The sequence below is a fragment of the Salmo salar genome, chromosome 11 (genome assembly GCF_965601325.2).
Source record: "Salmo salar chromosome 11, fSalSal1, whole genome shotgun sequence".
Taxonomy (NCBI): domain Eukaryota; kingdom Metazoa; phylum Chordata; class Actinopteri; order Salmoniformes; family Salmonidae; genus Salmo; species Salmo salar.
The window spans coordinates 15694370-15765452 of record NC_138301.1 but is presented as its reverse complement, the minus strand read 5'-3'; the positions used below and the strand labels follow the sequence as shown (position 1 = coordinate 15765452).

General features: G+C 44.0%; 3 protein-coding genes and 1 long non-coding RNA gene across 7 annotated transcripts; 2 read left to right on the top strand and 2 right to left on the bottom strand.

The window, feature by feature from the left end:
* The first annotated feature begins 1936 nt into the window (after positions 1-1936).
* Positions 1937-5090, top strand: LOC145859013 (uncharacterized). The gene is made up of 3 exons (XR_014379341.1): positions 1937-2186; positions 2495-2618; positions 2733-5090. It is a non-coding gene; the product is annotated as an uncharacterized LOC145859013 (long non-coding RNA).
* Positions 5091-26577: 21487 nt separating this feature from the next.
* Positions 26578-42139, bottom strand: tpcn2 (two pore segment channel 2). Of its 2 annotated transcripts, none has more exons than XM_014126592.3 (24): positions 41665-42139; positions 37390-37445; positions 37180-37256; positions 36690-36867; positions 36426-36542; positions 36189-36295; positions 35827-35899; positions 35457-35556; positions 35290-35355; positions 35121-35185; positions 34906-35015; positions 34738-34819; positions 34506-34592; positions 34221-34340; positions 32634-32822; positions 32366-32415; positions 31745-31844; positions 31407-31478; positions 31191-31264; positions 30934-31039; positions 30440-30522; positions 29933-30014; positions 29736-29827; positions 26578-27768 (listed from the first exon to the last, which is right to left on the bottom strand). In XM_014126592.3, the coding sequence occupies exons 1-24, from the start codon at positions 41801-41803 to the stop codon at positions 27693-27695; spliced, it is 2301 nt and encodes a 766-aa protein (XP_013982067.3). In that variant the 5' UTR covers positions 41804-42139; the 3' UTR covers positions 26578-27692. The 2 variants fall into 2 exon arrangements, with proteins under 2 accessions (XP_013982067.3, XP_013982068.3); XM_014126593.3 differs by lacking the exon at positions 41665-42139 and adding an exon at positions 37557-37632.
* Positions 42140-42344: 205 nt separating this feature from the next.
* Positions 42345-61404, bottom strand: nadsyn1 (NAD synthetase 1). 3 transcript variants are annotated; one of them, XM_014126594.3, is made up of 21 exons: positions 61135-61404; positions 60791-60851; positions 60428-60544; positions 60237-60290; positions 60047-60136; positions 59364-59415; positions 57395-57483; positions 57028-57145; positions 54802-54933; positions 54486-54557; positions 54063-54187; positions 53554-53602; positions 53285-53387; positions 52965-53133; positions 52685-52820; positions 52296-52402; positions 52030-52161; positions 50216-50285; positions 49631-49759; positions 48831-49007; positions 42345-42777 (listed from the first exon to the last, which is right to left on the bottom strand). In XM_014126594.3, the coding sequence occupies exons 1-21, from the start codon at positions 61217-61219 to the stop codon at positions 42739-42741; spliced, it is 2106 nt and encodes a 701-aa protein (XP_013982069.1). In that variant the 5' UTR covers positions 61220-61404; the 3' UTR covers positions 42345-42738. The 3 variants fall into 3 exon arrangements, with proteins under 3 accessions (XP_013982069.1, XP_045545019.1, XP_013982070.1); XM_045689063.2 differs by having other exon boundaries at positions 61007-61394; XM_014126595.3 differs by lacking the exon at positions 49631-49759.
* A 754-nt stretch (positions 61405-62158) lies between these two features.
* dhcr7 (7-dehydrocholesterol reductase) lies at positions 62159-69611 on the top strand. The gene is made up of 8 exons (XM_014126598.3): positions 62159-62325; positions 63727-63838; positions 66231-66453; positions 66561-66651; positions 67305-67518; positions 67612-67816; positions 67970-68101; positions 68309-69611. The coding sequence occupies exons 2-8, from the start codon at positions 63729-63731 to the stop codon at positions 68771-68773; spliced, it is 1440 nt and encodes a 479-aa protein (XP_013982073.3). The 5' UTR covers positions 62159-62325; positions 63727-63728; the 3' UTR covers positions 68774-69611.
* Positions 69612-71083: the final 1472 nt, after the last annotated feature.

Genomic DNA, 71083 nt, shown 5'->3' with positions numbered 1-71083 from the left:
GTGCATATCCTCCCCTTTATATGCCCTTCTGTCAACCTGTTGTCAATGTGTCATTAATCATAAGCTAATAGATATGTTATTTACGTGACCATACATAATGTGTCCATAAAGAACACATACTTTTGGCTACTCACTCTTGCTCAGCATTGGGGGAAAATAGGAGAGATATTTTACCTATTGCAATGTCAACCGTAACAACCCAATACGTCTTAACAGCTCGCGGTAACTATTAAGTCTGTTAAATCCGATTCAGTGTCTTCCATCTTCTCGTTGGAAATGCCTGAATCTCTCTCGGATGTGAACGTCCTCTCGCCGAGGTGGTTTCCCTCTTTTTCTGTGACTCTGCTCGCCGACAACGATCCTTGGGAGGGCCTGCTCGAGTCTTCCTGCCGGTGAAGACGCCTTTCTCCTGGCGGTATACTCCACTGGGATGCCCCTCGACTTCAGGTCCTCAGCTGCCTCGTCTGCATGCTTGTATGTAACCGGGCCATTTTCCAGAAATACCCGCGTTTTTGCCCAGGAATGGTGTTTGGAAGCGAATACCTTTCTCTTTAAGTGCTTTCTTGATGGGGGTGTATTCCTTCCTTCTTTTCAGTATCTCTCCCGCGTAGTCATGATCAAAGAACACTCGTAGGTCTTGGAAGTTAACAGGCTTTTTCCAGGCTGCACGTAAGACTTTCTCTTTGACTGAGAATTTTAGGAACCGTACTAACGATCTTGGTAGGGCACCGCTGGGAGGTTTTGAGGCCAGAGCTCGGTGTGCTCTCTCGATTCACAGGTCAGTGTCGTCTTCAAGTATTTCTTTGAATAGACCCTCCACGAATTTTGGCATAGAGTCTTTTTCTGTGCCCTCTGCCACGGAATAAAGTCTAATGTTGTTTCGAAGTGAAAAATCTTCGAGTTCTGTCACTTTTGCCTGTAGTTCATGATGGCTTTTCAAAGACTGTTCAAGTATTTCCTTGACTGCAGTGTTCCATGTGTCTGTTTCCCCAATGCGCTGTTCTGCGTCCCCCATTCTTGTAGATAATGTCCGTCTTGAACTCCTTTGTTATTTTCGAACATCTTCTCGAAGTTCCTCTCGTATGCCTGTGAGTGTCTCATGCAATTCCTCCTTTATCATCTCACGAAATTAGGGTTATTTTGCTGCTGCTAGCTTATTTGCGCTAGCATTAGCCATCTCGGTTTCGTCGACGATTATATCTTCTGCTGTCTTGTTATGGGCTATTGTTGTAGCTCCACAACCTTTTCCTATTTTCCCCTTTTCCATTTTTTGTAAGTTATTATAATGCTCAGAGTAAATTCTTGTATTTAGGGGGGAAACACCTAACCGATGTTCAGTACAAAAAACTAGGCAGCCATTTCCTAAATTGCGTCACCGGAAGTCCCCGACTGTTTTTCTGTTAGACAAAGTGCACAGTTGGGTGCCAGACTGATCCCCTTGTCATGAATGGATCCTAGGACCTACCTGAAGGAGCAAAGGTGGCTATCATAACATCTACAGCAATGTGATTGGAATGGTTTAGTGGCCTCCAAAAATCATTTAATTCACTGTTGACTTGCTATTTTTACAGCTTGTCAGCCAAGACCTCAGAATAAAATGCGACACATGTACACTTGTGACACCTCCTTCGTTGTTGCCAGTCTCCCTCGCCTCCTATGAAAAGGTCATGCCATCACGAGGCCTCTGACAGTGGCCCGAGTTACAGCCCATATGACGCAGACGGCTTCATCAACGACAGGTAATGTTTGTTATGTGAAATGTGAAAAGTTGTATTCAAATATACCCAGCTTGATAAACTAGTAGCCCAATTCCCCAGCCAAGCACATACAACTAGTAATTTTTGTTGTGAAATGCATTAGCAAAAAACTTTGCATTTTCTATAGAACTAAATGCAATTCACCACTTGGCTGTCTATTATATCACCCTTTAACAGGCCCTCCCAGTCCACAGCACCTTATAATATTGCCTGCTGCAGTTGTTCGAGAGATGTCCAGTTTGCAGCCGAACATGCAGCATAGAGAAGACCAGCAAGGGGGCCCTTATCAGCATCATGCAGACATGCCCTCACTGTGAGTATTCCTATGAATGGAACAGTCAGCCACTTGTTGGCAAGTATCAGCCCAGCAACCTTCACCTGTCGGTGGCAACAGCTTACACAGGCTCATCATTTGTACAAATACAGAAGGTAACCCACTTTATTACTTTGATACATTTGATAGCCCAATTGTGAAACCTAATTTATGTAAACAGACATTACTTGTTGATTATTTTATACTTCTTAGATGCATACAATGTCCAGGGCATAACCTAGCCTGGTGGATCCAGTCTGATCACTGTGTTCACCATTCTATTTCACTTCACATTTTATGATATCTGAAGTGAAATAGAAAGGTGAATGCAGCGATCAGGTTGGGTCCACCAGGCTAATCATAACCAACATTGATCATGTAATCAGTGCTCTGTGTGTGTGTGTGTTTGTGTTTGACCGACCAGTATCTTTGATGAGGGGCTGATCTATGCTGCTATGCCCGTCAATGGGGCTCTGTCAAAGAATCTCACCTCCAGCCTCACCACTTGCATGCTCACCAACGGTCGTCGAAGGGGAGAAGAGAATTATGTAGGTTTAGTCTGACCTGTTCAAATGTCAGCATAGCACCTGTTTGTGTGTCAGATATGACCTATCCTAACTGCCATTAGTAATAGAAAAGTGAATGTGTGTTTGTGTTCACAGAAACATGTATGGAGCCAGCACATAGAGACTTGCAAAATGATGTGATGAAGTTCAGACTCACGGACGAGCTTCTCTCAAAGGAGATATACCTGGAACTCAGCATAACATTTTTACTAGACATAACTTTTACTTGGGTCTTTTTTATTATTTAATTGAATGGTATCATTCAATACGGGCAGGGAGAAACCCTGTGTATTCTGCACCAGGATCAGGGAACTCCTGTTGTACACGGGACACCACACAGGAAGATATGACCACTCTGACATGTTTGCCAAGGTAGCCTCACTACCACCAGACAAAATGCCGATAGGCACAGTATCTGTATCGGCTGGGAATGACAATGGTGCACATTGTTATATGTGACTCGTTTCAGGAAAGTAGGCATATGTCGCGTGTCACTACTTCACAGGAGCGCTATTTGAACGTAAACAATGTTTTTAAAATCAAAATGCGTTTTGGGGGAATAAAATTGTTAAATTACGAGCCTAGTTGGTTTAGCCATGGAAAAAGACAGAAACTTTCCCGCTAGCCATGATTGACTGAGATAATGAGTGGTTTGGACATGCCGAGAGATGAGTTCGGATTGGTCTACCATGTAGCACGCTTCTGTCTATAATATGAGCTGGTCAGTATGTGTAGGTAATCCTTTCCAACGTGGCTTTTTTGAAAGATATCACATAGTAGAACTGCATAAGTGTTGCTCTCCACTTTCTGGAGGACTGAGTTTTGAAATCAGTGGAATTAGAGTATGATAGCTAAGGAGATGGAGAAAATTCTGCCGTTTGATTGGAAATATGCAGACGGAGTCGAAAAGAGAACACAGAAGGCTCCGGATTACATCTTCAAACTAAGAGCAACCATGGCATCCCTGACAGAGAAGGAGAAGCGTCCATCCATGTATATGGGTAAGAGAGTCTAGCTAGCTAAATTTTCAGATATTACACATTTCTAATTTTGTCAGAAAGTAATTTTCATTTGAAGTTAAAGTGTACTGTTAGCTAGCTAGCTAACGTTAGCTGGCTGGCTAGCTAGCTAATGTTACGGGTATGATCTTTGTGGTAATTTTATTCATATCTCAGAGCCATTTGCATTGCTAGTTATAGCCTGATGTTAGCTAGCTAACAATGAACCTGGTTGGTTTGCTACCTGCAGATTCATGCAGGGTAGTAATGTCATGAGATGGTATTATGGTTCATTGTTTAGCTAGCTAGCTACATGTCTTAACAAAAGACCACTATGCAAGTAACTATTTCAATAGAATGTTAATGATGTCACTGTGACAACTGTCGATAGACGTAGCTAGTCAATTCGCTCTGGCTATCTACTCTGATTTCAGAGCACTCTCGTCTGAGTGTGCCAGAGCGCAGAATAACTGATGAATTTACGAATGCTCAACACCCGTTGAACATGGCCGGTGTCAGTAAATGTTGGCAAAAAATGAGTAATTAAATTGTTGCCAGCAGCACAGTTAAAGTTACCAACGCTCTGAATAACATGAAAACAGCCTAATCAGCTCTGCTAGGGAGAGTAAAATGGTCAGAGTGAGGTGTTCTCTCATTTGTGTCTGAAAGTATCTAGCCAGTTAGCTTGGGTGCTTGACTGCCGTTGTGAGGTCAGAGCTCTCTGATCAACCCTACTCCTCGGCCAGTGTCCAGTGTGCGAACAACAATCTGACAAGGCTCTGAATTTACGAACGCCCAGAGCGCACTCTGGCACTCCAGATAAAATGTAAGAACACACCCGTAGTATAAACTAGCCTTTAGTCTTGAAATCTTTGGTTGTTTAGTACATGGCCTCACATGTGAATCCTCAAAGAGATGGGTGGGGCTAAAGCTTAAGAGGGTGAGAATGATGCTGAATGGGTGTAGACAAAGAAGAGCTCTCCAGTAGGTACCAAAACACTGAAGGGCCATTTTCTCAAAAGTGAGGTTACAAGTTTATAAACTTACAAAGCAGAATTACTTTCCCATTGTTCCTCAACTGTAGTGTATTATATAAAAATGTTTGTAGCTCTGAGTCTCTACTTTTATCCAATGTAAAAAACACAATTTAAAATTTTACTACATAAGACCGAATCGAGCCGGTCTGTCACATATTAGCAGAACACTGTTTATTCTACATGGACGTGTTACTACAATTGAAAGTAATCAAAACAGTTATGAATATCTACATACATTCAGCAATTGCATTCTCTTATTACTCTGTAGGCTGCTGACCTGTTCAAAGTTCATTTGCTGTCATTTGATTGCTGTTTTGTTTCATATTGTGTTTGATTGTTGTGTTGCTGTGATCAGGGAACCCTTGTGAATGAAACCCTAAAATAAATAAATAAACACTTTTTTCTGGCATCTCACCATACATCTGCCTGTAGTTATTGAATTCAACCTGCGGGAGGTTTGTTTGTTGTGACTGAGCGGAGGGAAACAGCTGCGGACAAGGTTCTGACAGATGGATGTGTCTTGGTGCTGGCAACACACCCAAGAAACACCCATATCAAACCACACCCCCAAGCCAACTCACGTTTGGTTTCTGTCTTGGCCACCAGCATTTCTTGAGGAGCAAGCCAAAAAAACGAGGCCAAATCAGCGGGTGCAGTTCCCCTTTAAAATATTGTTGTCATTAAATTATGCAATTTACAGTAGAAATATATGATAGGATGCATAAATGCATCCATAGGACTACCTAGTTCGATTTGAATAATTTCACAATGTTAAGATTATGAACGTTAATATAACTCTGTTTGCTATCAGTTTATTTTATTGAGATACGCAGTCGACTACAACAATGTGAGGTACTGTATCTGTACACCACAGGAGGCTGGTGGCACCTTAATTGGGGAAAAGGGGCTCGTGGTAATGCCTGGAGCGGAATAGTTTCCATATGTTTGATGCCATTCCATTTGCGCCGTTCCAGCCATTATTATGAGCTGTTCTCCCCTCAGCAGCCTCCTGTGCTGAACACCAATGGCAGATGGAGTTGGTTTAGGGAATGTACATGTTTTCCTCCTTCTCTTTTTTAACAGATGGGTAGCCTACACAGAGAGGCTAATCTGAGTGGGTGTAGCCCTCAGAATGCATGCATTCAGTGATGCAAATGGGGGCCACAAACAGATGTGGCTCTAAATAGCATCACACAGAGAACACGGCGGCTGAGGCCCATTATGGCCCCTTGCTGCACTGGGTGGGGGAACCACAGAAATGAAAATAAATAAATGTCTCTGGGTTAAGCACTGGTTGGTTCATGAGCATCGGAGGATGGAAGGGGGAAATCCGCATTTTGCACTGATGTGTGAAGATCTCTCATGGGTGAGGGGGATTGAGAAATGGGTGAGGGGGTTGGAGAAGGGGTGAGAGGGTTGGAGAAGGTCATGAATAAAGACTTGTCTCAGATACATCTGGGCACTGAATGGATCTGTGATTTTAATGGCTCAGTGGGTTAGGGTATGGGGCTGGAAACATCTGGGTTGTGGGTTCGATCGCCACATACTGAATATGCTGTTTGTATCAGTCCAACATATATATTTGGATGGCAGGTAGCCTAGTGGTTAGAGTGTTGGGCCTGTAACTGAAAGGTTGCTGGATCAAATCCCTGAGCTGACAAGGTAAAAATCTGTCCTGTTCCCCAGTAGGCCGTCATTGTAAATAAGAATTGGTTCTTTACTGACTTGCCTAGTTAAATAAAGGTTGAATATCAGAAGTCTAATCCACTTCAGTCATTAAAAAGATCATGGCATAGAAGAGGCTGAGGTGAGATAACTGCTGTTCATCCTGTTACTGAATCAATGTTTCACCTTCTCAGTTCATAAAGCCGTTTCAGGCCACTAAGAATCTCAACAAAATCTCCAGCCAGGTGATGAGCCGACACTTTCAGTGTCACGTGACAGCGCGTAACAACAGCTATTTTAGTAGGAGATGATTGTGGACGGATAACACTCTCTTCACAGTGTCTTTGAAGTCATGATAGCCCGGCTATGTGGCCACTGGGTGACGGGTGCCGTCTGAGCAGAAGGAACCCCCCTGGTGTCAGACAGGCGAGAGAAGAGACTGGCTTTTGTCCTCATGGAGCTTTTAGTGGTTTTAGTGCATGGCCGTCTCTCCTAGATCCTTGAAGTGTCCTTTCCACAAAAATGTTGCAACTGCCTCGATGTCAATGAGTTACAAGTCCAAATAATACAAACTTCAAAACATTCCAATTAGAAGAGCTATGCTTAACACTATGTATGCAGTTGCATGCCAATTATAAGAATACCATTTTTTTTGATAAGTAAACAGAAGAATGTGAGTGGCAGAGTAACAATAAGGACGTTCCTAGTGACGTCTGGCTGCTTAATCTTATTCCCCAATAAAGGGAATAAGATTTGTCTTGTAAAGCTATGAGCATTTTAAAGCATTTCACAGCCTTCCCTTACTGTGAGTGGAAGAGAAGTAAAGGCAGAATTTACAGGCCTGCTATGCTACAAGGATCCTGCCATCACTGGTGGTCCGATTAGGGGCCATTCGTTTTATTGACATTTTTTAAGGCCTTGGCAACCCAGTTGACCCAGAGCTTAACCCTCCACTGGAGAGCACTATTCCATAGCAGGGGCTGAAGATGCGGCTCGTCGGGAAGGAAGTAGTTTGAAATGCATCACAACGCAGCACAATCATCACCAGCACGGTACTGGGGAGCGTCCACACGGACATGCCCCAGCCCCTGGCATCTCAGGAATCCTAATGGTGTCTTTACGATCCGGTTGGTGAGATGACAAAGACATCAAGGAGACATTTAGAGAACTGGCAGGCCGTCCACCAGCTGTCTAGAGGTAGAGGGGCTAGTCTGTGACTCACCACCGCTGATGGTCAAGTCGATTGACCACTCAGTGTCGGAGGGGGGATCAATTGAAACGCTTTCCCAACTGAGATACAATATTCTTTTAGAGGTTAGGTGCCAGGATGATGCCTACAACACAATGCTAATGACCTACAACACATTGCCAATGAACTGACGAACACGGTATGAGCACACCAGCCCATTTTACTATCGCACGCTTTCACATCTTGGCTGATGTTTCATGTTTTAATTGATATTTATACTTTATATTCAAAGATAATATCAACAGGCATACAGTATCTAACATTCATCATCATTTGAAAATGTTTTTGTTGTCTATACATAAAGAAAATGCTCCATAAAGCAAAACAAACAAACAAGAACAGCATGTGGCTCTTGAAACAGAGTGCTGTATCTCTCCTGGTTCCTGACACCATATCTCCTTTAACACCCTCTGTGTGGGTTTTGTTGACCCTTGTTTTGTTATCCAATACACCAGAGTTCCAAGCAACACCCGCCTTCCTCTACACACCCACCCCTCTGCTTCCCAGTTGAAAGAGATTGTGCATACATAACGATTACATTTAGTGAGGTTTTTGTTCATTTTGGACTTCGGAGCGGAATAGGGATTCTTCAGTAAAGTCTTTGTTGTCCTTCAACGAGAGACAACTTGTTTTCATGCCATTTTTTTCATTTTGAAATACTGCACCAAACATCTAAAATTGCACAACTAAGTTCTCGGCGAAAACGTCAAAATCAATGACAGATTTCTTGAATTATCTTAGAATAATTCTGACTATTTGAGGAAGTGGCTATGGCCTCTTAAAATAGACAAACAGTATTATTGCTGCTTTTTTCTCATTTTTCAAGCGAATGTCTTTCAAGAGAATATGCGAGCACACTCATTTGGTTTGCCTAGCCAACTTCGGCTAGCCGCCAGTCGAACTGAAGCATGCTGACACCTTAAAACTCCTTCCAACCCCCCCACCTCTCCTCCCCCTCTCCCTCCACTATCCCTACCCAGATCCATATCCTGGTTGATCCCATCTGCACAACTCAATCCCCCAAACCCACAAAAATGGAGTGTAGTGGCTTCAGTCAGTCAGTCTCACAACCCCCTCTCTCCCAGGGCTATGGACTATCCAGCCTTATCTACAACCATTTGTAGCAGCCTTTAGCATTGAAGAGCCTCGCAATGTTTTGCCTGCAGGGGTGGAAACTCTCTTTCAAAGAGCTCAGACCATTCTCAATGTCTCCTTCAGGGCTGTTATAGTTAATCAGTTAACTCAAGTTAACTTTTTGTAATTTTTGTGCTCAAGTTATTACATTTTTTGTAATTAATCGAATTGTGTGAAATCATTAAAAATACACTGAAAACATCCAAAATACATCATATACACCGCTAAAAACAACAACGAGATGTCAAAACAAGTGTAACGAGTGCGCTGAGGGTCGGGAAGCAAGTTCAGGGAGTGCATAATTTAATAAACAAATGAACAAAACAAGAAACCCGAACAACGCACAGACAGGAAACTGAAGCAGAAACAATAACGCATGGGGAAGGAACCAAAGGGAGTGACATATATAGAGAAGGTAATCAGGGAAGTGATGGAGTCCAGGTGAGTCTGATGACGCGCAGTTGCGCGTAACGATGGTGACAGGTGTGTGTCATAATGAGCAGCCTGCTGACCTAGAGGCTGGAAAGGGAGCACATGTGACAGTACCCCCTCCCCGACGCGCGGCTCCAGCCGCAGGACGCAAACCAAAATGAAAGATCCCAGGGATCAGGAGCAAACTGGCCACCTCTGCTGAGGCACGGGAAACCTGTCAGTCCGGCTGAGACGCGGGAGCATGGCGACCTAGAGCGCCGGAGAGAGAGCATACGTGACGGTACCCCCTCTGCGGCACGTTCGGCTCCAGACGCAGGACGCCAACCAAAGGGATGATACTGGGGATCCGGAGTGGACTGGTCGCTGAGGCGCAGAACCCCGACGAACCGGCTGAGGCGTGAGAGACTGATGAGCCGGCTGAGACCTCCCCGGTTGCCTTGGTTGAGTCACAGGAACCTGTTCACCAGCTGAGGCATGGGAGCCTATCGAGCCCGCTGAGGCATGGGAGCCTATCGAGCCCGCTGAGGCATGGGAGCCTATCGAGCCCGCTGAGGCATGGGAGCCTATCGAGCCAGCTGTAGCATGGGAGCCTATCGAGCCAGCTGAGGCATGGGAGCCTATCGAGCCCGCTGAGGCATGGGAGCCTATCGAGCCAGCTGTCGCATGGGAGCCTATCGAGCCAACTGAGGCATGGGAGCCTGTCGAGCCAGCTGTAGCATGGGAGCCTATCGAGCCAGCTGTAGCATGGGAGCCTATCGAGCCAACTGAGGCATGGGAGCCTGTCGAGCCAGCTGAGGCATGGGAGCCTGTTGAACCCGCTGAGGCATGGCAGCCTGTCGAGCTAGCCGAGGCATGGGAGCCTGTCGAGCGATCCGAGGCATGGGAGCCTGTCGAGCTAGCCGAGGCATGGGAGCCTGTCGATCCAGCCGAGGCATGGCAGCCTGTCGAGCCAGCCGAGGCATGGCAGCCTGTCGAGCCAGCTGAGAACATGGGAGCCTGTCGAGCCAGCTGAGAACATGGGAGCCTGTCGAGCCAGCTGAGGCATGGCAGCCTGTTGAGCCAGCTGAGGCATGGGAGCCTATCGATCCCGCTGAGGCTTGGGAGCCTATCGATCCCGCTGAGGTATGGAAACCCGTCGAGCCAGCTGAGGCAGGGGAACCAGACAAACCGTCTGAGGCCTCCCAGGTAGCTCCGGTTCGGACACCCGGACTCGACATCACCTCCAATACAAAAATAAATAAAAAACACCCCCTGATTCTTCCCTTTGGTGAGGCGTTATTCTGTAACGAGTACGCTGGGAGTCGGGAAGCAAGTTCAGGGAGTGCATAATTTAATAAACAAATGAACAAAACAAGAGACACGAACAGGAACCAAAGGGAGTGACATATATATGGAAGGTAATCAGGGAAGTGATGGAGTCCAGGTGAGTTTGATGACACGCAGGTGCGCGTAACGATGGTGACAGGTGTGCTCCATAACGAGCAGCCTGCTGACCTAGAGTCCGGAGAGCGAGCACACGTGACAACAAGTTGATATTGAGGTTATAGAAAGTGTGCTTTATCAATCTACATTATTTTTCTAGCTGTTACTTTGGACAAAATTAAAACGCCAATATTGTTGTAACGATTTTGTATAAAAAAATTGTAAATTACAGCTTAATTTGGGCAAATTCTGAATTTGCGGTTAATCGTGATTAATTACAGCAATTCCTGCGATTAACTAGATTACATTTTTTTTTAACCATTTGACAGCCCTGGTTAACTTTATTTGCTTAAATATAGCATCAAATCAAATTGTATTTGTCACATGCGCCAAATACAACAGGTGTAGACCTTACCGTGAAATGCTTACTTACAAGCCCTTAACCAACAATGCAGTTTTAAGAAAAATGAGAGTTAAGAGAATGTTTACTAAATAAACTAAAGTAACAAATAAAAGAGTAACAATAAAATAACAATAACGAGGCAATTTACAGGGGGTACCGGTACCGAGTCAATATGCCGGTCTACAGGTTAGTCGAGGTAATTGAGGTAGTATGTACATGTAGGTAGGGTTAAAGTGACTATGCATAGATAATAGATAACAAACAGCGAGTAGCAGCAAACTAAATAAAGTATCACCTTGCAAGAGGTTTTTATACAATAAATGTATTAATCGTGCATATGTTCAATATGGAAATGAATACGAGAAGAAAGTTAACGATGTCTTTTAGCTGGAATATGGCTGGAGTGGTCAACGGACATGCTTTTGGTATTCCAATGGAAAGGCCTACGCCCTGCAGACTGGTAAACCCATCCCCTCTCCCTCCCCTACCTGCTTTCATCCTGGGTTGGAGCAGAAGCGAAACTCTGTAACATGGTGGGTGACTGTGCTGCAAGTTGCCATCCCTGTGTCCACGCACCTCTGGCAAGACAAACACGGGCTGGAGTTCATAGGGGGTCACAAAAGTCGATCATGGGGTCCAGATGCACTGTGTGTGTGTGTGTGTGTGTGTGTGTGTGTGTGTGTGTGTGTGTGTGTGTGTGTGTGTGTGTGGTGTGTGTGTGTGTGTGTGTGTGTGTGTGTGTGTGTGTGTGTGTGTGTGTGTGTGTGTGTGTGTGTGCGTGCATGTGTGCTGTGTGTTGCAGCCAATCCGTATAGCTAACACAATAACAGCTAGTGGAGGAAGTCACCCCTCCTCTTCTACAGCTGAACAGTGGGAGCATTACCTACCAAGCTGAGAGACAGAATGGCAGGAAAAATGATCACAAGTGTACTGATGGACCACCCCATATTGCAGAGATATGATCTCCCTGCCTTCCAATAGGTGAGGCCCTTGACTTTGAGGGCTAATAAAAGTGCCATTAAACATCTATCAACCACAAGGATCTGCTGAGGGAGAGGTTGTATGTAGTCACACCCTACACATCACATTCCCCAACCCCACTGTGTTGTTCGTTTGGGGCAGAGTTATCACACAAAGAGGGGTTGTGCCCTCACTTACAAGTAACAAAACAACAGTCACAAAAAAGAGTCATAAACAAGGGGACTAACACAATGGTGCCATTTCAGCACAAATGAGAAAGAAATGCGGCCAAGATCCAATTTAAGGCAGACGACCCTTCTAGTAGAAAAGGGTCATTCTTTCACAGTCACCCCCTCATAAATGTGTCACTTCTCTTTGTGTCACGTATAACATTCTGCTCATGCGTTGATTCACGTCTTTTTCCAGCTCTTGCTTCATAGGGCCTGAACAATCAAACATCCATTTTCCTCATCATAAACCAGCCTTACAAAACATCCCAGCTGCACTGTGTGAGTGTTCAGAGATTGAACAGAATGTCAGGGTTAGTATATTATGATTCCTGTTGACAAAGCTTGTGCTGGTAATTGGGCTCAGGAGTGGCCACACACCCAGAACCACAGGCCCACTGGATGCTAATATATTACAGCACCATTTTATTTCACAGACAGGCACCAGGGTAGTAAATTAAATAATCTTTATTTTGTCAGAACAGCATTCAATCTTTTGCACCATTGTTATTTGCCTACTTCTAGGTTGTCTGAAACGGCACTGCATTGTTAGCTGGTTCCTGCTAGACCACAACAAACCAGAGACCTTGAGACCAGTTGACCTTCTAAAAAATATCCCCAAATAAAGTAACAATAAAATCAATTATTCCACAGTAATGCATTGCTCTCGTTTTAAGCAAACAAAGCCCAGAAGACATCACTGGTGCTTTTCACCAATATAAATAGTCTTCAATGACACATAGCTCTATGATCACAGCAAACCTTCCCTTGAGATGGCCATTAAGTGAGAGCATGGGAAAAAGACTAATGTGTGTAATTCAACTCTCCGTATATGTATTGTACTGCATATAAGCTATTGCTCCGTTTTAAGGAGCATTTTTCTGCTAGGGAAAGCACCATGACACATTATATTTCCTCCGATTTTTTTTTTTTACTCAATAAATAGTTTTCAGGCTGTAATTAAATATTGTCCGCACAATGACGATACAAAGAGTGAGTCACCCAAGTCGCTCTCACACACACAGTCAGTCACACAAACGAGAGAAAAAAAACATACCATTCAACAATTAAGACATGTTTATTACCTTATTATTGTCACTGTGAGAATACACAGAATATCCACATACAAATAGTCAGTGAATGAAATTGAAAACCATAGTAGTTATGGGAACACATCATCCTCCTCCTCATCTTCATCATGGCTCAACTGACTATTATTATTATTAATATGATGAAGAGCCGGTGTGGCTGCTCTGGACTTAGCGGGCCTGTTGAGCATCTTGTCCCCGATAACAAGGCAGACAGTATGCCATATTATCCTCCTAAAGAGAATCAGGACCACCAGCACTACCATGAGAGCGCCGGAGAACATGGTAGAAATAACAGCAATGGAACCACTAAACTCAGTTAACCCAGAACTCAAATCTCACAGACTTTGGTCAGATGTTTTACGTAGTCTCTGTCTGTCCACAAGATATTATGTAACCACTACTTGTCTAGGATACTGATTCATTTCTATCAACCCCTTCAATGTTTACCTTTTTATACATTTCTCTCCCTCTCCCTCAAACATGTGAATCTATTAATCCTAGAGGAGAAATCGAGACAGTCCTGCTAAGGAATGTGATTGTATGCTGCTCACAAACCCAGCCTACAGAGACAACTCAGAGGCGGTGGAATGGGGTGCAGTGGTGGTGTTGGGGGGGGGGGCACAGTCCACAGCACTATTCATCGCTGTCTTCAGCCACTTCAGCCTGCTAACAATGATAGCTCTGTCAAGAGGAACTCCGGAGCAATCTCCTGCTCCCTTCAGAAAGGAGCCCTGATTTGTGGAGTGTGCCTCACACCCTTCTCCCTGTGCCCCTTTTCGATCACTCCTTCCCTCCTTTCTTCTCGGCTGCTGATGTAATCCAAAATCATCCAGAGGAGCAGCTGCACAGCGAAACTGCGTTCTCTCACTCGCTCGCACTCTTTCTCTAAATCGCTTTCCTTTCTCTTTCCAGGGGCATGCAGGGCTGTCACAGGGAAGGAGAAGAGGGCTGTAGAGACAATTGTGTCCTTTCTCTCCTCTATCACTTCAAATCTCCTTTTCTGTCCACCACTGTATCCTGTTTGAAGAGGTGTCCGGGTTCGGAACAGCCTGAGGGACAGGCAGTTGTGTGTTTGTAAAACAAAACAAACACACAACTGGAAAATCAACTGTAGCTATCTGCCTGTTGGGCCACCAAAGCCTTTCTCCAACAGATGTTGTAGTCTAAGTATACTTTCTAAGTATACTGTGTAAATATCACAAAAGAATCTCACCTTGCCTGACTGGCTTTTCCGTCTGAGGGGAGACGAGTCATAACCGTCTGCTGTGAAAGGTGTTGAGTGCACTAATCTGCCAGTAGTGTGAAGAACAGCCTTATCTTGAATAAAGTATAGGGCTAGTACATGGAGTTTACCCATGGGGGTGTGATTTAAAGACCTTGGTTTTGACTTTCCTGATAAGGGAAAACAGCCTGTTGACATTGAGATTATTTTCTTAGATCAGTTCATGGTACACGTATTCAGATGTTTTTCTGTTTCAGAGCAGTCAGATGCCTCCAAAAATTACATTGTCTGTCAAATCACATGCTAGCCCCTCTCTCAGTTCCAGGTCTGGAGGTCATGCTAGCCCCTCTCTCAGTTCCAGGCCTGGAGGTCATGCTAGCCCCTCTCTCAGTTCCAGGTCTGGAGGTCATGCTAGCCCCTCTCTCAGTTCCAGGTCTGGAGGTCATGCCTGCCCCTCTCTCAGTTCCAGGCCTGGAGGTCATGCTAGCCCCTCTTTCAGTTCCAGGTCTGGAGGTCATGCCTGCCCCTCTCTCAGTTCCAGGCCTGGAGGTCATGCCTGCCCCTCTCTCAGTTCCAGGCCTGGAGGTCATGCTAGCCCCTCTTTCAGTTCCAGGTCTGGAGGTCATGCCTGCCCCTCTCTCAGTTCCAGGTCTGGAGGTCATGCCTGCCCCTCTCTCAGTTCCAGGCCTGGAGGTCATGCTAGCCCCTCTCTCAGTTCCAGGTCTGGAGGTCATGCTAGCCCCTCTCTCAGTTCCAGGCCTGGAGGTCATGCTAGCCCCTTTCTCAGTTCCAGGCCTGGAGGTCATGCTAGCCCCTTTCTCAGTTCCAGGTCTGGAGGTCATGCTAGCCCCTTTCTCAGTTCCAGGCTTGGAGGTCATGCCTGCCCCTTTCTCACTTCCAGGCCTGGAGGTCATGCTAGCCCCTTTCTCAGTTCCAGGTCTGGAGGTCACGCTAGCCCCTCTCTCAGTTCCAGGCCTGGAGGTTTTGCTAGCCCCTTTCTCAGTTCCAGGCCTGGAGGTCATGCCTGCCCCTTTCTCACTTCCAGGCCTGGAGGTCATGCTAGCCCCTTTCTCAGTTCCAGGTCTGGAGGTCATGCTAGCCCCTCTCTCAGTTCCAGGCCTGGAGGTTTTGCTAGCCCCTTTCTCAGTTCCAGGCCTGGAGGTTTTGCTAGCCCCTTTCTCAGTTCCAGGCCTGGAGGTCATGCTAGCCCCTTTCTCAGTTCCAGGCCTGGAGGTCTGACTCATGCTGGTTTCCATACTTTCATCCTAATCAGGAATTGATTCAACCCTGGGGCTCCAGGTGAAGGAACTGTCTGGCCAATCGGTGACATTAATCAATCAATTAACTCCCAGGGAGGAAAGACAACCATCAATACTCTGGAACTTCATGCTTAAATGTGACAACCTCTGCTTTACCACATCGCAACAGAAGGGAGAGCTAAGTGGAGTGTATCCTTAGTCATGATGAGGGATCCATCCAAAATGGCTTCCAAAACATAGTTACAGTACCGTTACATAAATTGCAAGCTTAACACTGCCTTGTCAATGTGACCGCATGCAGGGCGCAAACCATTCTTTTTTCAGTCATGGATAGCAAAGCGGAGTTGCCTGGGGTCTGAGACCCTGACACAGGGCTGGGATAGGGTAGGGGTGTAGGGGTTTAGGGTGAGAACCAGGGGCCTCTGTTCTCTCTGCTCGGCGGGCAGTAAATAAACGGAGTCAACAGTAAATAAACACCAGCAACCGCCCAACCATGACTAGCAGTCCTACTAGTCAGGACTGATGTAGACCTGGCCAGGGGCTCTGGAGCTCTGGGAGAGATTGGAATGTCATGGTGAAAGGTCACAGTTCAAAAGGTTCTTCATGTGCGACTGATCCAGAGGTGAAACAGACAAAGTGCAGAGCAACAGGGCATCCGGGAAGCAGGACAGCCAGCCTCATTTTGATGTTGAGGTCAACTAGCTGTGTTTGTTAGTTCCATAGAGATGCACAGGAGTTACCTGGTATCAACAAGGAGTAAAAATCAGTATTTCAGAAAGAAAATCATATAAGCCTGTCTGGGAGTTGAGTCTACTGAAGAACGTTCAGAAGGAAATATGACTTGTGTAGCTCACTGGTCCATCCACTTCTCTCTGGAAGCTCCAGGGCGAGTTCTCTTGCCTGCAGAGACATGTTCTCTATCACTGGCCAATCTTTCTTACCAACACAGATGTCCACTGACATTAGGGAATCCTTCTTTCACCTCAGACCTGATCAACATGATCAACGACCACACATGCTATATTCAATACCATTTTTTAAATGTTTTGTATTTAACCTTTATTTAACTAGGCAAGTCAGTTATGAACAAATTCTTATTTACAATGACGGCCTACCAAAAGGCAAAAGGCCCCCTGCGGGGACGGGGGCCTGAAATGTAAAAAAATTTAAAATAATAAATACAATATAAATACCGGACAAAACACACATCACAACAAGAGAGACAACACAACACTACTTAAAGAGAGACCTAAGACAACAACATATCAAGGCAGCAACACATGACAACACAGCATGGTAGCAACACAACATAACAACAACATGGCGGCAACAGAAATTGGTAGCAGCACAAAACATGGTACAAACATCATTGGCACAGTCAAGAGCACAATGGGCAAGAAGGTAGAGACAACAATACATCACACAAAGCAGCCAAAACTGTCAGTAAGAGTGTCCATGATTGAGTCTTTGAATGAAGAGATTGAGATAAAACTGTCCAGTTTGAATGTTTGTTGGAGCTCGTTCCAGTCACTAGCTGCAGTGAACTGAAAAGACAAGCGACCCAGGGATGTGTGTGCTTTGGGGACCTTTAACAGAATGTGACTGGCAGAACCGGTGTTGTATGTGGAGGATGAGGGCTGCAGTAGATATCTTAGATGGGGGGGAGTGAGGCCTAAGAGAGTTTTATAAATAAGAATCAACCAGCGGGTTGCAGCAATATGGGTGAATTGTAAAAAATGCAGAAATATGAAATGTCACAGTCTAAGAGTGATCATTGCAGTAAATGTCATGGCTTTCCTTGAAGGCACGCCATACTGTACTTCTAGCTGCATACAACAGAAAGCGTTGAACCGCGCAAGTGGAGAAGCAGTACGGGTGGTGTGTGTAGTCACTAAACAAACAGTGGTGTCTCCAGGAAAGGAGAAGCGAGAGAAAAGAGGAAGTGGAAGTGGCAGACAATAACCCCAAGTAGAGAGGGCAGACTTCTGCTCTGGCACAACTTGAAAGGATGAAGGGGGTTGGATGGGGGCGAAGAGGAGAGGAGGAGGGGACGGAGGTGGGGGCCGGGGGCGGCTGCTCCATTGCTATGGCAGGAGCAGCCGCCTGGGTTCCCATCCAAGATCCAACCTCCAACTTAGAGCCCAGCAGCCAGGGCACAGGACTCACCCATGAACCATTCTGCAGCCTGGGCAGGCTAGCCTCCCTGTCTTCCATTCAGACCTGAGCTGATCTTCCAGATACACAGGCCAGCGCAGATCACAACATCATTAAGCTACATCATATTGATGGAATCCTGAGGTGTCACACCCATCTATTATTCACCAGGTCCCGTTTAGAGCATACGGCATCACAGTTTCTGCTTGCGATGGGTACGGCGAGTATGGCCATTTTAAAGAAAAAGGGTTATGGTTCCTAAGGATAATTCATTTCTATGCCAATGGCAACACATTCAATACTTCACAAGCATTGCGCTGTCATAACCATCACTATCGTCAACGGAATAAATAATCAAATGTAAACAAATAACTGATCAACAATTATAAAGACTGTTGTGTGACTGTTGTGCAACCATAATGGAAGTGGTCCAAACATATTTTCTTCTAATCAGACATCCAATTCTTTCCATAGCTTTAGGGAATTCCCCCCCAACGCCCCCCTCAGCGCCCATCTTCCTTCTCCCCTGAACACAGTGTCAGAGAGGGGAACCAGACAAGACCAGGAATGCCAGGTTTCACCAATCACCATCCGACACCCGTTATGCAAATCCAACATTTGCCTGCTGAGGTCACAGTAAATTTCCACTACCAGACTTCCCAGCATACCATGCAACAGTTGGGCCATTGATGATCAGTCTGGTGATAGTAGGGTGAGAGAGGGAATAATCCTTATCTTAACTATGATCCTATCTCTCTGTAAAGAGAAAAGTGATATCTAGCACAAGTTATGAAATGCAACGCACAGACCAGTTTCATCCTTTTTAAGCTTTCCAAAAGTATGTCTGAACAAGTCATTTCCTCAGTGAGAAGTGAAGTTACATTCCTTTAAGTTGTTACTAGTGTATTTAGATGCCTGTTTAGAATAGGAAGGGGGGTAGGGTTATTGACAGAAAGGGGGCAACTAATAGTTGGCGCCATTCGAGCCCCACTAGTAAAGGGAAGGTTTAGTCAAAGAGAGGGTGTGTGTGTGTGTGTGGTTGGGTCAGGGTCTGCCTGTGCCCTGAATGCAGAGCTGTTCAAGGCAGATTTCACGGCTGGCTGATCACAGGCGTCCATGGGCCGACCCTCGCGACAGCTGCAAGGCCCCGCCGGCTGCCCCTGCTTCCCCCTCCATCCCCCCCTCCAACACCCTCCCCACCTTGGCACAAAGGAGGCCCTACACTGCACACCAGAGCGCCTGACAGGCTACTGCCGCCGCTAACGATGGCAACTGTGTGAGGCATGCGCGATTGGGGGGGGGGGGGGGGGGGTGCTAAAATACTGCACACCGTGCTAATCGAGCGAAGTGAGGAGCCCCCTTCTCTTCCGCACCCTGTCTCTTCCCTCCTCTCTCCTCCCGCCTCCCTCGTTCATCCATCCAGACTACGAGGAGCTTTCTTTTCCATGAGATTATTCCTCTTCATTATTCTCATTTGTTTCATTGACATCATTTTCACCCTCTTTTATTTCCAGCTCTCCCTTCATCTGACAAGTCCGCATCCATCCGAGATCCACACCATAACATTATGCACCGAGACCTCCATGTTCATTGCTTTCCCCACTTCACTTCTCACATCCCTGGCCTGGTGGTGGTCTGATCTGCCATGAAGACTACCGTTCACAAGGGTTAAGGTTGAAGGCCAGGACAATGTTTGGACTTTGCAGCCAAGTCATATCAGAGGGCTGTAAGCAGAGCAAGAAGTTCAGCTTCGACATTCTAGTGAGGATATCTGTTCCTTAGCTCCCCATCTCCACACCAACCATTCACCCAACTTCACCCCGGATTCCCATAGACTCCCTCCTTTTCAGGGTCATCAATGAAATCAAGTTGGATGGATGCATTCAATTTATAGCTCAGTGGTATAGATCCAGAATAGAGAACTGTTAGCATTGTCCCTTGGGAGCTCATGTTTATCATGTCAGCCTCATTGTATGGCACCCCCTCCGTTGACCCTGCATGTTGACCCCGTGACCCTTAGGGGTCAGCAGGGTCAACCACTAGACACCACACCGCTGCCCACAGGACTGTAATGAGCTTAGGTGGTTCCGTCAGCCTCTGAGAAAATGTATTGGAGCGCATCGAAACCACTAACAGTCTTAAACAGTGGTGACATGGGCTTAAAGCAGAGAATAATCCTTGGCTTTAACAGGATGGGCCTACTAATATGGCAAAAACACACACGTCCATCCGGCCAATCCCGCCACATTTTCTCAAGGCACTTGGGTAGGCTACAGTCCTGCCAAAACGACACTGCACACCGAACAATACATGGAGTTCATTAAGGACTACGACGCCACGTTTTGAAGCACACCTGAATTCACTACCTGTAACTCTCCCCACCTACCAGTGCAAAAACATGATTAAGAAATCGCATTCCCTAAAAATCACTGAAACAGCTTTGGACATTTTCAAGGTAAGGTTGCAGATCTATTAAAGCCAATAGAAACAGTTCCATTCTAGAAGTATCCATTACATACCGTCTGCGAAGAGACTTGATCTATGAAAATATGTAGGCTCCCTTTCAATGGAGAATGATTTGAGAGATTGGGAGGGAGAGCGAGTGAGGGAGAGGGGTGGCAGGTAGCTGCGTTCCACTAACCAAGACTAGACTCATTGTCCTGTCTCTGTGGGAAACTCTGAACACTTCCTTCAAGAGCGATTACCAGGAAACTTAAGATGCCACATCAGTGACCCTTCTCACGTTCACCGCAACTAAGTACAACTCTGCCCACAGGAGATGGCTCCCCCTCATCTCTACACACACACACACACACACACACACACACACACACACACACACACACACACACACACACACACACACCACACTCACACACACACACACACACACACACACCCCCCCCCCCCCCCCCCCCCGAATGTGGACGATGAACAATAGGCCCTTATATGGAGAGTAGCTAAATAGGTTTTATATCTAAAGGGGGGTCAATCAACATTTATAAAAATATGAGACGCTTTGTCAAGGTGGATTACTGAGAAATCAGAACAACATTGGGATGGGAGTAGGGGCCGCTGATGTAGGGGTGATAAGAGCTGGGCCATAATGGACATCATATGATAACCTCATCATTATCATAGCAATGCAGAGCAGTCCTTCTATTTAACCAGGGTCCAGCAAACAGCATGACTAAAAAGCCAGCTATGTCCAACAACAGGGAACTGGACGTTTTTTTAATGTTCATGTTTGCACACCATGCCTGATAAAACTGGTAACACTGTAGGCCTAGGTCTTAAAAACTTCCATAAACTACAAGCCCTTTGTTTTCTCTTCATAGAAAAAGTGGGGGGTAAGATGGTCTCATAGAATTCACCACCTGTTGCATCTAGGACTTGTTGCATCTAGGAAGCAACTACTGCCATCTAGCGGTGAGATGCCTGTCATTAAGTATGGAAGTTCCCAAGAGCAGCTTTGCTCTGACAGAGACTAATGGCTGCCTTGCCTCCTACAGACAGAGCCCAGAGGACAGCTGCTGGCTTCTGTCTACATGCCAATGTTGACCTAAATATTTCTGAGGGAAAATCCCCCTCATTCTGTTCCCAGAAAAAAAAACGTTGCTTCTTACTCTGCAATCATCGCCCTAGTCGTTCCCTCTTCCCTTTCTAAAGACCTGCTTCATCTACTTACTTCTTCTCACCTGTATGCTAATGAGCCTGCTCTCTAAGTGTTTTGAGCGGGAGAGAAAGGGCAGTACGGGCAGACTGATTGCTTCCGCTGCTGAAGAATGCATTCCGCACTTTGGCCACAAGTTAATTTATTACTGGAGAGTTACAGTGCCAGACACAGAGAGGGGTGTTTGCAGAAATCGCTTTTCATGTCATTAGGCTGGCAGAGCAATCGACAGTGCTTTGAACAGCATCTCGTTTTTCTGAAGTCTGCTCTGCCATAAAGTGCGGAAGAAACTTGACGAAAGTATTCTTGTGGGTTTTTGACTGAATATTCAATCACTGAAAAGGGCACTTCAATAAAATATCTGTAGCTAATGCTTAGTCATTTCAACTAAAATTCTTACTATTGTGTTATGCAATTTGGAGTATTGATCAAAGCAATACACTTCTCTTTCTCACTCACACACCCAGAGTGGGAGAGAGAGCGAGAGAGAGAGAGAGAGAGAGCAAGAGAGAGAAAGTGGGCGAGTGAGAACCAGCTGCTGCTTGCTAAAGATGGGCTTGGCGTGAGACAGGCTGAAAGTGGAATGTCCTGAACTTTTCCCCTCTTTCTCCTTTATTGTTTACAGCCCTCCTTATCCTGCATGGGGAGTGAAACCGGACAAACAGAAGCGAGAGGGAGGGGGCAGCGAGGCGATAAAGTGGCACCTGGCTGGCAGGTGTTGGAGGAGGCTGCCAGAGTGCACCGTGCCCCATATCAATGGCCCCGCTCACCTGAGTGGGCATCAGCCCCAGCTCCGCCTCTCCACCAGGCAGAGAAAGGAGCTGGGCAGGGCCTGACAGACAGGTGCATCTGCTCCCACTCAGTAGGGCAGGCAGGCAGCCATTGAACAGAAGAAAGGGGCCAGGTCGGTCGGTCGGTCGGTCGGTCGGTGTGGTGGGCGGCTGAGTAATTACAGTCAGGGAGACCTCATATAGGACCTGGAAGATGTGGTGACGGAGTTGTGAGGCAGTAGGTGGTGAAGGGGAGGTGATATGTGGTGTAGGTCATACCTCTCCCGTGTGTCCAGACATGGGTGGCCTGGTCTCAGAGTAAAGGGTAAAGGCTATATGGAGGTGTGGGCGTAGGGACATCTCCTTCTATTCTCTTCCTGTGGCTTCACAAAGGGTGAGAACAGCCCAATACCTCACCATAAAGACCTGTGGAGTTGGATCCCTTTAATTATATAAATCCGCGTTTTCCCTGGGCGAAATTTAAGATCGCAACCAGGTGCGGCAACTTCAAAAGGTCCTGTAAAAGCAGGCCTCCCGCATTTGGTGAAAGGGGTGAAAGAACGGGCCGGGGCCAGCAGGTATCATTAGAGCTTATAGAGGCAGATTAGCTAAGCCTTCAGGTGAACAGGGAAAGGTGGAGAAGTAGGTGGCGACTAAACCTGCCCCTCGACAGTTGCTCCTAGATCAGTTTCCTCGCTCCTCCTCTATTAACTATGGTGGCGAGACTTAAGAGGTGAGAGATGATCCACGATCAGCAGCTGGATGGTGAATGGAATCTTTTTGTTCAATATTCTTCAACTTTCTAGACCCCACACTACTTATAAGGGTGACAGCTTGAGATTCAATAGAGGGACAGAATTGGCAGTTCAATTGGATTTTCAATAGCATATATGTTGGTATTAGGCCTATTCACCCAAATAAGAAAGACCTTGAGATACAGTCAAACCATCTGACTGATCATGTGAAGCATATTGATCAGGAACAAAAAGAGCAGTAATTCCCTTATTAGAGAACGAGAGAGAAAAGACAGATAATGGGGGAAAAACCTCCCCTCGGTAATCAGTGAGAACATGGTGCAGCTGCTCAGAACCCTTTCAGGTCAGTGAGAATGACAAGATATTAGTAGAACAATTCTGGAAGGACTGACGACCACCACAATGAGCTCACTAGTAGGGAAATACAGGTTCAGAAGCAGTGTGAATTATGATGTTTTCTGCTACTCCAGAAACAAAAAGGGTTATCAGTCCCACGTGCTGTAACTAGCGTTGGTAGTCGTGCCAACTGCTTCACACAGGGAATAACACAAACACAGGGAAAGATCAACCAAAACCCACAGTGAGCAACAAACACCACCTCCTTCAAGCAGTAGGAGGCAAGACCAACTAGTCTCTGTTTGTCACTGCATGTGAATGCCTCACTTTGTTTCCAATATCCTCTTTAGTAAAAGAGCGAGAGAGAGAGAGAGAGAGAGAGAGAGAGAGAGAGAGAGGAGAGAGAGAGAGAGAGAGAGAGAGAGAGAGAGAGAGAGAGAGAGAGAGAGAGAGAGAGAGAGAGAGAGAGAGAGAGAGAGAGAGAGAGAGAGAGAGAGAGAGAGAGAGAGAGAGAGAGAGGGGCGCTAACCCTGTTGGGTCACCTCCCCTGTCGGCACCTGCATTCTTCAAATGCTTGGAGAACTGACATCTCTCATCCATGGCATTTCAGCGCACAGAGCAAAAGGTCGCCAGGCTATGACATCATTTAGTTTGGCAGGTAACACAGAGTGCTAGTTTCCCATGAACATCTTCTGCAGGGAATGTGTGAGGGGGGATAGAGGCACTGACAGCTGGCGATCAGACAGAGACACGTGACTCATTCAACCAATTACTGTAACCCTGATTCCTCATGCTGTTTGGTATGCATGTAGGCCTAGAGACCAGCGTTTCCCAAACTCGGTCCTGGGGACCCCACGTTTTGGTTTTTGCCCTAGCACTACACAGCTAATTCCAATAATCAACTCATCATCAAGTTTTACATTTGAATCAGCTCTTTCGTGCTAGGGCAAAGCCAAAAACCTTTGGTCCCCATGACTGATTTTGGGAAACGTTGAGGAAGCAGAAACAAACCCAGCCAAGCTCAGTGACTGAATAAACGACAGGGTAAACACATTATGGTCTGGTAAAGAAATGCACTGCAGTGATATAGTAGGGTCCTAGGGGATGTAATGACTATAAATGCCACCACAGTCAATACAATACAACTGACTGAGGTCAATGAAACTACAGCAGCCACTGGGGATCAACCATTGTCCCGTATCCATGTTTGAGCAGGAGGACAGTATGTCTAGAGTCTACATCTCCACGTATATACATCTGCCCAGCCTGCATTCCTCTAGCACAGTCATTCCCAGACTGTGTCCCCACAGCTAGCCTGTAAAGGGCATGATTTTGTTTCATTTTTAAGGAACTCAATCCGGCTTTCAACCTACCTCTGAATGTTGCAATAGTAAAATGCACAGGGTGCAATTTCGAAATTGGGTAGTGCATCAGCAGTTCCTGTCAACCTGCAGACCATAGAGAGCGGTTTATAACTTTTCAGAAATGTATAGACATTTTTACAGTTACATTTTAGTCATTTAGCAGACGCTCTTATCCAGAGCGACTTACAGTAGTGAATGCATAAATTTCATGCATTTTTTTTTTTTGTACTGGCCCCCCGTGGGAATCAAACCCACAACCCTGGCGTTGCACACACAATGCTGGCGTTGCAAACACCATGCTCTACCAACTGAGCCACAGGGAAGCTAAAGGTCATGTCAGTTCACATTTCTTAGCTAGGTTTTTTTAGCCCATTGATTTTGTTGTCATGTTTGAGTCACTGAAATATCACATAAGACATAAGACAGGAAAATGTGGAGAATTCGAGGAAATTTACTTCAAAACTGCAAAATGTTCTCTGCACCGCACACCATAACAAAATCTGTAGAATTGCATTTTCTCTTCGCCAACAAGAGGAGTCTGAACAGTTTGTATCATGAACAGTGCTTGTGCCAATATAAAGTGCGCAGGGGGAGGGGGCACGGGATGTTCTCCAATGGTGGAAAGGGGGCCTGAGTAACAACGTTTGGGAACCCTTGCTCTACCACACATCACCTAGGCCTATCCCTCCTGCTAGTGTTGGCATTCCAGACAGCCAGGCTCTGTTGACCTAATCTGTCCTCGTCAAGCTGGGTAAGCAGTAGTCATTAGTCTGCTGGACTCATTAACCACCTGCTTCTAATTATCACCAATCATGCCTCGTCTGGGATGCCTCTGGCTCTGCCTTCACTGCAGTGGTGGGCTCTAGATAGAACATGGCTGACATGTTGGCAAAATTGATAGAAGCTTCAACCTTCTAGAACAGGGATGGGCAACATTTTACGTTTTAAAGTTAATTTCCTGCAATTCTGCACATCTTGCCATGGGGCGTAGAGAAAATGTTTTTGTTTTATAACCAATTTCATGCAATTCTACACATTTTGCCATAGGGGTGGAGGCAAATGTTTGCAGTTTTTAATATGATAACTGATGATCAATGGGACCCATGCCGGTTGGTAATTCGACCATGCTTACTACAAGTTTAGATAGCTGGCCGCTAGACTAACTTACCAATAAAAAAACATGTCATGGGGTAATTGTGTGACTTCTGACGCACAACCAAATCTCAAAATTGCATCTTGTGTATTCTATTATTCTAACTCTCAACAGTAAGTTCAGACCCCGACTGAGTTCCCCCCCCCCAAAAAATAATTTTAATTGGTCCGCTGGCCTACAAAAGTGGGCCCCCGGCAGTTGCCCATCCCTGTTCTAGAATCTAGAACTCACTACTCTGAGACTCAAAGGGTCCAGATAGCCCTACACAGGCTAGATAGCAGACATCATATCTCAATGGTCTGTCATATTGTCATGCAATGGGCTTTTAACCTGATATGTCCCTACATTCTTATGTGGTTGTGGAAAGGGTTTGTGGTAAGGCCTTGCACGAGCCCAAACTCACCAAGAGGAAAAGAAAACAAATAGTGGGAGGAGAGGAGGTCAGAGCTTTGATGTCAGGCCCTCTGGAGGTTGGCTTGTTTGCCTTCGTCTGTTTCCAGTAAACATGAAGCTTTAGTGTGTGAGGTGTGGAGTGTCAACACCAGTGTGTGTGTGTGTGTGTACTCTATTAGCATAGAACCACAGAACAAACCCCAGGGACAATGCCTAGAACGGTGCCATGCCTTGATCACAGTAATTATCTTTCTGATTGCATTTTATTATGACGTTGTAAAACATGCCATTTGTATTATTCTCAAAAACACATGTTCCTCCCACTGCCCTTCTGGTAGAATAACAGTTCTCCATTCCATTCTATACCATACCATTCCACAGTGTGAGCAGGATTCCTCAGTCAAGACTTGCATGCCCCGGGGAGCTAATTACCCTTATCTGAAATGACCATCACCAGGATGCATCAGCAGGAATCTTCATTTAATCTTAGCACTAACTAGCCTGGCCTGATGAGTGTGGAAGAGGGAGACATCATTTGGTGCTTATGGTCGGGAAGACCCGAGGGTCTCAGAAAACACACAATGCCGGCACCTTCCAACTGATTGCAACAGTCAGGTAGTTATGTAACTTCAAGATAGTTAAATAAAAGGTTAAATAAAAAATACAAATAAAAGATGAAATTGTAGCTGTAGCTATCCAAGAGAGATTTTACCTAATGCAAAAAAACAGCAATGGCGGGCCTTGTCTAAAATTTTTCTTACACATTTGAGAGAATAATTTACAGCCATGCTAAACACATATTTCGTCATTTATATAACGTTCACTGAGATTTCTTTATTTAGCTAAAAGCACAAATATAAAATGCATCCCATGTTTCCACCCTGTACAGCTTTCTTTTTATAAATTGCATTAAAATCCTATTTACATTGCAAGGCAGGTAAGCAAAAAAAAACAGCTTTCATGACAAATATACGAATAAAAACGAGTCCTTTCCCCTTTTTACTCCCTATTAAATACTTTCATTAAGAACAGAGGTGCATTTTGTTTTGTTTGATGGCATATAGTGATCGCCATGAACAAAAGGCTTAGCAACGTATTCTTTCAAACTCACTTTTAAAGTAACAGATGCAGGGAGTCAGGCATTTGTTCAGTGGCTTGAGTGCAAAAACATAGAAAAATGTGACAACATAGGACTAATCAGAATTGAGAGAGCACTAACAATATTGTCCCTTTTGTGCTTTTGAGTCCCTGACATTCACACAGAAATACGTGATAGCCAGTAAAGGCCCTGTTTATTTTTGGACTGGCACAAGCCTGGTTGGACGTAGGGTCCGATGGCGTGTGAGGGGTGTAGGGTCATCAGCTGAGATGCAGGTGAGGGTGCTGGTGGAGTTGGGTGACCAGCTCCTCCTCTGTAGGCTCCTGAATTTGTTCTCTGGAAGGTACAGTGGAGTTTTAAAGACAGGACACGAAACTGTGTCAAGAGACACACAATGAGTTGAAGCGAAGCACGCTCATGCAAGTGGCTGCTGTAGCCCACAATGTACATTTAGGGATGGGCATTCAGGGTTGCTCTTCTGACTTGTCCCTGCTAAACATATCAACCACACCTTCAGCAAATATTTCAGCGACATGCGTTTAGTTAAGCGGTTAAAAAGGTGGGCGGATGTTTTTGCTTCGAATTATATTAGTGATGGGGTAAAAATTGATACAGTTAGATATCGCAATATTATTTGTGACGATATTATATCGATACTTTGACTAGTACTGTACCTGCATCTAAACACCTAAGCTGTACCTGCATCTAAACACCTAAGCTGTACGTGTATCTAAACACCTAAGCTGTACCTGCATCTAAACACCTAAGCTGTACCTGCATCTAAACACCTAAGCTGTACCTGCATCTAAACACCTAAGCTGTACCTGCATCTAAACACCTAAGCTGTACCTGCATCTAAACACCTAAGCTGTACCTGCATCTAAACACCTAAGCTGTACCTGTATCTAAACACCTAAGCTGTACCTGTATCTAAACACCTAAGCTGTACCTGCATCTAAACACCTAAGCTGTACCTGCATCTAAACACCTAAGCTGTACCTGCATCTAAACACCTAAGCTGTACCTGCATCTAAACACCTAAGCTGTACGTGTATCTAAACACCTAAGCTGTACCTGCATCTAAACACCTAAGCTGTACCTGCATCTAAACACCTAAGCTGTACCTGTATCTAAACACCTAAGCTGTACCTGCATCTAAACACCTAAGCTGTACGTGTATCTAAACACCTAAGCTGTACCTGCATCTAAACACCTAAGCTGTACCTGCATCTAAACACCTAAGCTGTACCTGCATCTAAACACCTAAACTGTACCTGTATCTAAACACCTAAGCTGTACCTGCATCTAAACACCTAAGCTGTACCTGCATCTAAACACCTAAGCTGTACCTGCATCTAAACACCTAAGCTGTACCTGCATCTAAACACCTAAGCTGTACCTGCATCTAAACACCTAAGCTGTACCTGTATCTAAACACCTAAGCTGTACCTGTATCTAAACACCTAAGCTGTACGTGTATCTAAACACCTAAGCTGTACCTGTATCTAAACACCTAAGCTGTACCTGCATCTAAACACCTAAGCTGTACCTGCATCTAAACACCTAAGCTGTACCTGCATCTAAACACCTAAGCTGTACCTGTATCTAAACACCTAAGCTGTACCTGCATCTAAACACCTAAGCTGTACCTGCATCTAAACACCTAAGCTGTACCTGCATCTAAACACCTAAGCTGTACCTGCGCCTATCCTATAAATAGTGAGCCAAGATGTTTTCAGCGCTTTCATTTCCACGACTGATCAAGTCTCTCTCTTGTCCCTCTGCAGCAGACATATGTTTGGAACATCGAATCGCAAACCAAATTTTAGTATCGCAATAAAATCGCGAGAATCGCAATACATATCATGTCGGCACCTAAGTATTGTGATAATATCATATCGTGAGGTCCCTGGTAATTTCCAGCCCTAAATTATATAATGAATTATCTGCAAGCTAGGTCATGAAGAAATACATGCCCTTTAAGAGTTTGTTATCAGAAAGCTCACCAGACACAATTGCCCAGATAAAAGCATTTCCGCAGATTTTTGGGAAAAGTGATACAGTAGTGAAATGTGAGTAGCCAAAGGGCATGGTTTTAGGCAGTGCCTTTTGATGCTAAGATGTACAGTCAAAACATTTGACTGCATTCACAGAGAACTGGCAGAACCACTGACAGTGAGGGCATCCCAGCTTGTGACTGGGATAGGCCTAAAACCAACAACAAATAGTAGGAATATGCAACCGCCCAGACAACAAACAGAAGCAAAAAGCCAGAGGTAGAGCGGAGTTAAAAATCAACCTACCTGAACATGAGCTGGACAGTGGTCTCATAGCCTGTTCGCTCAACGTCCGCCACTGAACATGTGACACTTCGGTCCCACTTATAGATGAAGTTCTTTCACATAAAACAGAGGATTCATTGAGCTTACATCTTTTTAGAAAACATCTGGCACTTAAACTACAGTAAGTACAAATCAGGCCAGCATAAGTTGATACATACCTCCAAAATGAGTGCCACAAACAAGTTGACCCACATGACAGAGGAGGTAAGCCACCAGGAGACAAAGTAGACCTTGGACCACCTGGGAGGAGAGAAGAAACCTGATCAACTGTTTACATGGACACATCCCCATTACCCATAATCACTGTTTTACAAACAGAGCCCCATGCACAATTAACTTGTCTTCATTCTCTTTAAGCAGGGCAAATAACGAGCGTGAACTATGGCCCCACTCCTACATGTATTTTCACTGTTACTAGCCTTGCTCCTGAGTTGGGTACAAAAGCTTATTTAACCAACCAAACAGTTGCAATTTTTTAGGGAACAACTGAAATTAGATAAATATTATGAAGTGGGAGCTCACTAAAGTAAGGCATGGCCCAAAATGAAAAGGACTGATGTGCTTCAGCGTCAACTGCTGCCCTCTAGTGGATAGGGAAACGAATTGAAGCGTCTGACAGTTGGATCATAAGAATCATGTACGGATTTGTATTATTGTTGGCTTACTCTGTGGTGTATCTGGTGTAGGCATCCATGAACACCTGCCAATTATTCACCACCATGATGTTGTAAAGGAGGACGAGGGAAGACTGAGCAAAACCGAGGGAGAGGAGAAAGAAAACACAGGTTAGTATCCACTCTCTCTCTCTCAACATTTAGACACAATTTAAAGATTCATTTGATTGATCAGGACTGAAATGTCAACATACCCACCATGGTATTTTACGGGTGTCTTTTAAAAGTTACTTCAGTGCATTATCCCCTTGAGAGGTTACCCCCACAACACTAGCCTTCCCAGTCAGAGCCAGTACACATGAGTCACAGATAGAATGCCAACCATGTGTTCTACAGTTTCATTCCTTCCAAAGTCTATTCTCATTAAACCGGTCTCTTACAACAGTAGACAGAATATTGGCCTTGAGCTAAGCCTCCCCTATGTTCTCTGCCTATGATTCTACTTCACGTGCTGGCAGAGCGAGAGACAAGAGAAGGGCACCCACAGCAAAGTCGTCAAAGTTGTTTGGCCAGTAGCCCAGCTGCTCGTAGGAACCACACTCCATGGTGAAGTTAATGGTGATGTTCTCCATACTGGAATTGGACATCACACTGTAATGGAATACGTACAAAACAACTTCCAATTACCTCACACAGTTAAACACATTAAAACAGCCATATTAGCTACTGTATGAGGCCATTGCTACTTTCGATGTTTGTGAATAGTGTACAAGCTTTCAAATACATAATTGTCAAACTGTACCTCATCTTCCCTGGAGCTGTGATGGCTCCCTGGAACAGCCAGATGCCAAGGACAGCAAACACATAGAACACCACCTAAAGAACAAACAGGATGTTATTTATGATAGGGAATCCATGATGTCCCGCAAACAGACGCCTAGTGTATGGAGATGCATTTAAAATGACTAGCTGGATGAGAGAAGGAAAGAGAAAAAACAAGTGTCATTGAGTCACTCACCACTAGTATTCCTGCAAAAGCTCGGAGGTTTTTCACCAGGTCAACCAAAGTACTCGCTACAAGGGCCATCAGCTAAAAGAGGCATTAAAACACAAGGATGACTATTTATATATTGTAATACCAACATGCATAACCAGAGATGATAAAGACATTGCCTGTACCGGCATGAAATTACAACAATACAACTCAATTGACATACCGTACACCAAAATATAGCAAAAGTCGAGCAATAAACCATTTCCACCACTAGGTGTAGCCAAATACAACATATTCGGTGGTCTTGTCACATACATTGAAAATGATGGCACTACTACTACTCAGCGGCACCACTTCCTCACCTTGATATCAGGGATGATTCGGAGGAAGCGGACGACGATGAGCATGTTGACCAGACGTACCATCTCCCACAGAGACATCAGACCACGCGACGCTGGGTTCCTGGGACAACACAAAGGTGTATTCAATCTCACAGAGTTACTTAGTTTCTTATCTATTATCGTTCATCCATTCATAGCATTTTATTCAGTAACTCTCTTCCTCTGCTATGTTTATCACTATGTAACATATCTTCATGTCCATGTTTCTATTCCTGTTTTAGACCATTCCCATGTACCTGTTACTCTTTCCTCCCCCGCTTTATTTAACTAGGCAAGTCAGTTAAGAACAAATTCTTACAATGACGGCCTACCCCCGGCCAATCCCAGACAATGGGACAATTGTGCGCCACCCTATGGGACTCCCAATCCCGGCCAGATGTGATACTGCCTGGAATCAAACCAGGGACTGTAGTGACACCTCTTGCACTGAGATGCAGTGCCTTAGACCGCTGCACCACTCAGGAGCCAACAATTCATCACTATTGTTACTGTATATATAAATGAGCACCATCCTTCAGAACAATTTCCTTCTACAGAATGTATTTGTTGAGTGACAAATATGACCAAAGTGAAGACACCAACCATTTAGGAAATGGAAGCCTGTAGGTGGCAAAAATGGTGATCTGAAGGAGCTGTAAAAAAAATATAAAAAAATACTTTGAGTTATATTACCAAGACAGAAATATGCTTAAAGGGCAGTATGTAGCTTCAGAGCAGTTTTGACTGTAAAATGATTCTCTACACACACTATACATTGTCAAACTGAAATTAGGAGAAGCATTGAAATGGTCGAGTGATTTCTACATATTGCACCTTTAATATGTTTCCTGTCATTTACAGAATATCTTACCAGAAGGCAAACTGTGAGAAGTCCATCAAAGATGTTGTTTCTGTATGACAGGTAGCCCCTCCACCCAAAGGCTAATATCTTTAGACTCATCTCCATCAGGTAGTATAGAATAAAGAAACAGTTAATAACTTCCATGTAGTAGTCATCCCGCTCTGCAATGGACTTCTCGGAGTCAAGCACCAGTATGGTCTGCAACACACAGAGAGAAACAGAGAGACCAAACAAGTTGAGTCTCGGTCTAATCTAATTCTAGACCTATCTGCTGCCTTTGATACTGTGAACCATCAGATCCTCCTCTCCACCCTCTCCGAGTTGGGCATCTCCGGCGCGGCCCACGTTTGGATTGCGTCCTACCTGACAGGTCGCTCCTACCAGGTGGCGTGGCGAGAATCTGTCTCCGCACCATGCGCTCTCACCACTGGTGTCCCCCAGGGCTCTGTTCTAGGCCCTCTCCTATTCTCGCTATACACCAAGTCACTTGGCTCTGTCATATCCTCACATGGTCTCTCCTATCATTGCTATGCAGACGACACACAATTAATCTTCTCCTTTCCCCCTTCTGATAACCAGGCGGCGAATCGCATCTCTGCATGTCTGTCAGACATATCAGTGTGGATGACGGATCACCACCTCAAGCTGAACCTCGGCAAGACGGAGCTGCTCTTCCTCCCGGGGAAGGACTGCCCGTTCCATGATCTCGCCATCACGGTTGACAACTCCCTTGTGTCCTCCTCCCAGAGTGCTAAGAACCTTGGTGTGATCCTGGACAACACCCTGTCGTTCTCCACTAACATCAAGGCGGTGACCCGATCCTGTAGGTTCATGCTCTACAACATTCGCAGAGTACGACCCTGCCTCACGCAGGAAGCGGCGCAGGTCCTAATCCAGGCACTTGTCATCTCCCGTCTGGATTACTGCAACTCGCTGTTGGCTGGGCTCCCTGCCTGTGCCATTAAACCCCTACAACTCATCCAGAACGCCGCAGCCCGTCTGGTGTTCAACCTTCCCAAGTTCTCTCACGTCACCCCGCTCCTCCGCTCTCTCCACTGGCTTCCAGTTGAAGCTCGCATCCGCTACAAGACCAAGGTGATTGCCTACGGAGCTGTGAAGGGAACGGCACCTCCATACCTTCAGGCTCTGATCAGGCCCTACACCCAAACAAGGGCACTGCGTTCATCCACCTCTGGCCTGCTGGCCCCCCTACCTCTGAGGAAGCACAGTTCCCGCTCAGCCCAGTCAAAACTGTTCGCTGCTCTGGCACCCCAATGGTGGAACAAGCTCCCTCACGACGCCAGGACAGCGGAGTCAATCACCACCTTCCGGAGACACCTGAAACCCCACCTCTTTAAGGAATACCTAGGATAGGATAAAGTAATCCTTCTAACTCCCACCCCCCCCCCCCCCCCTAAAAGATTTAGATGCACTATTGTAAAGTGGTTGTTCCACTGGATATCATAAGGTGAATGCACCAATTTGTAAGTCGCTCTGGATAAGAGCGTCTGCTAAATGACTTAAATGTAAATGTAATATGCTGGACAAACAAACAACAGGCACAACATACTGTCTGTCAGAAGGTCCTGGACTTACACAGATGCACATGACATTGGCCAGGGCCACGGCGTTGCCCACTATCATTACATAGTAGTGGCTGAAAACCAACTGAAGCCTCTGGAGGAGTGGAGAGTTGTACTCTGGCTTCGGAGGGTGCTGCAGGAGAAAGACAATGAAGACTCGTCAAATCCTACAGGAGCATTCTAGCTATCGTTTAGACAAGTAAAATAAGCCTGTTTAGAACCAACATTGAAGTTCATCCAAAACAGTAACACTGATCCGGTGAAGAAGCACAGAGCAGTTAATGAGATGTGGCCCCACCTCTTTGATGCGGTCCTTGTCCAGCTCATCAAAAAGACTCCGGAAGGCCTCCCACTGGATGAAGCCATCTGACAACTGCTGCACTCTCTACAGGAAGAGAGAGAGACACAGAGAGAGAGAGCGAGAGAGTGAGAGAGAGAGCGAGAGACAGGGAAACAGGCACATTCAAAGGGAGTTATATTCAAATGTTTATCCACATGTTCTAAAGATTTGCACTGTAGCCTTTTCTCACCTTGATGATGGCTTGTCTGTAGTAGGACTTCATTTGTACCCTCGCCATGACCTGCAAAGATGCATCCACCCGCACACGCTCTCTGGGAGGGACAAGATGTAAGGCCATTCAGTGTGTGTGTGTCTTTGTGTGTGTAGGGCTTAAGGGTAAGAGAATGAGCAGTCTTACACATGCTCCTCTGAGTGTGTAGCGTCGTGACCCCGCCCCTGGCAGGACATGACCTCAAAGGCAGCTCTGACGCCCAGTCTCCTCCTTAGGATGGATGCCTGGACAGACATCTGCCACAGGAGAACAGTTTCATCATGATATTCTATGGGGTTTACACTGTACCTTAAAATGCTCTGATATTTAAATCATATGTCCAGTGCCAGTCTTAAACTCACCAGCAGGTATCCCCTGAACTGGTTGTAAATGATGGCAGTTAGTAAGTTCATCAAGAAGTAGGTTCCTGGGAGCAGTAAATAGGACAAATTAACAACTAGCTGTGTTACCACTCAATCTGTTTCCTATTTTCCTTGTCCCTGAACAGCTCATTTGGTGGCTAGCTCTTACCAAAACCACTAAAGAGAATGAAGAAGATGGAGTATCCTCGGTTTAAGGAATAGGCCGGAATCATCACTGTTAAAAACATGAAGACAGCTTTAGGTGGAGTAGACAGCTGTACATTATGCAGCAGAAAATATATGTTTCATTCACTATGACCTACACTGTGAACTTACCATCAGGGTTATTGGCTGTTGTGAGGAGCACCAAGAGAGAGGAGAGAGACGTGGGCAAGTCTCTGAAGTAGGTCTCCCACTCCCCGTTGTGCTTTGGGTTCTAGGGACAAAACAGAGGTAATACGGAGATACTTAACTCCGTTATAACAACCATGTTAAATGGACATCCATTGCGCTTCATCCTGGTCATGTGGGGGTGAGTTTCTGTACAGGTCTCTATTCAGGCAGGTGTAATGCTACACATCTACAAGCTCTGTTCACGCCTGTACCGCCGTGTGAATAAAACAGTAGTGAGGTAAGGTAAAGGGGCACGTTCAGGCTTGAGAACTGGGCGTCAACAGTAAAGCCAGCAGGGTGTAACAGAGCGTACCTCTCCTTTGGCAAAGAGCAGCATGCCAATCATGGTGAAGAGGCAGAGGTGGAGGGCCAGGAGCAGGATAACACTGAGAGGTAAGAGAGAGAGGAGTGGTGCATTAGACACACGCCTCTGCAATGACTGTCAGGCCTATATACATATATAAGTAGATTAGGGTGCCCTCTGCGGGTCTCACATGTACTGAAACAAGAGTGAATCATGTATCAGTATATAACCCTAAATATACTCTACAACGCAGTTTTAGGGAACTATGCATGTGATAACAGAAGTGAGAGTACTTTGAGGTTGACGATCATTGTAAAGCTGTGAAGTGAAGATATGAGATTGAACAAAGTGTTGGTGGGTAATACAATTACCTGGCTATCTCTGGGAGAGTCCTCTTGATGCACTTTAATGTTTTCTTCATCAGGGAGGAGTTTTGAAGGAGGAAGAAGGGCCGAATGAGTCTCCTAACTCGTAGGTTCTGCCATCGAACAACAAAGGGAAAGAGCAATGTTCCATTTGAGTCTTTGTATTGTAAACCATGTCTTTATCAACTGTCATGAGACATGATACAGAGGATGTATAAACCAATATTTTGAATATGATCTCACCTGATCACAAAACATGCTCAACGTCAACGTCCAATCAATTACAGATGCTGAGACGGCCAAGATGTAGACAATCAACCACTTGCATTTCCGGAACTCGTCCCAGCCAATCAAATAGCTCTAAGGACAATAGATTAAGCTCGAGCCATTTATTTTTATTTATTGCAAATAAAGACACAAAATGGATGTTCATGTACTTTGAGATTTTTTGTTGCCCATCTACTCTCTTCCCCGTTGACATTGTCAGAAACATGGCCTGATGGTTACCTTGGTGGTGAGGTCAATGGCAAAGATGATGAGGCAGACAATCTCTATGCCCTCTGTCAGGCCACAGGGGGGCTCCCAGGGGGGAGGTCTGAAGCGAGGGTCTGATGTGTAGGAGAAGGACGAGGGCCTCTCGATGAAAGCCAGCATCAAGACGACCGCAATAGTCAGGCCCAGCCCCCTGAGCAACACAGACAGTCATTTAACAATGACACAAAACCTGTGAGAGGGATTCAAACTGAGAACGGGAAGGGTGATGGTTGGCTTCACCGTCATAAAGTGCTCTTTTCACTACACTTAACCACAGAGGAAGACAGGACAGAGTTAAGTCAGCAATGCTGATGACAATACCGAATACTGCACATTGCAGTGGGATGCAGTGCAGAAAGGATATAATGATTTGACTTTAGAGGATAGGACAAATATAAGAATAGAAACATGCAGAACAATCCAGAACAATATACTTTGACTCATCGCGACAGTAGCGGCTTACCATTGCCATAACCTGGAGTAGTACCACCTGTACAGACGTAATGAGTTTGCATCCACTCTATGATTGATGGATCGGTACTGTAGAACAAGAAACACATTTCATTGTTTTAAACAGCAGTTTAGGGACAGTTCATAATCAACACAAGTCATACAAATAATATATTTCAATCAGTTACAGCGACAGTTCATACAAAGGATATATATGTTTCACCTGGATGGCGTCCTCAATAAACACAACAGCTTGCTGGAGGTAGAGATCCTCATCACCTGTGTAAGAGGAGAGGGAAATGATTAAGCAAGTGATGCAAAACAGTAGTTTTTCTCAAGCAAATGAAGTCCTACTTTGCGTTGATTGAAAACAAAACATTGAAAACAAACCTATCGACCTATCTGTAGCTTTTCTCAAGCAGATTAATAAACCACAACCAAAACCTTGCATCTCATGCTCACCTTTTATCAGTGGCCACTGATTATACAACAAAAACAGTTCCACAGAGGTCAAAGTCTGAGCACATATCCTAATCCTATGATAGGCCTGTATGCACGTGTTTGCAAAAAAGTTCAACACTAGCGTGTCTGAATTCATCTTAATCTTTCAAATTCTCCAATTGAATTATAACCAAGTCTGGATAGTGTGCTTCAAACATCCCTCGCCAAGTCAGATTAAATTAGCTACTGATTCCAGGCATTTTTCCACAGACCTGATCACACATCTAAATGGCAACTGAACTCTCTTTCACTGACTGGACTGTCACTTCAATTAAATTATTATGTTCAGTTTGGGTCTACAACAATATATCAAATTCATACAGCTATTCTGATCTGTGCCAAGAAGCCATATTATCTCCTGGATTTGTCTCTGTCCCCATTTGTCCCCCTACAAATTAGTGAATTTGGCTATTTCAGCCAGACCCCAACGGGTGTATAAAATCGAGCACACCACCATGCAATCTCCATAGACAAACATTGGTAGTAGAACGGCCCGTACTGAAGAGCTCAGTGACTTTCAACGTGGCACCATCATAGGATGCCACCTTTCCAACAAGTCTGTTTGTCAAATTTCTGCCCTGCTAGAGCTGCCCCGGTCAATTACACGTGGCGTTATTATGAAGTGGAAACATCTAGGAGCATCAACGGCTCAGCCGCGAAGTAGTAGGCCACACAAGCTCACAGAATGCGACTGGCAAGTGCTGAAGTGTGTAGCGCATTAAAATTGTCTTTCCTCGGTTGCAACACTCACTACCGAGTTCTAAACTGCCTCTGGAAGCAACGTCAGCACAAGAACTGTTTGTCAGGAGCTTCATGAAATGGGTTTCCATGGCTGAGCAGCCACACACAAGACTAAGTTCACCATACATAATGCCAAGTTTTGGCTGGAGTCGTGTAAAGCTTTCTGCCATTGGACTCTGGAGCAGTGGAAATGTGTTCTCTGGAGTGATGAATCACACTTCACCATCTGGCAGTCCGACGGATAAATCTGGGTTGGGCGGATGCCAGGAGTACGCTACCTACCCGAATGCATAGTGCCAACTGTAAAGTTTGGTGGAAGAGGAATAATGGTCTGGGGCTGTTTTTCGTGGTTCAGGCTAGGCCCCTTAGTTCCAGTGAAGGGAAATCTTAACAATATAGCATACAATGACATTCTAGACGATTCTGTGGTTCCAACTTTGTGGCAACAGTTTGGGGAAGGCCCTTTCCTGTTTCAGCATGACAATGCCCCCGTGGACAAGGCGAGGTCCATACAGAAATGGTTTGTCGAGATCAGTGTGGAAAAACTTGACTAGCCTGCACAGAGCCCTGACCTCAACCCCATCGAAACACTTTTGGGATTAATTGAAACGCTGACTCTGAGACAGGCCTAATCTTTGCCCAACCTCACTAATGCTCTAGTAGCTGAATGGAAGCAAGTCCCTGCAGCAATGTTCCAACATCTAGTGGAAAGCCTTCCCAGAAGAGTGGAGGCTGTTATTGCAGCAAATGAGGGACCAACTCCAAATTAATGCCTATGATTTTGGAATGAGATGTTTGACGAGCAGGTGTCCACATACTTTTGGCAATGTAGTCTATTTCATTACATGACTGTCTTTCAAAAGCTTTGTGTGGGGTGTAAAGTAGAGCTGCACATCATCAGTAAAACGGGACGTTTGAAAAGGGCAGAGTAATCTAGAGCAGGGCCATCCTTGTTCAACAGGATATAACACAATGTGGAACTTGGCATTTCAACCTGGCTTCAGGGCAATTCATAGGATTTGGGCTGTTTATTGTTTCCCTCCATTTAGTATGACAAGAATGATAGGCTTCATTCAAATTCTCAACATACAGCTGAACCGTTAACCCAGAATCCCACTGCCTCTGTAATGTCACTCCACTGGTCTAACTTTTAAAGGTACATTTTCCAGTCATAATGTATGGTCACATGCATGTTTGATAGTGTTTCCCTTTTCAGGTGACTATTATTTTCTTCACATATTTTGAAAGAACATGTCCTGCCCATAGAGCAATTGTTATTAACCCAGACTGGATGACTCATATTAGACTTTGTTTCCCCTCCACACTACCACTGCTGACTAGAACCACATTATGTGTCATCATGGCTGTCTCTGACAAGGCCTACTTTTCTCAAAAGCAGTCCACAATTTGCTGCCAAAGAAAACTTCCTGTCAATGATTTCTACTGTCACCAAGTATCTTAAATATTTTTTATAAACACATTGTGGACCACTCAAATAGAGTTTTGAGACATTAAAAACAATTGGTAACACTTTACTTGTAGCATAGCGTCATACCACCTTACAACACGGTCATAACCATGTCATGACCTGTCATAACACTGTTATAACACATATTTATGTGTGTTGTGACATATATTACAATGTTTTATGGCTGGTTATGACACCTACATAAGAGTGTTAAAACCCACAAAACCTACCACACAAGACAAACCATTCCATTCAAGCATAGCCTACTTGTAAATAGTATGTTTTATAACATTTCCTGAAATAGACCATTTTATTACCATGGCAATTGCATTGATATCAAACATGTGCCTACCCCAATGCTCTGTTGCTGATGACTTGCATGATTTCAAGAGCAGGACAGCATTTGTTACTTATGACTGATATATGGTGATGTATGTGTTAGGCCTCCAGACAGTTTGAAATTATATATATTATATCATATTTATATATACACAGTATATACAGTGGGGCTCGAAATTATTGACACCTGTACTGTATAAAATAAATAATTTAAATACTGGTTTTACATTGTATTCTCAACAATTGGGGAAATGCTATTATTTTATACTAATACAATGGCTCAGAAAAATATTTTGTTTAACAAGTAATACCTTTTTTCTCAAAAAGGTAGGGGTAAAAATGATTGACACCCCTGTTTTCAATACCTTTTAACACCTCACCTTGCGGAATAATAGCTGTAGTACTGTTGTTGCCTATAACGTTACAATGCATGGGTGGATATTTACCTAGTAGTTGTGATTAACAAACACTAGCTAGCTAACTTGGTACTGTAGTTAGCTAGCAACATGAATAGTTGATAGCTAACCTTAGCTATATGTTATGAAAACATTGAGAAAATAAGATTTGAATGTGTTTGACAATGTGTGAATTCGTTAGCTATTGGTATGTAGCCTTAGCTTTTAGTGTGCCTTTCTTTAGCGGTATTACCCCATTGTTGCATACTCTACTCTGATTTCTGTTCTTATATTTTTCAGAGAAAGTAGATAGCTCATGCATCTGTATCCATTGTGGAGGTGAAGGCTTTGAGGGAGGCTGCCATAAACAACTTGGGAGTCTAACTTCCTGTGAGTGACCTGACCTCAAAGACAAATGTCCGGGCCTGTTTCAGCCCACTCGCGTCAAATTACAGTTGAATGACAATAGCCAATAATTAATGTAACGATGAATCATTATTCTTTGTTGTCTTGACCTGAGATACTCATCACAGCATCAGTCACAATTCTCTGTTTCTTTCTCTCACAGATTGAGAAGGACTTCAGAAGGATTACAACCATCCGGTTTCAGTCCACCTTCATGGAGAAGCTGGATCATTACAAGACTGTTGTCCTTGTTCAAGATGAGAGGTGCTGCAAAGAAGGAAATGCAGAGCATCCTGGAAGTGCTACGGGGTATGCTCTCATGATACAGTCACATTACAGTCAATAATTACATTTGGTGACAATTTGGTTGACTGTAGTATATACAACCATTTTAATTCCATCTCATGTCAGTGTAACACCGTCCAGACAAGAAGAGACTGGGTGATCAGTGGCCCGATCGTATACTTCGGCGAAAGGGTAGAGGACCGTATCATATGTCACATGTCACAACAGGTCTAAATATGTGTAATGACAGCGTTGTGAAAATATTATGACAGATTATGTTAGTTATGACATGAAATGGTTATGACCGTGTTCTAACATGTTATGAAGCTATGCTTCAGATATTGTGAACAACTGAAACGCTTACCCCCTTCGACACAGCAATACTCTGCAGCAACCGAGTAGGACAGACGTCTCGTCTTTGGGGATCCCTTTTCAAGGTGATCATTGTTGTCAGGGTGGGAGCCGTAGTTAATGCTTCCAGTCATCAGTGGTTCCGATTCCATCTAGTAAATTTGACCTAACTAAGCGACTGTAAACTTGTTTATGCTGCGCCTGTAACTCAGGTAAAACAAACTGAACCTCCGCCAAGTGTAAATGGCCAGTTTTAGTAAAGAGAATGAGAACTATACTGAAACTGTCAGAGACAGAAAACATGTTATGCTGTCAAAAACGTTAAATCCATAGTTTTATATTTACAGAGTTTCTCCACTTAAAGACTACGGGAAATCTGTTTTTAGGAAACGAACTAGCAAGCCTACTCCTCCCTGTGTCCTCAAGTATCACTTTTCACCAGCTGGTGACTCACCGCGCGTAACTCAAGAGTAGCCTGTCCCCAAAAAATGCCTCTAGTAACTCGTAATTTAAAACAATGGTAGTCTAGTGGTAGTTTCCTTTCTATTTTGTTAATCAGCAGCTTTCTACGCGCCAATAAAAGTGGTGCGTAGAAGACGTTTCACACTTACTCGTTTTCGGTTTGCCACTTCCTTGGTTGTAAATGTTACCGCTTAGACTCATGTTATACACATCATTGATAACAGTACAAAACAAGATAAAACGTGTTTAATAGTAAAGCTGTACATCACTATTTCAATGAACAAGTGTATTGTATTTGAACCTGAGAGAATAGACTGTTGTGAATATTTTTTACAAGACATTGTTACTCCTTTTGACCTCCAGTTTAAGCTGGCCTAGAGCATGTAGAACGACAACATAATGCACATCATGCTGAACCACTGACACAAAATACTCATTTTGAATACCCTTCATTGTTAGAGTCTACAATATTAATCAGTAGCCTAGGTCTATTTTCAGAAATTGGAATACTGTACAGTAAGAAGGCATTGTGTGTACAGTAAGATTGTTTGGAGTTGCACCATAGTGTTTATTGTCACAATTTAGATTAGTTCTTTGGGATGTTGCTCTGGCATTGGGAGGAGCCTTAGTCGTGGTCGCCATTCCCAACCTCCATCTTGGACACCTGTGTATGAAATAACAATATTTATTTATTTTATTGAACCTTTATTTAACTAGGCAAGTCAGTTAAGAACAAATTCTTATTTACAATGGCGGCCTACCAAAAGGCCTCCTGCGGGGCCGAAATATATATATATATATATATATATATATATATACATACACACTACTATTCAAAAGTTTGGGGTCACTTAGAAATGCCCTTGATTGAAAGAAAAGGCAATTTTTTGGTCTATTAAAATAACAAAATTGATCAGAAATACAGTATAGACATTGTTAATGTTGGAAATTACTATTGTAGCTGGAAAGGGCTGATTTTTTTATAGAATATCTACATAGGCGTAGAGGCCCATTATCAGCAACCACAGTCTGTACCCGCAAAACACCAGTCTCAACGTCAGTGAAGAGGCGACTCTGGGATGCTGGCCTTTTAGGCAGAGTTGCAAAGAAAAAGCCATATATCAGACTGGACAATACAAATAAAAGATTAAGATGGGCAAAAGAACAGACACTGGACAGAACTCTGCCTTAGAAGGCCAGCATCCCGGAGCCGCCTCTTCACTGTTGATGTTGAGACTGGTGTTTTGCGGGTACTATTTAATGAAGCTGCCAGTTGAGGACTTGTGAGGCGTCTGTTTCTCAAACTAGACACTAGTGTACTTGTCCTCTTGCTCAGTTGTGCACCGGCGCCTCCCACTCCTCTTTCTATTCTGGTTAGAGCCTGTTTGTGCTGTTCTGTGAAGGGAGTAGTACACAGCGTTGTACGAGATCTTCAGTTTCTTGGCAATTTCTCGCATGGAATAGCCTTCATTTCTCAGAACAAGAATAGACTGATGAGTTTCAGAAGAAAGGTCTTTGTTTCTGGCCATTTTGAGCCTGTAATCGAACCCACAAATGCTGATGCTCCAGATACTCGACTAGTCTAAAGAAGGCCAGTTTTCAGCTGTGCTAACATAATTGCAAAATGGTTTTCTAATGATCAATTAGCCTTTTAAAATGCTAAACTTGGATTAGCTAATACAGCGTGCCATTGGAACACAGGAGTGATGGTTGCTAATAACGGGCCTCTGTACGCCTATGTAGGTATTCCATTAAAAATCAGCCGTTTCCAGCTACAATAGTCATTTACAACATTAACAATGTCTACACTGTATTTCTGATCAATTTGATGTTATTTTAATGGACAACATTTTTTTGCTTTTCTTTCACAAACAAGGACATTTCTAATTGACCCCAAACTTTTGAACAGTAGTGTATATACAGTGGCAAGAAAAAGTATGTGAACCCTTTGGAAATACCTGGATTTCTGCATAAATAAGTCATACAATTTGATCTGATCTTCACCTAGATCACAACAATAGACAAACACAGTCTGCTTAAACTAATAACACACAAAGAAGTATACGTTTTCATGCCTTCATTGAACACACCATGTAAATATTTACAGTGCAGGGTAGAAAAAGTATGTGAACCCTTGTATTTAATAACTGGTTGACCCTCCTTTGGCAGCAATAACCTCAACCAAACGTTTTCTGAAGTTGCGGATCAGACCTGCACAACGGTCAGGAGGAATTTTGGACCATTCCTCTTTACAAAACTGTTTCAGTTCAGCAATATTCTTGGGATGTCTGGTGTGAACTGCTCTCTTGAGGTCATGCCACAGCATCTCAAATCGGGTTGAGGTCAGAACTACAGAAGGCGTATTTTCTTCTGTTGAAGCCATTCTGTTGAATTACTTCTGTGTTTTGTGTCCTGTTGCATCACCCGACTTCTGTTGAGTTTCAATTGGCGGACAAATAGCCTAACATTCTCCTGCAAAATGTCTTGATAAACTTGGGAATTCATTTTTCCGTAGATGATAGCAAGCTGTCCAGGCCCTGAGGCAGCCCCAAACCATGATGCTCCCTCCACCATACTTTACATTTGCGATGAGGTTTTGATGTTGGTGTGCTGTGCCTTTTTTTCTCCACACATAGTGTTGTGTGTTCCTTCCAAACAACTCAACTGTAGTTTCATCTGTCCACATAATATTTTGCCAGTAGCGCTGGGGAACATCCAGGTGCTCTTTTGCAAACTTCAGACATGCAGCAATGTTTTTTTTTTGGACAGCAGTGGCTTCTTCCGTGGTGTCCTCCCATGAACATCATTCTTGTTTAGTGTTTTATGTATCGTAGACTCGTCAGAGATGTTAGCATGTTCCAGAGATTTCTGTAAGTCTTCAGCTGACACTTGGATTCTTCTTAACCTCATTGAGCATTCCGCGCTGTGCCCTTGCAGTCATCTTTGCAGGACAGCCACTCCTAGGGAGAGTAGCAACAGTGCTGAACTTTCTCCATTTAAGGACAATTTGTCTTACCGTGGACTGATGAACATCAAGGCTTTTAGAGATACTTTTGTAACCCTTTCCAGCTTAATGCAAGTCAACAATTCTTAATCTTAGGTCTTCTGAGATATCTTTTGTTCGAGGCATGGTTCACACCAGGCAATTTTATTTATTTTTTATTTCACCTTTATTTAACCAGGTAGGCAAGTTGAAAACAAGTTCTCATTTACAACTGCGACCTGCCCAAGATAAAGCAAAGCAGTTCGACACATATAACAACAGAGAGTTACACATGGAGTAAAACAAACATACAGTCAATAATACAGTAGAAAAGTAAGTCTATATACAATGCGAGCAAATGAGGTGAGATAAGGGAGGTAAAGGCAATAAATATGCCATGGTGGCGAAGTACATACAATATAGCAATTAAAACACTGGAATGGTAGATTTGACAGTAGATGAGTGTGCAAAGTAGAAATACTGGGGTGCAAAGGAGCAAAATAAATAAATAAATACAGTAGGGGAAGAGGTAGTTGTTTGGACTATTTATAGATGGGCTATGTATAGGTGCAGTGATCTGTGAGCTGCTCTGACAATTGGTGCTTAAAGCTAGTGAGGGAGATAAGTGTTTCCAGTTTCAGAGATTTTTGTAGTTCATTCCAGTCATTGGCAACAGAGAACTGGAAGGAGAGGCGGCCAAAGGAGGAATTGGCTTTGGGGATGACAAGTGAGATATACCTGCTGGAACGCGTGCTACGGGTGGGTGCAGCTATGGTGACCAGCGAGCAGAGATAAGGCGGGACTTTACCTGGCAGGGTCTTGTAGATGACCTGGAGCCAGTGGGTTTGGCGACGAGTATGAAGCGAGGGCCAGCCAACGAGAGCGTACAGGTCGCAGTGGTGGGTAGTATATGGGGCTTTGGTGACAAAACGGATGGCACTGTGATAGACTGCATCCAATTTATTGAGTAGAGTGTTGGAGGCTATTTTGTAAATGACATTGCCAAAGTCGAGGATCGGTAAGATGGTCAGTTTTACGAGGGTATGTTTGGCAGCATGAGTGAAGGATGCTTTGTTGCGAAATAGGAAGCCAATTCTAGATTTAACTTTGGATTGGAGATGTTTGATGTGAGTCTGGAAGGAGAGTTTACAGTCTAACCAGACACCTAGGTATTTGTAGTTGTCCACATATTCTAAGTCAGAACCGTCCAGAGTAGTGATGCTGGACGGGCGGGCAGGTGCAGGCAGCGATCGGTTGAAGAGCATGCATTTAGTTTTACTTGTATTTAAGAGCAGTTGGAGGCCACGGAAGGATAGTTGTATGGCATTGAAGCTCGTCTGGAGGGTTGTTAACACAGTGTCCAAAGAAGGGCCAGAAGTATACAGAATGGTGTCGCCTGCGTAGAGGTGGATTAGAGACTCGCCAGCAGCAAGAGCGACATCATTGATGTATACAGAGAAAAGAGTCGGCCCATTGAACCCTGTGACACCCCCATAGGAGACTACCAGAGGTCCGGACAACAGGCCCTCAGATTTGACACACTGAACTCTATCAGAGAAGTAGTTGGTGAACCAGTCGAGGCAATCATTTGAGAAACCAAGGCTGTTGAGTCTGCCGATGAGGATGTGGTGATTGACAGAGTCGAAAGCCTTGGCCAGGTCAATGAATACGGCTGCACAGTACTGTTTCTGATCGATGGCGGTTAAGATATCGTTTAGGACCTTGAGCGTGGCTGAGGTGCACCCATGACCAGCTCTGAAACCAATGAAAGAAAAAAAAGAAGCAATGCTTCTTGTGAATAGCAAACTCAAATTTTGTGAGTGTTTTTTAGAGGGCAAGGGACTTTAACCAACATCTCCAATCTTATCTCATTGAATGGACTCCAGGTTAGCTGACTCCTGACTCCAATTAGCTTTTGGAGTAGTCATTAGCCTAGGGGTTCACATACTTTTCCCAACTTAAACTGTGAATGTTTAAATTATGTATTGAATATAGACAAGAAAAATACAATAATGTGTGTGTTATTAGTTTAAGCACACTATGTTTGTCTATTGCTGTGACTTAGATGAAGATCAGATCAAATGTGACAACCGTTTTTGCAGAAAAACAGGTAATTCCAAAGGGTTCACATACTTTTTCTTGCCCCTGTATATAAATATAGGACAAAACACACATCACAACAAGACAACACTACATAAAGAGAGACCTAAGACAACAACATAGCAAGGCAGCAACACATGACAACACAGCATGGTTGCAACACAACATGACAACAGCATGGTTGCAACACAACATGACACCACAGCATGGTAGCAACACAACATGGTAGCAGCACAAAACATCGTACAAACATTATTGGGCACAGACAACAGCACAATGGGCAAGAAGGTAGAGACAACAATACATCTTGCAAAGCAGCCACAACTGTCAGTAAGAGTGTCCATGATTGAGTCTTTGAATGGAGAGATTGAGATAAAACTGTCCAGTTTGAGTGTTTGTTGGAGCTCGTTCCAGTCACTAGCTGCAGTGAACTGAAAAGACAAGCGATCCAGGGATGTGTGTGCTTTTGGGACCTTTAACAGAATGTGACTGGCAGAACAGGTGTTGTATGTGGAGGATGAGGGCTGCAGTAGATATCTCAGATAGGGGGGAGTGAGGCCTAAGAGGGTTTTATAAATAAGCATCAACCAGTGGGTCTTGCAACGGGTATACAGAGATGACCAGTTTACAGAGGAGTATAGAGTGCAGTGATGTGTCCTACAAAGAGCATTGGTGGAAAATCTGATGGCCGAATGGTAAAGAACATTTAGCCGCTTGAGAGCCCCCTTACTTGCCTATCTATAAATGATGTCTCCGTAATCTAGCATGGGTAGGATGGTCATCTGAATCAGGGTTAGTTTGGCAGCTGGGGTGAAAGAGGAGCGGTTACGATAGAGGAAACCAAGTCAAGATTTAACTTTAGCCTGCAGCTTTGATATGTGCTGAGGACAGTGTACCATCTAGCCATACTCCCAAGTACTTGTATGAGGTGACTACTTCAAGCTCTAAACCATCAGAGGTAGTAATAACACCTGTGGGGGGAGGAGCATTCTTCTTACCAAACCACATGACCTTTGTTTTGGAGGTGTTCAGAACAGGGTTAAGGGTAGAGAAAGCTTGTTGGACACTAAGAAAGCTTTGTTGTAGAGCATTTAACACAAAATCCAGGAAGGGGCCAGCTGAGTATAAGACTATCATCTGCATATAAAATGGATGATAGAGCTTCCTACTGCCTGAGCTATGTTGTTGATGTAAATGAAGAAGATCGTGGGGCCTAGGATCGAGCCTTAGGGTACTCCCTTGGTGACAGGCAGTGTAACTTACCATGTTCAGTGGACATTCACAATTCTTGTGAGATTAAATAAAATCCGATAAAGCCATTGAGGACGGAACAACCAAATGTGAGAGATCCACAGTAACATTTTTTTTAATCCTGAGTGGCACAGCGGTCTAAGGCACCGCATCGCAGTGCTAGAGGCGTCACTACAGACCTAGGCTCTATCCCGGGCTGTATCACAACCGGCCGTGACCGGGAGTCCCATAGGGTTGCGCACAATTGGCCCAGCGTCGTCCGGGTTAGGGGAGGGTTTGGCCGGGGGTAGGCCATCATTGTAAATAAGAATCTCTTCTTAACCGACTTGCCCTTAAATAAAGGTCAAATAAAAAAAATGTCATGTTGACTGTCGGATCCCCACCTGATTATCAATGGCTCTGAACTGCCAGGACCAGCGAGTGTTGTAGAGGAATGGCCTGAGGTCAAAGCGGTTGTCATCGGGGCCATAGCTCTCAGCGTGGTAGGATGGTGTTACAGTTGTCATTTTGTGTCTGTTCACAGAATACATCTGGAAAAAGTGTTTCACTTTGGCAGCCACCTGAAATGTCAAATGGTCAGAAGAAGTGTTATTCTCAAATCATACAAATACATAGCATACATTATGAACACCTCTTTCCATGACCGACTAACCAAGGGAATCCAAGTGAAAGCTATGATCCCTAATTGATGTCGCTTGTTAAATCCACTTCAATCAGTGTAGATGAAGGGTAAGACACAGATTAAAGAAGGACCTTTAATCCTTAAAACAATTGAGAGACATGGATCGTGTGTGTGTGCCATTCAGAGGTCGAATGGGCAAAACAACATATTTCAGTGCCTTTGAACGGGGTATGGTAGTAGGTGCCAGGCGCACCGGTTTGTGTCAAGAACTGTAACGCTGCTGGGTGTTTCACACTCAACAGTTTCCCATGTGTATCAAGAATTGTCCACCATTGTCCACCAGAATTGGAGTCAACATGGGCCAACATCCCCGTGGAACGCTTTTGGCACTCAATATTAGGAAGGTGTTCTTAATGTTTTGTCCACTCAGTGTAAACATGACTTTGTGTGAAACAGAACACTATCATTGAGATTTTTCCTCATTTTACATGGCAGACATTTGCCACATATGCCACTATATGAAAATAGTAAATGGTGTACGATACAGGGGTGTAGAGTGACCTGTAGAGGGGAGAGGGCCTCCCTCCACGTGTGGATGAGTTTGCAGAACATGCTGTACGGGCCGCACTTGGAGATCTTCCTGAGCCGGCCAATCACAGACAGCTCCGAGTATGTCATCCCCATATCAGACTAATGAAAGGGGGACACAGAGAGAGCAAGAGAGAGGACGACAGCAAGGGATAAGGAAGAGGTCAGATTACACCGTAACTGAACAAACCATGTGCGCAGATGACATCCCTGAAGAGACATTAATTTTCCAAGCTTGTGAGGTGGTATATATAGACAGGGGAAGTTGAGTCACACAGTCACAGAAGAAAAACATGGTGGGACAATAACAACAGTAGTCAAGCTGAATAGAGCTGAGGGTTTATGGTATGACTTTCACCTGGAAGTCTGAAATGTCAACTTTTCTTAATACGTATAAAGAACGGTCAATCATAGCAGTGTGTGAACAGTAGGAAAATAAATAAATAGAAAAATAAATAGTCAATTCATATGTGGTTGGCCACACCCACAACGATCAACATAATCAGAGGGCCCAAGGCCACATCTGGCTCCACTTGAGGTGACATGCTGACTCGTTACCTCATCAGTCTGCGACACCTGGCCGTCCGTCAGGGGCTCCAGCTCTGCAGTGGGAGGTGCAGCCATGATACTACAGAGGACATGAAGACCGTTGGCAACATGGTGAGTCTCCTGACATTATACTGACTGTTTTGTACAGTGCCTTGCGAAAGTATTCGGCCCCCTTGAACTTTTCGACCTTTTGCCACATTTCAGGCTTCAAACATAAAGATATAAAACTGTAATTTTTTTTTTAAGAATCAACAACAAGTGGGACACAATCATGAAGTGGAACGAAATTTATTGGATATTTCAAACTTTTTTAACAAATAGAAAACTGAAAAATTGGGCGTGCAAAATTATTCAGCCCCCTTAAGTTAATACTTTGTAGTGCCACCTTTTGCTGTGATTACAGCTGTAAGTCGCTTGGGGTATGTCTCTTTCAGTTTTGCACATCGAGAGACTGAAATTTTTGCCCATTCCTCCTTGCAAAACAGCTCGAGCTCAGTGAAGTTGGATGGAGAGCATTTGTGAACAGCAGTTTTCAGTTCTTTCCACAGATTCTCGATTGGATTCAGGTCTGGACTTTGACTTGGCCATTCTAACACCTGGATATGTTTATTTGTGAACCATTCCATTGTAGATTTTGCTTTATGTTTTGGATCATTGTCTTGTTGGAAGACAAATCTCCGTCCCAGTCTCAGGTCTTTTGCAGACTCCATCAGGTTTTCTTCCAGAATGGTCCTGTATTTGGCTCCATCCATCTTCCCATCAATTTTAACCATCTTCCCTGCCCCTGCTGAAGAAAAGCAGGCCCAAACCATGATGCTGCCACCACCATGTTTGACAGTGGGGATGGTGTGTTCAGGGTGATGAGCTGTGTTGCTTTTACGCCAAACATAACGTTTTGCATTGTTGCCAAAAAGTTCGATTTTGGTTTCATCTGACCAGAGCACCTTCTTCCACATGTTTGGTGTGTCTCCCAGGTGGCTAGTGGCAAACTTTAAACGACACTTTTTATGGATATCTTTAAGAAATGGCTTTCTTCTTGCCACTCTTCCATAAAGGCCAGATTTGTGCAGTATACGACTGATTGTTGTCCTATGGACAGAGTCTCCCACCTCAGCTGTAGATCTCTGCAGTTCATCAAGAGTGATCATGGGCCTCTTGGCTGCATCTCTGATCAGTCTTCTCCTTGTATGAGCTGAAAGTTTAGAGGGACGGCCGGGTCTTCGTAGATTTGCAATGGTCTGATACTCCTTCCATTTCAATATTATCGCTTGCACAGTGCTCCTTGGGATGTTTAAAGCTTGGGAGATCTTTTTGTATCCAAATCCGGCTTTAAACTTCTCCACAACAGTATCTCGGACCTGCCTGGTGTGTTCCTTGTTCTTCATGATGCTCTCTGCGCTTTAAACGGACCTCTGAGACTATCACAGAGCAGGTGCATTTATACGGAGACTTGATTACACACAGGTGGATTCTATTTATCATCATTAGTCATTTAGGTCAACATTGGATCATTCAGCGATCCTCGCTGAACTTCTGGAGAGAGTTTGCTGCACTGAAAGTAAAGGGGCTGAATAATTTTGCACGGCCAATTTTTCAGTTTTTTATTTGTTAAAAAAGTTTGAAATATCCAATAAATTTGGTTCCACTTCATAATTGTGTCCCACTTGTTGTTGATTCTTCACAAAAAAATTACAGTTTTATATCTTTATGTTTGAAGCCTGAAATGTGGCAAAAGGTCGAAAAGTTCAAGGGGGCCGAATACTTTCGCAAGGCACTGTATTGTCCCAGAGAAGAAGACGGGATTGCAGAGCAGCGTGCTTCACCTTTTGAGGGCGGTGAGCTGGAACTGTTCGACACAGTACTGCAGGAAGCTTCTTAGGTCTGTCTTACTGATGCCCCCAATGGGATTGATGTCAGCACTGGAGCAGTCATACTTAGTGAAGTAACCAGTGAGGCTGCAGAATAGAGGGGTATTGAGGTGAAGGTCAAATACAGAGAGGGATCATACACTTTTTGTACTTTCCTGTTGGACTGATGCAGACAGCACATAGTTAAAAAAAAACATTGACATTCTCTAGTACTCACTAACCTCTCATCCACATTGGCTGAGCCAAGGACTAGGAGGCCACCAGGTTTCCCCTCAGCCCACTGACTGAGCTGAGCAAAGAGATAGGCCAGAATCATCCTGATTCGGGCCTAGAAGGGACAGGATAGTGGATAAGAGTTTCATACAATTCACACACCACACAATTGCTTACTCAGGTCAGACCGTTTAACTGGAACATGATAGTGTGAGGATTGTGGTGAGCATGTGTGAAAATGGCGCGATTAAAGAGAAATGCAAGCGGGGGGAAAAGCTCTGCTCATCTCAGAAACCATTTTTGGGGTTAATTTTGCAATAACGGGTTTCTGCTTTGTTGAAGTGTTTCAGGTAACACCTGAACAATGTACTGGAGTACTCCTTGACATTTAACCCACCTGCACATTCTGTAGGGCAAGGTTTTCTCTTGTGCTTCCACCGTTAGCACGGAACTGGGGACACTTTCCCGTAACCATGGAGAAGATTCCCAGCATGCCTTTCACTGCCATGTCGATGTTGAGGTTTATGTGTGAGCTGAATAAACAAGATAAATACAAAGAAGAAAAATAACTCTTGAAGAAAAGCACAAGGTGAGATTTATAACAGATGCGAGTCTCATTGTGTTCTAATTTGTTATTCTGTAACCTGCCCAACTATGATGGGGTCAGTGACGCTCACCTGCCAACCTGAGACGCCAGCTCTTTGGCCCTGTTACGGGTTCCTTCTGAGGAGTTCTCACTGGCCATGTAGCAGGTGGTAAAGATGCGTCCGCACAGCTCCCGTGGGTCCCGGGGGGTGTAGGACACATCATTCACTACCCGTTGAACATCCTCCAGCACCTGGGAGTCTGATACGGGGAGAGGAAGGGAAGAACCTGAAGCTGTAGCTGTCAGAAGCTGTAGTGTCAAACTTTAGAATGGAGAGCCATGTGCTTTTGTTTCACTTGTGGGACACAACAAAACACTATGAGCCTGTACAGTATCCAGTCCATTACTCACTGCCATCTCTGACTGCCTGGCAGACCAGCACACACATGGAGTAGACAATGCAGGCTGTAGAGGAACTGTCCACACCACCACTGAGGGGCAGGAGGAAACCAGCCTGGAGGAGGGAATAACAGGAGTGTTTATGGATAGAGATAGACAGACAATATAAATATTCAGTACAATTTGTATATTCTTTGTATATTTAGTACAAATATTCAGTAATAAGCAGGTAAGCATAAGCTCATTCACACATCATTTAAACCAAATATAGCACTACTCACCTGACCACTTCTCCTCAGGTAGTCCCAAAGCCAACATGCTGGACCCAGGCTGAAGACACCAAAGACAAGAACACAGAGACACGCATGTACATGTATTTGACATGGGTCAAATTGCAGGTTAAAATGAAGGCCCTGTGCTGTTTGTCACATGACTGTAAAGGTATATATGTGTAAACTGTAATGAGGTGGGCAGTCACAAGATCTGGAAAGTAGCTTTAAAAAAACGTGTTTCTCTAGTTTTAACTTCTCTCAGACAGGGATTGGCTCCACCAAAGACAGGCAGCTCAGTTTCAGACACAAAGGGAGCAGTCAGGGTAAAATAATGTCACACGCCAAACTCCTGAATCAACTGTGTGGCAATATAGTAGGCTGCTATCGCTGTCTGTTTTCAATGATTCCATGGTGAAAAAACGAAATACAGGGAGTCAGAAATAGCTACTATTTATTATGGGAAGCATTTTAGCACACAACACTCTTGTGATCACAGTCTTTGTCAGGGGGTACCATACCTAATCTCCTCCTCGGGGGTGTGGAACTGCCACTCAATGGGCTGGTGAGTGGGGAGGTAGACATCGTCACAATCAGACAGGGAGAAGTCCACTTTGACTCGATGGCACGGTTTGTGCTCATACTCCTGGACACAGTGGAGCAGAGGACATATCAGCAAACCATGTGACATTTGAAATGTAACCGGCATGCTATTTTGAGTCTGAGTCAATAACTGAAGGGACTCTCTGTGTACCCAGTATAGGGAGGAAAGACGACACCGGACAGAGACAGAGCCTTGGGTTGGGGAGTTGAATGTTGAACAGGATCACCTCTGGTTCCCCTTGTGTGGCTAGTTTCACTAGGGGAGTAATGTGTTTCTGAATCACACCTACCATTTCTGAGAAGTAAAAAGTGCCCTGTTTTGAAGAGAGATGTCAGCTCACCACGTGTGGGTGGCAATGCTCTCCTCTGTAGCTGCGGACATCCTCCAAATCCAGAGTGGCAGTCACAACCTCCTGCAACACACACACACACACACACACACACACACACACACACACACACACACACACACACACACACACACACGAGTTCACTTTGGGAATGGCTAGAATTAACGATAACATTATACAACATGCTGACTTGGCCAACCCATATAATCAAACACAGCTCACCCTGGTGTGTGAAGTGAGGGTGAAATAATAGGCTGTAAGATATTCTTCTCACATTTACCTTCTGTTATGTTTAACCTGTCCTTACCACGTCATCCAGGGAGAACTGTCTTCCCTGGGCCACTATGTCCCCGTTGATTGCCACCGTGGCACAACCATCATAGTAGAGTCTGTCTCCATCACAACCCTTCTGATTGGCAAACATGTAGATCCCCCCACTCTGTGCAAAACAACACAATTGTCCTTAGTCCACTTGTAATATCAGAAACCGCTCAACTTCATTACTATGCAATAACATGTAACAACAATGTTGTTATGTAGTAATTACAGTGTTATTACACACGTCTAGGAACAATGTGATAATAAGTATTAACCAATCTCATACTAATCAAAATACAGTCGTGGCCAAAAGTTCAGAATGAAACAAATATGAATTTTCACAAAGTCTGCTGCCTCAGTTTGTATGATGGCAATTTGCATATACTCCAGAATGTTATGAAGAGTGATCAGATGAATTGCAATTAATTGCAAAGTCCCTCTTTGCCATGCAAATGGACTGAATCTCCAAAAAAACATTTCCACTGCATTTCAGCCCTGCCACAAAAGGACCAGCTGACATGTCAGTGATTCTCTCATTAACACAGGTTTGAGTGTTGACGAGGACAAGGCTGGAGATCACTCTGTCATGCTAATTGAGTTCGAATAACAGACTGAAAGCTTCAAAAGGAGGGTGGTGCTTGGAATCATTGTTCTTCCTCTGTCAGCCACGGTTACCTGCAAGGAAACACGTGCCGTCATCATTGCTTTGCACAAAAAGGGCTTCACAGGCAAGGATTTTGCTGCCAGTAAGATTGCACCTAAATCAACCATTTATCAGATCATCAAGAACTTCAAGGAGAGCGGTTCAATTGTTGTGAAGAAGGCTTCAGGGCGCCCAAGAAAGTCCAGCAAGCGCCAGGACCGTCTCCTAAAGTTGATTCAGCTGCGGGATCGGGGCACCACCAGTACAGAGGTGCTCAGGAATGGCAGCCTTCAGGTGTGAGTGCATCTACACACACAGTGAGGTGAAGACTTTTGGAGGATGGCCTGGTGTCAAGAAGGGAAGCAAAGAAGCCACTTCTCTCCAGGATAAATGTCAGGGATAGACTGATATTCTGCAAAAGGTACAGGGATTGGACTGCTGAGGACTGGGGTAGTCATTTTCTCTGATGAATCCCCTTTCCGATTGTTTGGGACATCCGGAAAAAAGCTTGTCCGGAGAAGACAAGGTGAGCGCTACCATCAGTCCTGTGTCATGCCAACAGTAATGCATCCTGAGACCATTCATGTGTGGGGTTGCTTCTCAGCCAAGGGAGTGGGCTCACTCACAATTTTGCCTAAGAACACAGCCATGAATAAAGAATGGTACCAACACATCCTCCAAGAGCAACTTCTCCCAACCATCCAGGAACAGTTTGGTGACTGACAATGCCTTTTCCAGCATGACGGAGCACCTTGCAATAAGGCAAAAGTGATAACTAAGTGTCTCGGGGAGCAAAACATCGATATTTTGGTCCCATGGCCAGGAAACTCCCCAGACCTTAATCCCATTGAGAACATGTGGTCAATCCTCAGGAGGCGGGTGGACAAACAAAAACTCACAAATTCTGACAAACTCCAAGCATTGATTATGCAAGAATGGGCTGACATCGGTCAGGATGTGGCCCAGAAGTTAATTGACAGCATGCCAGGGCGGATTGCAGAGGTCTTGAAAAAGAAGGGTCAACACTGCAAATATTGACTCTTTGCATCAACTTCATGTAATTGTCAATAAAAGCCTTTGACACTTATGAAATGCTTGTAATTATACTTCAGTATCCCATAGTAACATCTGACAAAAATATCTAAAAGTACACTGAAGCAGCAGACTTTGTGGAAATTAATATTTGTGTCATTCTCAAAACTTTCGGCCACGACTGTATACATGTAGGAAAAACACTATGAAATGGCGCAGTATTATACTGACAAAACAGTGCCTCCAAGTGGTTACTGGGCAGGCAACATGCAGTACCTCTATTCTCACTAAACATACTGCATAACAGAGGTACTCAACTCTTACCCTACGTAGTCCGGGGCCTGCTGGTTTTCTGTTCTATCTTATAATTAATTGTACACTCCTGCTGTTCCAGGTCTAAATCAGTCCCTGATTAGAGGGGAACAATGAAAACATGCAGTGGAACTGGCTTCCAGGTCCAGAGTTGAGTTTGATATGCTGTATAACATGTGTGTGTGTTCATGCATGTGTCCGTCCGTCCGTTCGTGTGTGTATGATCACCTTCGTGGTGGCTGATTTAACCAGGTTGACTCTGTGGTCTGCCTTGCGTAGCTCGTGGTAGCTGGCTGAGGAGTTGGTGAAGATCTCCACACCGTCCAGACCCATGTCCACATGGGGGCTGCCAAGCACATGACATTCCCACATACATCATTACATACCGTAGCTTACTAGAAAAACACACACACACACACACACACAGTATATATTTATTCACATATGCAATCTCAATCTCTCAAAAACATTTCAGCTCTCCTTCGATCCATTACACAAATAACTAAGGACACACAGTACTACACAACTCACTACAGAAATTGAGTAAAGGTTTGAAAAGAAAAGGCCTTCATTTGAGACTCTTCATTGAATGTACCTCCTAGGGTTCCACAGCTCTGCACAGATCTCACTCCCAATGCAGGTGTCTTTGGTTGAGAGGACGCAGTCACCAAAGGGGACAGTGTCCTTCAGGAGACAGAACAATGGAAAGGAAATTCATTAACGATCACATTAAATGGATGATACTATTGATGGCTGCACATATACAGTACCAGTCAAAAGTTTGGACGCACCTACTCATTCCAGGGTTTTTATTTTTACTATTTTCTACATTGTAGGATAATAGTGAAGACTTCAAAACTATGAAATAACACATATGGAATCATGTAGTAACTAAAAGAAAGTGTTAAACAGTTGGTAGAGCATGGTGTTTGCAACGCCAGGGTTGTGGGTTCGATTCCCACGGGGGACCAGTACGGGGGGAAAAATTTTTATGAAATGTATGCATTCACTACTGTAAGTCGCTCTGGATAAGAGCGTCTGATAAATGACTAAAATGTAAAATATATTTTATATTTGAGATTCTTCAAAATCGCCACCCTTTGCCTTGATGACAGCTTTGCACACTCTTGGCATTCTCATAACCAGCTTCATGAGGTAGTCACCTGGAATGCATTTCAATTAACCGTGTGCCTTGTTAAGTTAATTTGTGGAATTTCTTTCCGTCATAATGCGTTTGAGCCAATCAGTTGTGTTGTGACAAGGTAGGGGTAGTATACAGAAGATAGCCCTATTTGGTAAAAAACCAAGTCTATATTATGGCAAGAACAGCTCAAATAAGCAAAGAGAAATGACAGTCCATCATTACTTTAAGACATGAAGGTCAGTCAATGCAGACATTTTTATGAATTTTGAAAGTTTCCATGTGCAGTCGCAGAAAACATCAAGCGCTATGATGAACCTGGCTCTCATGAGCACCACCACAGGAAAGGAAGACCCAGAGTTACCTCTGCTGCAGAGGATACATTCACTTAGAATTAACTGCACTTCAGAAATTGCAGCCCAAATAAATGCTTCACAGAGTTCAAGTAACTAACACATCTCAACATCAACTGTCCAGAGGAGACTGCGTGAATCAGGCCTTCGTGGTTGAATTGCTGCAAAGAAACCACTACTAAAGGACACCAATAAGAAGAAGAGACTTTCTTGGGCCAAGAAATACGGACAATGGACAGACCGATGGATGTGAGATTTTTAGTTCCAACTGCCGTGTCTGTGTGAGAAGCAGAGTAGGTGAACGGATGATCCCCACATGTGTGGTTCCCACCGTGAAGCATGGAGGAGGAGGTGTGATGGTGCTTTGCTGGTGACACTGTCAGATTTATTTTGAATTCAAGGCACACTTAACCAGCATGTCTACAACAGCATTCTGCAGCGATACGCCATCCCATCTGGTTTGCGCTTAGTAGGCCTATCATTTGTTTTTCAACAGGACAATGACCCAACACACCTCCAGGCTGTGTAAGGGCTATTTAACCAAGAAGGAGAGTGATGGAGTGCTGCATCAGATGACCTGGCCTCCACAATCACCTGACGTCAACCTAATTGAGATGGTTTGGGATGAGTTGGACCTCAGAGTGAAGGAATAGCAGCCAACAAATGCCAAGCATATGTGGGAACTCCTTCAAGACTGTTGTAAAAGCATTCCAGGTGAAGCTGGTTGAGAGAATGCCAAGAGTGGGCAAAGTTGTCATCAAGGCAAAAGATGCCTACTTTGAAGAATCAAAAATATGAAATATATTTTGATTTGTTTAACACTTTTTTGGTTACTACATGATTCCATGTGTTATTTCATAGTTTTGATGTCTTCACTATTATTCTACAATGTAGAAAATAGTAAAAATTAAGAAAACCCTTGAATGAGTAGGTGTGTCCAACTTTTTACTGGTACTGTATATTAATGGTGCAGATTCCCTTTAAATGAAGAAACGTGCAAATAATCCTCTTATCACTGATCCTTGTTAGTGCATACCAACACCCCGCCATTAGAGAGAGATGGATCCTACCTGTCCTGTCATGTCCTGGATCATCCTGGGCAGGAAGTACTCCTCCACATGTCTGTGGCAGACAAACACAATAATGCCATGTTCAAATCAAAGTTTAATGGTCACGTACAGAGATTTGCAGGTGTTTTGACAGGTGCAGCAAAATGCATATATGTTATTATGTGTGATGTGAAAAATATGGATTAGTGTCCTTTTCCCCGTACCAAATCTGCTTTGACCTGAACATTTAAAGACGTTCCGGAACTTCTGCGACTACTAAGTCTTTTTTAAACCTCCCGCTTTGGGCTGGATGTGTCCATGTGTAGTTCATATATGCATAATCTATGAGCAGAATTACTGTCTTACTTCAATTAGCCACGAAATCCCTAGTTTGAAAGCAACTGTTTTCTGGAAGCTGTGCTGCGTCATTTTCCCCCTTCAACCCCTCGCCATTTGAGTGTCAGCTAGCAAGATGCCCACACAGCAGAGCGAGAGCAATGACATGGTGCACATATCTGAACATATGTGACATAGTATGCCATTTTCTGAGACTACTTTTGGCTCGTAAGCCTTACTTTCCGAACTACTGGCTAAAAAGTATACAAAAGTACCGGAGAATCGCTCTAATTTCACTGTTTATCAAAGTATTATCATTATGTTCAGAAGGAAGGCTTTCTTGTGCAGATTCAATGTTGATCACTAACCTCAGTTTATTCCATGGTGAAAACCAGCGGAACTCCCGGTTGTTCCCATAGTTTGCCAGCAGCATCTTGGGTCGGATCAACAAGATTTTCCTTTAAAAAGAGGGTAAGAATTGTGAACAATTACACCTACTTGCTATTGACGATGCACATAACCTACATCAATTCAGAATCGCTTATTTCCGAGACTTACCTGTTGAGGAAAATTACTCTGCAGTTATACCGAACATTATGATGCATGATGGGCCTGAGAGGGACATAGAGAACATTAGCCACAGGTTACGGAAATCTTACTACAACATACAGTGTTTAGTTGGGTGTGATAGTCCAGGACGCAAAGAGAGGGACAACCGAGCTGAAGTGCTTGTGAGAAGTGTGACTGACATGCCAACATCGCAGATGATGTCCTGGGTGACAGGTGACTCCAGCAGCTTCCTGAGTACCTGGAAGCAGTGCAGCAGGGTGTCTGACTCATAGAAGTGGTCTGCACAGCCATACCCACTGATGACCAGGGACAGAAAGAGAGGAGGTTGAGGGAAAGTTCATGGAAATTCAGAGCAGGCATGGCCATGTAGGATGCTTATTATATGCAAATGCACAGCGCTTTATAGGAGTCAAATAAAAAGACCACAAAACAAAGACATACATTTGTCTAATAAGCTAAATGTGTGCTCTAGGTTACGTACTGTATACAGTAATGTACTCAACAATCACAACTTTGATGAAGGATATGTAGATAATAAATACCAGATTTCCAGTTCTGGTCCCAGTCTGTATTTAGCCCCCTGAGACTTGGCTATCGCGATACCTAGTCATGAGAAAGATATCATTATTAAAATGAATGACATGTCCAGAGACCAGATTGCAAGACTTGCATGCTATTCCCGCAGAGCAAGTTGCCTAGTATAGCATACTCCAGGCTTATAAGTGGAATGTCTATAAATCATTACAACATCATATTACCTTTAAAACAGCTCTGTATATGAACCCACTACAGTTTAAATTAAATGGACAATGCATCTTCAATTCGACGATTTTTACTTCGGAGAAGCTTGCAGAGTGTGATACTCAATTATTTTATTCGGACTTACTTCTCAGTATTCTCTCTAAGTTTCCGTCAAAATCTAGTGCCCATTGATTCAAGGAGCACGTAGCTAATATAACCTTTCGTCCCATTTCATATAATGGTTCAACAAAGTAGCCTTGCTGATATTCAAACGTTGGAACCTTAGTCAAAATTCTCAAATGAGTTACTGTAACACTCGACTCAAAACTACCAAAGTTGCAATTGTTGTGTCACTTCGCTCCGGGAAGTACTAGCACAGCTAGAACAACGCGACAGATATTTCACCGGATGCATAAATGTGAAGCATCCGAGTGGTATTTCCACTCGCTCAAATAATGTACCAAATATGGTAGTGAGCGGAAGCCGAGGGGCCGCAGTGGGAAGAAGATGGAACGCGATGGATTTTGGCCGACATTGCGCTAATTTTATCTCAATACAGATTTGAAACGGCTGTGGTTTATCTTGGTTTAGGTATACAAATCTTTGCTTATACTGCCCCTCCTCCTCACATGTCTTATTAAAGAGACAGGAAGCGTATTTATACAACCAGCTGCTCCGCCTCTTCTGTACAAAATTAGGATGCCTGTATGGAGTAGATGTACTGGTCGTCTTCATATGTTTTAGAAATTGTATATATTTCAGACTTAAAAATTGTGACGCTTCCATAAAAAAAACTATTGTGGAAACCAAGGTGAAAAGTAGATCTCAAACTTCACAAGTTGTGTAAAGTTGCGACTTCATGAAAAAAAAGACAATATAAAAGTAGCCTACTACTTAATCTATAAATATTTGTATATATTTTAGCTACACAATCCTGTATTATTCTGTCATCATTTGACAGCTGTATGCAGATATTGTCATCATGAAGACAGTGTGGCTACTCGTCAAAACTGTGTGATGTTGTCCACTTATTGGTTCAAAATATGTTGAGGATTTATTTGGGTTTAATGCCAGGTAATCTGTCGGGTTATTGGCTGTAGATTTATTATTTTTAATGGCCCAACTATTCATGAGCTCATCAGGTGCTAGTGGCTTCAGGTCAGTGTTACCCAATCAGAGGTCGATATGGCAGTGCGGCGCATACCCTACTCAGACTTTATTGGCTGTACGTCGCACGCATTTATTATTTGGGCGGAGTTGTTGTTAATGAAGAACCTTTTATTCGTTATATCATACACATCTGGTGCAAGAGTTTTCCCATAGGTCCCAGAAGTTGGTGAGTAGCCTACGAAATTATATTTTAGACAGACCTATTGAAATGCAATGTCTGCTTATAATGCTTATGTTATTTTTCCGTCTATGATCCTCGACATTATGCATGGTCTATTGTCCATATGAGTTATGGCTTTTTCTGGAGGTGCGTTATGGCAGCGTTACGCAATTCGTTATCAATTGTTTTGTGATAGCCTCTATCTAACGTCTATTTATTTATTCATTCGACCCGTTGTCTACATGTCGTACAGAATTATTGACACTACCATTTCAGGGACTTGCGGGTATTTTATTCAATAATCGGGTGTAAAAGCAGCTGACGCGTGTTGTAGGCCTATCAGTAATTTTAAGCAACGTTAAAAGGGTGGAGAATGAAGTCTATACTTTTTATGAAACCCACCTTCTGCACATACTTACCTCAATCAGTCTTGTATACAAAATTATTTGAGAGGTCTATGTGAATGTGTGACAGCCGCCACTCTGCCAAAAGTGTCGTTGTCAACTACGTACAAAAGGTGTTCCCCTCAGCATTATCGTTTTATCTGTATGTTGGATTTTGTCCAAAAACGTTTCAGCTGACATAACATGACCTATGCCCAGAGACCTGCTATTACTATCCCTGTGGGTGTGATTTACCCCTCCAGACCCCGTTTATGGACTGTTTTCTGTGGATTGTTACAGTACATATGTAGACCCTACCTCCGATGTATGGTATAATAATGTAATCTATGCCATTTAGCAGACACTTTTAACCAAAGCGACGTAGTAATGCATGCATACATGTTTATATTAATGGAGGGGATGAGCAACATTAGAAGTAGTTTAATGATGGGGGTGGTGTCTATGGTGTCTTTGAGCCCATTTAGTAATCACACACCATAAGCAGTTATGGTCTTATTAAAGTGTACATACACATTTTTCCAATGTGTTTGATATGTTTGAACACTTGCATTAGATTTGCTAACATACACAACTGTGTTGTGCTAAAACCTCTCATTGTAGAATTATCATGCTCAAGTCTATTCATAAACTTTACAATTGTGCATGTGTCAAACAGACAAACTGTAGGCCTTACCACACTGGGACCAAAGGATTTGTGACATTTTGATCTGTATTATACAACATCCTGTGTGCATCAAATAGTAGCCATCTGGCTTGTCATTATCACTCTTGGACACACACCCCATACGGCCTTGTGTAATCGACTTTTGATCCTTAAGGTTTACTAATATTATTTAACCATGTATCATGTACAGCACCATCACATAATGTGTTAGGTCAGGTCCTCAAAGGCCACCAGATGTACTTTGATATCCCACATTACCTTATTGGCTATAAGGTACAGTCGGTCTGTTATGTCTTGGTCACTACCACGACTCTCTACTCTCTCTCTCTGTTTCTCTAGAGATGTCTTCTGCAGTGGCCATGGAGGCCACCCGGAGGCGCCAGAGGCTCAGCTCTAATGGGGGGGCGTCTGAGATGACAGAGGAACCTGCAGGGCAGTGGGGAAGAGCATGGTAAGATGAAGCTGACCTATTGTAGGCCTGTAGTCATTAATGCTCTACTCAGGTAACTGGGTTCACATGTAACTAGGTTCGCTGTCTGTTGGTTCAGGACTGATTATGATACGATATACTTAAAGCTGCAATCCTTATTGGTCAAACTGCCACATCTGTTTGCGATATTACAACAACAATGTAGTTACTGCGAAGAGCAGCAGCATATGTACTGCGATTTCTTTTACACTCCCCACCTCTGCTTCGCCAAAAAAAACAGAAACGGCTGTGGGGCGGACAGTGGCGCTGTTTCCCCAAGTGCGGATTCCATCTTTAATCTCCATTTTATATGGAAATTCATTTTGTGAAATCAGCATACAAATACCTAATACAGAGAACACTGGAAATGTCATCGTTAATGCACACATATTCACAGTCCCTGTGGCCTACTGTCTGACCATTGGACCTACGTCTGTCCTATGTCCCACTGTTCAGCAGCCTGATGGCTGTCGGAATGAAACTTGTCCTGCTCCTATTCTTGCTGAACAGTGGGACGTTATATTTCTTTGGGGAGTGCAGCAGCTCAAAGCATTGGGCAAGATTGTGTGTGGGGACCTGCTTAATCTTCAGTAGACAAAGGTAGTATGAAAAGGAAGTAAAGTATTTGACTGAGGAAAATAAACAACCAGTTTGAATCAGTTCACAAGCTTCCATCGCCCACACATTATCTTTCCATTATATGTCTGTTCCAGTTGTCATTGGGTTATGGGTCGCTGTCACTAAAATAAGTTAAAAAGTGACACACAGTGGCAAGAAAAAGAATGTGAACCCTTTGGAATTACCTGGATTTCTGCATAAATTGGTCATAAAATTAGATCTGATCTTCATCTAAGTCACAACAGACTAACACAGTCTGCTTAAACAAATAACACACAAATTCTTGTTATTTTTCTTGTCTATATTGAATACATAATTTAAACATTCAAAATGTAGGTTGGAAAAAGTATGTGAACCCCTAGGCTAATGACTTCTCCAAAAGCTAATTGGAGTCAGGAGTCAGCTAACCTGGAGTACAATCATTGAGACGAGATGTTGGTTAGAGATGTTGGTTAGAGCTGCCCCACCCTATAAAAAACACTCACATAATTTGAGTTTGCTATTCACAAGAAGTATTGCCTGATGTGAACCATGCCTCGAACAAAAGAAATCTTAGAAGACCCAATATTAAGAATTGTTGACTTGCATGAAGCTGAAAAGGGTTACAAAAGTATCTTTAAAAGCCTTGATGTTCATCAGTCCACGGTAAGACAAAATGTCTATAAATGGAGAAAGTTCAGCACTGTTGCTACTGTCCCTAGGAGTGGCCGTCCTGCAAAGATGACTGCAAGAGCATGGCGCAGAATGCTCAATGAGGTTAAGAAGAATCCTAGAGTGTCAGCTGAAGACTTACAGAAATCTCTGGAACATGCTAACATCTCTGACGAGTCTACGATACATAAAACACTAAACAAGAATGGTGTTCATGGTAGGACACCACAGAAGAAGCCACTGCTGTCCAAAAAAACCATTGCTGCACATCTGAAGTTCGCAAAAGAGCATCTGGATGTTCCATAACGCAACTGGAAAAATATTCTGTGGACAGATGAAACTAAAGTTGAGTTGTTTGGAAGGAACACAACACTATGTGTGGAGAAAAAAAGGCACAGCACACCAACATCAACCTCATCCCAACTGTAAAGTATGGTGGAGGGAGCATCATGGTTTGGGGCTGCTTTGCTGCCTCAGGGCCTGGACAGCTTGCTATCATCGACGGAAAAATGAATTCCCAAGTTTATCAAGACATTTTGCAGGAGAATGTTAGGCTATTTGTCCGCCAATTGAAGCTCAACAGAAGTTGGGTGACGCAAAAGGACACCGACCCAAAACACAGAAGTAAATCAACAACAGAATGGCTTCCATGGGTTTGATGCCATTCTATTCACTCCGTTCCAACCGTTATTACGAGCTGTCCTCCCCTCTGCAGCCTCCACTGATGGACAGTCACTACATGGACAGAGAGTCACTGAAATGTTGGCCTATATCATTCTTGTCATATAATCAGTGTTTTTCAAATTAGCCTGTAAGCATGACCAGTTTATCTTATCTTTAGAGTGAACTCTAGCAAAGTTGGCAGGACACCACAAGGCAAAGTCCTCGCACCATAGAATTTACGTTAGATTAGATCTACAGCCTAATAATAACAATTCTCAAATAAATTAGAGTAGGCTATCAAGTGTTTTTTTGGGGGGTTTTTTTTACGGAAACATTTTCAGGAATTATGAATTATTATAAACACTCCAATGATTATGCATTTTCACCTTTACAACTCTGTATGTTATTTCCCCCATCTCCTCCACACCTACCACTCTGTTAGGGAGGTGGACTGGTTCTCTCTGAGCGCTGTGATCCTGCTGCTGTGCACAGCCCCCTTCCTGGTGTTCTTCTTCGTCATGGTGTGTGACCAATACCAGTGCTCGGTCAGCCAGCCCCTGGTAGAGCTCTACAGGGGAGAGGCCACCCTGCGCTCCATCTGGGATAAGGCCCCCTCCTTCACCTGGGCCGCTGCTCAGATCTACACCGTCTGGGTCTCCTTCCAGGTAAGGCCATAGGTAGGGCCGTGTGTGTAAATTACATTTTATTATGGTTTATTGCATCAGAATATTTCAGCGATGGGAGTTCTGTGTAATGACACTTTCTCCATCAGGTGGTGCTCTACATGTGTGTTCCTGATATCACTCATAAGTTCCTGCCTGGCTATGCTGGTGGGGTTCAGGATGGCGCTCGCACCCCAGCAGGTAAGGCACCTGAGAAGAGAAAATTGTAGTTTTTGGAGATTTCTTGCATGAAGGATTGGTTTCTATTAATATTTACAGATATTTTATGTGCACAATAGTGTTGAGTTTAGTCGTCTGCAAACACTTGGCTCTGTTCTACCCAGGAGAACTACTGCCCCCTCTCATTGAAGCCACGGAAGTTCAAGCCTGACCACGGTACTGCAGGCATTGTTTTCAGAAAACATGATCTCCCATTATAGTGAATGAAAATAGGGCAATCTTAGTGTAGATCCCCCCCCAAAATCTAAGACCTTTATGGTACCGATAATTGCTTCCAATACACAAGATGTATGTCCTTGAACAGATCATTTTTAAAATCACACACAGACAAAGTTCTAAGGATAGTTTAGTTGCTAATGGTAGCCTACAGATCGACCTTCAACCTGATTTACTCAATGAGAGGGGGCAGCACCTAGCTAGCCTGCAACGCCACTTCCAGGAGTAGCTCAAACTGCGCACGTTGTCTCCATGAGACGCCATCTGAAACAACTTCATTTGGCTTCAATGCGCTATTGAGTCTTCACATAGGAATGAGTAGTGTCACGTGATCGATGGCTTTGTCCATTCATATATGCAGTCATTGGTTTCACCCCACGTTGTTTGTTCTCTCCTAGGCCTCATAAACAAGTATGAGATCAATGGTTTACAGTCGTGGCTAATCACCCATGCCCTATGGTATGCCAACGCTCAATACTTCCACTGGTTTTCCCCCACCATAATCTTTGACAACTGGATCCCACTGCTGTGGTGCACTAACATACTGGGCTATGCTGTGTCCACCTTTGCCTTTGTCAAGGCCTACCTCTTCCCCACCAATGCAGAGGACTGGTGAGGACTAGATGCGCCCAATAATTTGTTATATTTCATTCAAACTTGTCACTTTGGGCCTATTTAATCTGAATTGCCTTTATCATTTTCCAGCAAATTCACAGGCAACGTCTTCTATAACTACATGATGGGCATTGAGTTCAATCCCCGCATCGGGAAATGGTTTGACTTCAAGCTCTTCTTCAACGGGAGACCTGGTATTGTTGCCTGGACTCTAATCAACCTCTCCTATGCAGCCAAACAGCAGGAGCTCTATGGCTATGTGACCAACTCCATGATCCTGGTTAATGTGCTGCAGGTGAGACACTCCTCTCCCTTTACCACTAGATGGCAGGGTATGTTAGCAAGTGAGCTAGCTAAACTAGACCTTAGAGTGGTAGCTTTGACTGAACCAGTTTAGGCAAGCTTTACCTCCAATGAATGGCTACTAATGTAATATCTACCCCTCCAGGCAATCTATGTTCTTGACTTCTTCTGGAATGAGGCATGGTACCTGAAGACGATTGACATCTGCCATGACCACTTTGGCTGGTACCTGGGCTGGGGGGACTGTGTGTGGCTGCCCTTCCTCTACACGCTGCAGGTAAGTCACATCGTCATAAAAAAAACTAGTCAGAAACCCAAGACAGAAGCCAATGCAAAAATATGAGTCATGGAAATTGTAGTTGAGTCGATGCGCTTCTATTATACTGGCCGATCTAAATGTAGATGTTATTTAGTCTCTCTCTTGTTTTCTATTCAACAGTCATGAAATCATACTGTATGTTTGGCCTAATGTCTCTTTCTACAGGGCCTGTACCTGGTGTATAACCCAGTCCAGCTCTCCACAGCCCATGCTGCTGCTGTCCTCCTCTTGGGTCTGGTGGGTTACTACGTCTTCCGCTCCACCAACCACCAGAAGGACCTGTTCCGCCGTACCGAGGGGAAGTGCTCCATCTGGGGCAAGAAGCCCACCTTCATTGAGTGTGCCTACCGCTCGGGTGACGGCGGCCTGCACCACAGCAAGCTCATGACCTCTGGCTTCTGGGGCGTGGCACGCCACCTCAACTACACGGGCGACCTGATGGGCTCGCTGGCCTACTGTGCAGCCTGCGGCTTCGGCCACATTCATCCCTACTTCTACATCGTCTACATGACCATCCTGCTGGTGCACCGCTGTGTGAGAGACGAGCATCGCTGCAGCAGCAAGTACGGCAAAGACTGGAAGCGCTACACGGATGCAGTTCCCTATCGCCTGCTGCCTGGGATCTTCTAGAGTCGACACAGAGGTTGAAGGAATCCCTGCGTCCTGAAAGAAGTTTAACAGAAGAAGGAGATGTGTGTTAAATGGACTGTTCACATTCCATGGGAAAGATGTTGATGACATTTTGAGCAAAGTGTGTGTGTGTGTGTGTGTGTGTGTGTGTGTGGCGTGCCGTGGTGTCTTTGGATGCCAATGTGTGTTTCCATGTTTCTCTGTATGAAAATATGTAGTACTCAGAGTGAGATCTTCACATGTAGTCAGACTGCCATCTTTGTGATCTAAGAAGCAACCCTCAGGTACTCTCAGAACTGTCACTGGTTCCTAGGAGCATTTCTCCATAAATGATGGTACTATGGTACATAGACACTATGAGAAACTCAGAAAAAAAGATTTCTAATTAAAATCTGTATTGAAGTGTACTGTAGTCTAGCAATGTGAACACCACATAACCATACAGTAGCAGTTAGTTGCCATGGGTAAAGTAACTACAGCTACAAGTGAGCAATAATCTAGAATTATTTTTTTTTTGACAATGCACTGTCGATGACAAATGTCTTCTGCTTAGGGATCAGCACAGCATTATCCATGATGCTAGCAGCAGACTAGTATATTATGTTCAAGAAGCAGTTACAACTATACAATGATTGTTCCTGCCAGAATTCGTTTGTCTTTATGCCTGTCAATATGTTTGAGGTGCCTGTTATTTTGAAGTTTTGTGCTAATAGTGCATTTACTTTATCCAACAGTGTTTTTGCCATTTGATTTCAGGTGTTTGCCCTTTTTACCTTATCTGCCTTTCCTAAAGTGTTAACTTAGAAAAGTAAATAAACCTAACATTCTGATTTCTTTACTTTGATTCCATCAATTCATATTTATTTTGTGAGTGGAGGAAATGACAATGACGGAGGTGTCATTGCATCATCACAGAGTTGTTCCTGTGCTTTGAAGGGTACTGACATGACCTTAGAGGTCAACACTTCCTCCTGCAGTGACTGAAGAGGTTGATCAGGCCTCCTGTCCCTCACGCTGGCCTGCCTGACCCTTAACCCCTTCAGATTGCCACAGCTGCCAGGAAAAGAGTTAAACAAACAGACGGTTGGAGCTGGATGTGAGGCTAATGTTAGGCTCTGACAGACAGGAGGGAGGAGGAGGATGTGGCAGGGGTGGCCGGTGGAAATACCCTTGGAGTGGGTATGACAGTGATCACTCACTGGTGGTGGTTGTACTAACGTCAAGAGTGCACTCTTCACTTCCATTTACTATTTTCTTCCTCTTCTCTGTCCTTTGTCTCCCTAATCCTCCTATTTCTATCCTCTCTTCCTTTAATTTAAAGTCACCTCATATCTGACATTCAGCAGCAGGGGGCAGTAGAACACAGGCTCTAGCGGAAATAAAACAATCCAAGAGTGTTTATCCTCAAGAGTAACTGTTGGTGAGTCATTTTATGTACATTTTATATATTTATAGTTGATAAAGATCTTAACGAATTTGATGTTAGAATAGCCTGAACATAGAGAATTATTTACTTTCACCATTAAAGTCTATGGCCTCCCCCCCCCCCCCCCCCCCCCCATTGAAATGTATTGGGAACTCATTTTCCAAAGTATAAATGCTATCAAAAAAATGTTTTCTCAAACAATCTAAGTTGGGGCCGTCTGTACGTTTTGGAAGTTGGTTTCGTGTTCATAGAGAAAAATCGCTTAAGCTTTAGAGCGGGCTAAAGTAATCAAAGTATAATAAGAGTATGGAAGAAATCAATTGTTGTGCTTTGCCTTCAGCAAGCACACCTAATGATGAATATCTCCTCAACATGAACTTTAAAGACAACATAAAAGATCCAAATGATTCACCCAGACACACGTCTCTTTACTCATTACTCACACAAACTTAGACAAATAAACATCGCTCTCTTCTACTCCCTCTTCAGTCGTTCACATACACGCATACTCAATCACCTCTCCCATCGCTTTTCACACCCACACAAATAAACAAACACTGGACCCTAATGTCCTATCCACAGAAACACTACACGACTACTCCCCAATCCTCAAACTACACAACATACATAGACATTCACACACCAATGACCAATGGTCATAACCAAGGGGGAGAATGTGAACACTTGCCCAGAGACTGCACCACACCACGGATAAGATGCTCCACAATGACAATAATGGACGTACGTCAGTTAAGGTAATGGATTATGCATCGATTTTCCCCCGTCTTTATTCAGAGTTAACGCAACGTACAGCAAATTCATTACATTGTCTTACATAGAACAAATGAATGCCACTTAGAGGATGACTGAACTGAAGAAGATGA

What these genes read in the sequence shown, in the direction of transcription:
- dhcr7 (XM_014126598.3), top strand. Translation starts at nt 63,729, where the DNA reads ATGTCTTCTGCAGTGGCCATGGAGGCCACCCGGAGGCGCCAGAGGCTC. An exon ending in GGGCAGTGGGGAAGAGCATG is followed by an intron (nt 63,839 to 66,230) that starts GTAAGATGAAGC and finishes CCACTCTGTTAG; the next exon opens with GGAGGTGGACTGGTTCTCTC. An exon ending in TGGCGCTCGCACCCCAGCAG is followed by an intron (nt 66,652 to 67,304) that starts GTAAGGCACCTG and finishes GTTCTCTCCTAG; the next exon opens with GCCTCATAAACAAGTATGAG.
- tpcn2 (XM_014126592.3), bottom strand. Translation starts at nt 41,803, where the DNA reads ATGGAATCGGAACCACTGATGACTGGAAGCATTAACTACGGCTCCCAC. An exon ending in GTATTGCTGTGTCGAAGGGG is followed by an intron (nt 37,446 to 41,664) that starts GTAAGCGTTTCA and finishes CCTCTTACACAG; the next exon opens with GTGATGAGGATCTCTACCTC. An exon ending in TACACCAGATACACCACAGA is followed by an intron (nt 30,015 to 30,439) that starts GTAAGCCAACAA and finishes CTCTCCTCCCAG; the next exon opens with GTGGTCCAAGGTCTACTTTG.
- nadsyn1 (XM_014126594.3), bottom strand. Translation starts at nt 61,219, where the DNA reads ATGGGACGAAAGGTTATATTAGCTACGTGCTCCTTGAATCAATGGGCA. An exon ending in TCCAGGACATGACAGGACAG is followed by an intron (nt 57,484 to 59,363) that starts GTAGGATCCATC and finishes TGTCTCCTGAAG; the next exon opens with GACACTGTCCCCTTTGGTGA. An exon ending in AGGCCCTCTCCCCTCTACAG is followed by an intron (nt 49,008 to 49,630) that starts GTCACTCTACAC and finishes TTGACATTTCAG; the next exon opens with GTGGCTGCCAAAGTGAAACA.